The sequence below is a fragment of the Cyclopterus lumpus genome, chromosome 9 (assembly GCF_009769545.1).
Source record: "Cyclopterus lumpus isolate fCycLum1 chromosome 9, fCycLum1.pri, whole genome shotgun sequence".
Lineage (NCBI taxonomy): Eukaryota > Metazoa > Chordata > Actinopteri > Perciformes > Cyclopteridae > Cyclopterus > Cyclopterus lumpus.
Genome location: NC_046974.1, coordinates 26,934,825 through 27,005,954, shown reverse-complemented (window position 1 = coordinate 27,005,954; position 71,130 = coordinate 26,934,825). Strand labels below are relative to the sequence as shown.

General features: G+C 45.1%; 4 protein-coding genes across 11 annotated transcripts in view; 1 reads left to right on the top strand and 3 right to left on the bottom strand.

Moving 5' to 3' along the window:
- The window catches only part of vps37ba (VPS37B subunit of ESCRT-I a), an 11,645-nt gene extending 8,536 nt beyond the window's left edge, over positions 1-3,109 (bottom strand). The window contains exon 1 of the mRNA XM_034540869.1: positions 2,891-3,109. Coding sequence (XP_034396760.1) covers positions 2,891-2,995 — 105 coding nt within the window. The 5' untranslated portion in view covers positions 2,996-3,109. The remainder of the gene's footprint in view (positions 1-2,890) is intronic.
- A 164-nt stretch (positions 3,110-3,273) lies between these two features.
- On the bottom strand, positions 3,274-13,535 carry abcb9 (ATP-binding cassette, sub-family B (MDR/TAP), member 9). 3 transcript variants are annotated; one of them, XM_034540854.1, is made up of 14 exons: positions 13,416-13,535; positions 13,032-13,255; positions 12,877-12,937; positions 11,816-12,513; positions 11,370-11,484; positions 8,470-8,600; positions 8,149-8,354; positions 7,832-8,029; positions 7,621-7,749; positions 7,352-7,540; positions 6,500-6,673; positions 6,197-6,356; positions 4,384-4,520; positions 3,274-4,275 (listed from the first exon to the last, which is right to left on the bottom strand). In XM_034540854.1, the coding sequence occupies exons 3-14, from the start codon at positions 12,924-12,926 to the stop codon at positions 3,943-3,945; spliced, it is 2,520 nt and encodes an 839-aa protein (XP_034396745.1). In that variant the 5' UTR covers positions 12,927-12,937; positions 13,032-13,255; positions 13,416-13,535; the 3' UTR covers positions 3,274-3,942. The 3 variants fall into 3 exon arrangements, with proteins under 3 accessions (XP_034396745.1, XP_034396747.1, XP_034396746.1); XM_034540856.1 differs by lacking the exon at positions 13,032-13,255; XM_034540855.1 differs by lacking the exon at positions 13,416-13,535 and having other exon boundaries at positions 13,032-13,399.
- A 5,259-nt stretch (positions 13,536-18,794) lies between these two features.
- On the bottom strand, positions 18,795-33,414 carry LOC117735998 (rab-like protein 6). Of its 5 annotated transcripts, XM_034540960.1 has the most exons (17): positions 33,255-33,414; positions 31,357-31,739; positions 31,125-31,259; positions 30,741-30,788; positions 30,554-30,583; positions 29,214-29,266; positions 28,978-29,066; positions 26,415-26,555; positions 25,854-25,959; positions 25,635-25,738; positions 24,239-24,621; positions 23,967-24,117; positions 23,290-23,493; positions 22,371-22,632; positions 22,012-22,198; positions 21,115-21,173; positions 18,795-21,034 (listed from the first exon to the last, which is right to left on the bottom strand). In XM_034540960.1, exons 2-17 carry the CDS (start codon positions 31,484-31,486, stop codon positions 20,843-20,845), a joined length of 2,274 nt encoding a protein of 757 aa, XP_034396851.1. In that variant the 5' UTR covers positions 31,487-31,739; positions 33,255-33,414; the 3' UTR covers positions 18,795-20,842. The 5 variants fall into 5 exon arrangements, with proteins under 5 accessions (XP_034396851.1, XP_034396849.1, XP_034396853.1 ...); XM_034540958.1 differs by having other exon boundaries at positions 18,795-21,173; XM_034540962.1 differs by lacking the exon at positions 30,554-30,583.
- A 417-nt stretch (positions 33,415-33,831) lies between these two features.
- traf2a (Tnf receptor-associated factor 2a) lies at positions 33,832-53,567 on the top strand. Of its 2 annotated transcripts, none has more exons than XM_034540964.1 (11): positions 33,832-34,223; positions 36,281-36,359; positions 36,927-37,025; positions 37,606-37,767; positions 38,039-38,113; positions 38,260-38,334; positions 46,558-47,040; positions 47,866-48,043; positions 48,123-48,271; positions 49,284-49,502; positions 52,783-53,567. In XM_034540964.1, exons 1-10 carry the CDS (start codon positions 34,036-34,038, stop codon positions 49,500-49,502), a joined length of 1,707 nt encoding a protein of 568 aa, XP_034396855.1. In that variant the 5' UTR covers positions 33,832-34,035; the 3' UTR covers positions 52,783-53,567. The 2 variants fall into 2 exon arrangements, with proteins under 2 accessions (XP_034396855.1, XP_034396854.1); XM_034540963.1 differs by having other exon boundaries at positions 52,778-53,567.
- Positions 53,568-71,130: the final 17,563 nt, after the last annotated feature.

Here is a 71,130-nt window from a genome sequence, read left to right as displayed (position 1 = left end):
GGTAGCTGTCCGGGCCTGGGAGTCGTTTTATTCAGCGTTCGCTTGTGCTTAGCTCCGCCCTCTCGTTTCACGTCACTCGAGGCTTCATAACGGCAGTCTAGAAACGAACGGCTGACGTCACGGTGAATACGTCCGTTTCTTATACGCGGTCTATGTTTATAACAGAGAAAGCAGCAAAGTATGCCACTTGAGCAGTGAGATCCTGAAAATATGTAGGCCCCTGCTACTTCACCAATGACTCATTTCACACATCCTACAAACATGTTGAATGTGAACATCTAACCGGGATTGGGCAGCGGGAACAAGTCGAGAAAACTCTACAAATACAAGAGTGACCCGAGGAAGGCCTTGTTTGGGCGGCTCAACGTGCCCGTTGTGCCGCTCCATCGTATCCAGAGGTGACCGCCGGCCTCCCTTTTAGACCGAGCCCATTGGCTCACTCGAAGCAGACCTTTAAATAGCAGGCTTGTTCTGGGGAGGAGAGGGGAGGGGGTGAATGCTCCACTCGCTCCGTGAAAAGGCTGACATAATCACAGGAAATGTAGGTTACGAGCTCGTCTGGATGGAATACAGACCTGGACTGCTGAAGAGCTGGTGGTGGAGCAACCCAACCACAAATAGACACAGGTAAGCTACACGAAAATCTCACAGGACGTCGTTACGCAAGTGTGAAACAGGATGAGCTTGAAACCAAGCTTCGGGAACTCTGACCCTCAAACGTGAGCGGCTGACGTTCTGCCGAGTTCCCCGAAGACAGACAACCGGCGATGTACACACACACACACACACACACACACACACACACACACACACACACACACACACACACACACACACACACACACACACACACACACACACACACACACACACACACACACACACACACACACACACACACACACACACACACACACACACACACACACACACACACACACACACACACACACACACACACACACACACACACACACACACACAGAGAGTAGAACGAGGATGCTACTCGGGCCAAAATCTAACGGCTCTGATCAAGATCTTTGTTTTAAGATCTAATGTTTTGAATCTAGCATTAAAACAGAAGCACCATCATAGAGGCGCTTACTTGAGCTGCAGTGACTATGCTCTGTAAAGCATCCCACCCCGGATTAGCCAAAGATAGGAAGCCCAATGCGAGAGATGATCCTCAGCTTAATCTCAACTCACTTCAAAATGTAACGTATAACGGAAAGATTAAAAAAACCATGAGCCTGAAAACATGGTGCGTTTGAACTGGGTCGCCCTGTAAATGGAGATCATGCTGGCTTTTAGCGCAGTGGACACTCACAAGGTAGCTTTTCAAAGTGTTGCTGAAAAGATCAGATCTTTTGTTGAAATGTGTCACGCTGCTGCCTGAGCAAATAAATTACTATTATTACACACACACATACGCCTTTTGGGTATTTAAAAAAAGATGCTACAGGTATGCAAAATTCAAGTGCAATTCACTTGAAAAATAGGAGATACAGAATCTGGACGAATTCACGCCGGAAGCATGTTGCACTATTCAATCACGTGCCGCCTTTGTTTTGAGGGCAGATTATTTGGCTCCAGTACACTCCGGTGCGTCTGTACGCCTCGGGTGTCAAGCGGTATGCGTATACATACTCCAGTGGCGGAGTTCTCAGCGCTCTCGGGTTTCACTCAACGCCTTCATGACACCACCTTCTGTTTCCCGTACGGCGCCTCACTAAAGAGAGGACTTTCCCAGCCGCTGCACCTCTCTGGCTCGGGCGTGTCTTCACTCGCCTGGTTCCATCTCTCCAGTGGAGTCTGGTGACACGACTGGTCCCCTCCCAGTAAGCTACGGGAGAACATGAAACCACTGGGTACACGAGGGGTGTGGGTAAAAAAAACTAAACAGAGCTGTCAACCAGAAAAGGGGTGATACAAGGTATTTTTCCTGTGTTTTTTTCAACTGCAGTGATTGTACCTGTGTCCTTGTATTGTATATATTGTTGTTGTATTTGTTGCTTTAAATAAAATATATATATATATATATATATACACACACATATATATACACACACACACATCTGTCTGCACTCCCTCTTGATATGGCACCTTTCTGTTTGTTGTAAAAATAGATAACAACTTTCCAAGGACTATGGCTCCTGTGGAACCAGCCCGTGATCAGACCGATATGATCAGAGGGCTCAGCCGGTTCACAAAGTGCCGAGTCCCTGTGCTGCTGGACCAAGGCCACACGGGAAGCTAATGGCCTTGGTTCAATGGTTTCGGAGGAAGACACTCTGAAAGAGTCAATTAATGCTCCTTCTGCAAAGTGCCTCACGTCGTGTACAAACTAAAATCACTTTAGACATATTCTGAATGTGAAAAGTAATCTGGCAACCAACTGTACCATCGTTGTTCTTACGGTGGAAGCACTACTTCTTGTTCCGGGGTGTTCGCTGAGCGGAGGCAGACAATAGGGTGTTAAGTTGTGTGTCCCTTGGTGTCGGGCTCCCTGCGCCTTCACTTGGCGTGCGGAGCGAGGCCATTGTTTACGTGTCCGTCGACGGGCAATGACCGACCATTGGTTCGAAGACAGTCAAGTATGCTGGTCTGCGCTCGCGACTGACCGGAGACCAGCTGGCGTGACCTGGGAACCCCGTGCGCGTTACACTCGACACAACGCTCCGCTCCCAAGGTTAACGAGGCATGCCGTATTCATGTTGTACAACAAGGACGTTCGGCTGACTAGCAGCGCACATATTAGTGACACAAGTCCCTCGGTGTGACTGGAAGTAGCCATTACCGGACCGGAAGCACAACAAAGGAACGAAAGAAGGACAGAAACCGTGAGTCCGTAGCTAACGCTGGACTCCAGCCGCGGGGCAGCTTCACGCACCTCATCCAGCTCCTGGACCATTGTTGAGAGTTTCTCGTCGTCCTCCAGGATCTCGTTGAGCTCCGTCATCGAGTAGGCGCTGAACTTGTTGTTAAAACTCGACATTTTCGCTGTGCTGGTGCGCTTCTCTCCGCCCGTGTGCTCCCTCCGTGTCGCTCCTCGGAGTGTGACAGCTGACTGAGCCTCCCTTACAGGAAGTAGTCGGGCCCGGTGCCGCCTTCACGTGCCGTCGGACATATTGCGATTACCGGTCAACCTCACAACGTAAACAAAAGAATCCCGCTGTAACCCTCGACTAGCTAAACCGTTGTTGTTGTTTTTACAAAATTGGACGCCGCAGCTAATTGTTGACATTATAGTGACATCTAGAAAACACACCGAACTTGTTTTCTTCTTTATTCAGATACAATAAAACCCTCAGCTCACGGACTACTTCATCTGCATTGTGCAGTGACAAAACAACAAACGACCGATATCTGATTGGGGGTGGGGGCGTTTACGAGGAGACATTGAATGCAGCACTTAGTGTTATTTAAACATGTTTGTTTACATAAAGGCCAACGTGCAGTTTATTTCCAGATCCCAATGACAGACACATCACATATCTCTGGAGTGAATTTTCAATTCAACAGACAAAGGCCACTGTCAAATCTGTTTAAAAGCTAAACAGATCCTGAGGAAGACTTCAGTAAAACAATAATGTATCTGTCTGGATTGTAATGACGTTGTAAAAAGAACAAGCAGCATTGCACAGTATTCAACAGCAACATATTGCCTCCTATTAAAGCTGATGTATCAGTTAGCGACAGTGGACATTCATTCAAGTTGTATTTCCAGTGGCAATGCCATCCCTCAATATATAATATCTTTTCATACACTCAACTATCTTTTTTTTCTTCAAAATGCCAATTAGTTTGTATTTTTCAGTGCTCCGTACTGTACATTTAGTTTCAGGACCAACAGTGCATAATTAATTCATACACATGAATCCCAAACTTCCCAAAATCCCATAGAATCCCAAACTTCTATGAAACTCATGCAGCAGTCCATTCTCAGTAATTCATATTGCATTCAGGCTCGCCTCCTCCTCCTCCTCCTCCTCCTCCTCCGCCGCTGCTGCTGCTGCTTTGTCTTCTCCGCGGCCGTCCGCCGACTCCTTCGGCCGGGTTGAGGACCTCCGCCCCCGTCTCGATGCCCAGGACCTGCCTCTGCACCAGCTTGCAGTAGAGCCCCCCGGCAGCCATCAGCTGAGTGTGAGACCCCTGCTCGGCCACGCGGCCCCTGTCGATCACGACAATGTTGTCCGCCCTCTCCACCGTGCTGAGCCGATGGGCGACCACCAACACCGTGTGCTCCCGCATGATGCCGTTCAGAGCCGTCTGGACCTGCGGCAGAGAGACAGAGGTGGTGAAACAACGTGCCCCCCCCCCCCCCCCCCCCCGAGACGGCTCACAAGGTCTTATTTTTAGGTTTTAGTTGTTTTCCCCACTTACGACGTGTTCGCTCTCCGCATCCAGGGCGCTGGTCGCCTCGTCCAGGATGAGAACTCGGGGGCTGCGGATGAGAGCTCTCGCAATGGCCACCCGTTGTTTCTGCCCACCGGACAACTGGGTGCCTTTCTCTCCAACACCTGGGGGACGGACGATATGCAGGGATGACTTCATTTTTAATGGAGCACCTCCTTTAATAAAACTTTTCAATAGCTTTTCAATAGTAGATTACAATCCAACTCTCAAGAGTAAATAGTATTTGACTCGGATAAGTATTGCCAGTAGTGAGCGAGATACGGGGCCCTGATTGACATCCGAGACCCCGAAAGCCTCAACAGCAACATTTTGAGGGGGTCTCTAGAAAAACCGTCACTTGAAAATGTCAAACGACTCCCTATGCCATCAGTATTCATTATTCCCAATTCAAAACATGTATTCACAAATATGAATACAGAAAAGTTCATCTTAGGTACCAATCATCTTTTATTTGGGAAAACTGAGTCACTCACTGTAGCCAACATGACACTATCATAACATGAGATAAGACCCCCCCCCCTGCTAAATGGACCATTATTTACTAAATGATAATCAGGCTGTATTGAAGAAGACAATGTTTACTGAGGGTATAAGACTTCTATACAACCAGGAGTCACCCCCTGCTGGTCAGTAGAGAGAATGCAGCTTTAACACATGAAGCATAGACTTCTATACAACCAGAGGAGTCGCCCCCTGCTGGTCAGTAGAGAGAATGCAGCTTTAACACATGAAGCATAGACTTCTATACAACCAGAGGAGTCGCCCCCTGGTGGTCAAGAGAGAGGATGCAGCTTTAACACATGAAGCATAGACTTCTATACAACCAGAGGAGTCGCCCCCTGGTGGTCTGTAGAGAGAATGCAGCTTTAACACATGAAGCATAGACTTCTATACAACCAGAGGAGTCGCCCCCTGGTGGTCAGTAGAGAGAATGCAGCTTTAACACATGAAGCATAGACTTCTATACAACCAGAGGAGTCGCCCCCTGGTGGTCAGTAGAGAGAATGCAGCTTTAACACATGAAGCATAGACTTCTATACAACCAGAGGAGTCGCCCCCTGGTGGTCAGGAGAGAGAATGCAGCTATAACACATGAAGCATAGACTTCTATACAACCAGGAGTCGCCCCCTGGTGGTCAGTAGAGAGAATGCAGCTTTAACACATGAAGCATAGACTTCTATACAACCAGAGGAGTCGCCCCCTGGTGGTCTGTAGAGAGAATGCAGCTTTAACACATGAAGCATAGACTTCTATACAACCAGAGGAGTCGCCCCCTGGTGGTCAGTAGAGAGAATGCAGCTTTAACACATGAAGCATAGACTTCTATACAACCAGAGGAGTCGCCCCCTGGTGGTCAGGAGAGAGAATGCAGCTTTAACACGTGAAGCATAGACTTCTATACAACCAGAGGAGTCGCCCCCTGCTGGTCAGTATGTACATTGTACGACGCTTCCTCTTTGGCCTCACCGGAGGTTCCCAATGAGGAGAGCGCATTTGACTGCCTCGACAACGAGCGCTGCACCAGAAGACTATTTTCTGTTTTTCTTGTGCAGCCTCTCCGAGCGCTTCGAGTTGTAAAAGAAATTACTCAACTTTTCAAAAAGTTCTTTTTGGCTTGAGAAATTAAAACGTGGACGCTCAGCCATTGAATACCCAGTTGGTTCTGGTACGTTGCCAATGGTCCGAGATGCAAATGTTATGTAGTATAGAAAACATAATTTTTGTAAAATCCGCCCCTCTCTAGCAACAATACAGGCGATGGCCTCTCGTAAGGATTACTTGTCTCGTAGCCTGTAGGCAGGCCGGAGATGAAATCGTGAGCATTGGCCTTGATGGCAGCCTGCACCACAGCTTCCCTGGGCACGCCAGTCAGGCCGTAGGTGATGTTCTCCTCCAACGTCCGGGCAAACAGCACAGGCTCTTGGCCCACAAGGCCTACCTTCAGAAACACAGCAGCAAACGGATGCTTTTATGAGAAGGAGTTGAAAGGTACCGAGACACACCGACACGTTGGTCTTTTCATTGGTTTGATCTGCCGACGGTGAGTCTCATCATGCATCAATCCCACGGCCACAGACCGACCTTGGAGTGGAGGTAGTCGTGGCGGAAGGCGTGAACGGGCTTCCCGTCCAGCAGCACTTGGCCTTTCTGGGGAAGGTAGAAGTTCTCCAGCAGACTCACACAGGAGCTCTTCCCGCTGCCCGAAGGTCCCACGAGGGCGGTGACCTCCCCGGGCCGCAGAGTGAACGACACCCCCTGCAGAAACACGGCCATTCAGCAAGGGGGTGGTTTGTTGATAAGCAGTCGAATAAAAAAGAAAATAAAGTGGTGTGGGGTGCTCGGTTTAAGGCCATAGGACAATGGATATTTTTGGTGTTATCAATTCGTGAAATTGTTTGCTTACAAGGTGATTTTATCATCTTCAAATATGAATATTATCACATTCAAATACAGTAATACATTTTTTTTTTCAAAAAAGGTATGATTCCCTCAGAACTGCATTCCTGACATGGTACACAACCTTGTATAGTAGCTTTAGGATAAAGATACTTAAAAAGACACGTTCCTCCTCTCCTTATTATATTTTCAGATCATTAGGTCCTTAAAGTTGTAACATGCACCGATATTATTCTCCTTCCTCCGCTGGGAGGCGGGGCCTAGATGAAACGCCGGTGTGCTGCTTCCTCGCAACAAGCTCTGATAATTATCTTGAGTCACCGGGGTCAGGATTTCTGGAACGAATCTTTGCTGTCGAGTTTTTACAAATGTATTTTTTTGTGCCATATAGTCCCAATATATTGGAGAGAAGACGGACATCTCCACAGCGATATCTCCAGAACCAGGCAACCAGGAAAAATGTCTAGATATGTTTCTTTTTGTGGTGGACTGTCTCTTTAATACAGATTTAAACACATCAGTCATATCAGCACCAACCTTGAGAATATCAACGTCGGGGCGCGTCGGGTAGGCGAACGTGATGTCTTGAAACTCAACCACACCGGCACACGTGTCCGGAGCCTCCGTGCCCTCTGCCGGGTGTTTGGGTTTCCTGTCGAGGTACTCGAAAACCTTCTCGGCAGCCCCAACTCCCTGCATGAGGCCCGTGTACACCGACGCAATGCTCTGCAAGATGATAGCGCACGTGCCTTTGATTAGGAAGGGGGGGGGGGGGGTCTTTCAAATGAAGAACACGGATGACGTACCTCCAGACATTCTCCCAGTTCGAGCATGTAGATGAAAAAAGATATCAAGGTACCACCACTCATCTGACCGGTGACGACAAGATGGCCGCCATAGTAGAGGATGGCAACCTCCAAAGCAAGCTCTGAGATCTGAGATAAACACAAAGAATGAGAACATTTGTGACCGATTTGAAGCTTGTTCCTGAAGAGGCCTGCGACCGCCGGTACGCACCGAGCTGGACCACGCGTAGCCAGAGTAGGCCAGGGCTTGTTTTTTGTTGAGCTGGAACATGACCAAGAGCTTGGCGTAGTAGGAGTCGGCCTCCCCGCCCTCGTTGGCGAAGCTCCGCACCGTCCTCATGGCCGAGATGGTCTCCTCCGCCACTTTATTGGCCTCTGCGAGGATTGTTTGCACCTCTTTTGTCAATTTCTAAAGAAAAAAACCCACAAATTCAACTTTGATTTCATCTGCGAATGCAACGCAGACATATATATATATATATATATATATATATATATATATATATATTTATATAAAATCGCCCTCACCTTGTAGTAATCGCCATAAAACTTGGAGACGAGGCCGATGAAAGGGAGGCCCATGACGGCCACCAGCGTGAGCTTCCAGGACATCCCGAGCATGAAGGCGGAGAAGCCGACGCCCTTGATGACGCTCCGCATGAAGATGTTGATGTTCACGGAGATGAGGTCGCTCACCTGGGTGGTGTCTGCCGACAGCCGTGAAATGATGTCACCTGCAGGGGGGGTGGGGGGAGGTAACGGCATTAGAAGGACAGCATTTTTGTTAGAAGCCCCGCCCCCATGATACAGATGGGAGGGATGGATGGATGTATAGTGTTCCTATGTCACCTGTGTGGTTGTCATCGAAGAAGGCGATTTCCTGCCTCATCAGAGTTCTGAAGAGATGGTTCCTGAGCCGGAGGTTCAATTTGCCGAACATCAGGGTGAAGACTCCTCCGCGTACCCCCATAGCGAGAGAACTGGGGAGAGGGTGAAGGGTTCGTAAGGCACACGGGACGCCGCCACGGCTTCCAAATCGAGTCATTATATCATCATCACGCTCCCTTTCCTGCCCGACGACGGCAAGATACCAAAAGCTTTTTTAATCACCAATACAACAAATAAAGAGTAGAATTTTAGTTTGCGACACTTTGCTATGCAGCACCTTCTGTAGCTCTGTAACAGCTCTCTAGGAAGGTCGTTGACACGGGGTTCATACACATTTTGACCAATGGCTTTCCAGGACTTTTTTCAAGGACTTTAAACCAAATTTCCATGACCAAACATTTTGTGAGTGTGTGTATACATGAAAAAGTGAGAAAATGTCGTATTTAAACTAACAAAGAGAATTCCAAAGCATACAGTACACCTTAAATGACACAAATGAATGAGAGACAATGGTTTGATTAAAAGAATAAACATTTATGTTTATTCTTTTGGTCACACAGAAGGATATCGTCCCTTTGCTTCAACACGTTGGACGACGTGAGCCTCTTGAAGAGAGATGAGCTTTACTTTAACCACAAGCTGTCGGGGAACATTCGTTGGATAGCAGGCTGGCATCTTCGGATGATTTAAAAGATTGGAACATAAATATAGAATAGAAAAATTCAATAAAAAATGATTTAAAATCACTTTCTTTTCACTCAGTAATAAGTTCCACCTCATCAATATCACTGAATGTCTCAATGTTGATCCATTAAAGAGAGACTATATTCCATCTTTCTGAACAAGTGCAGTACCACCTGGGCTTCATATTAGATATGCACATTTACTGTATAATGTATGCATATACTGTAACTTATTTTATCATATTATAATTGATTAACTTTATCATTTTGTATGTGTATGGATTCATCCGCTGATTACTTTGTACATTAATCGATTGATTTGTTTTGGTAATAATAGTGAGAAATGTCATCTCAATTAGTAAATCCAAAAGTTGTATTTACTCCAAAGCTTGATTTCATTACTAATACAATAATATTAGTAATATTATTAATAATAAAGAAACGTGATCAGAATTATTACAAATATAAAACGCCACACGGATGAACGGTGAGTGAACAGCGCTCGTTTCACACGCTGATGGAGGAGCAGCCGTCAGCACCTGCTGTCAGGACTACATCCACCAAACGCACAACTACGGGAGCTCTGCGGGGTCAAGTGGGAGAAGGGATGGGAGGCCCCGGAGGTGGAGGAAGGAGAGGTTCAGGGGGAGGAAGAGGCGCTTCGGAATCATGCTGGTGACACAATGAGTCTATGAATGAATGAGCTGCCTGGACGGGACACATGACGGTTCTGACACGTGTTTACACACATGCAGCCAACAGATGAGGCCCCAATTGAACATCTACCAAATTGCTTCCTTTGGACAAGAACACCAGTAGCTGTAATAACTGTAACATAACATAATTTGTTTTTTAAACGTGTTAATGACTAGAGATAATGAATAGAAAAGGCGCTCCTACTGTGAACTGTTTTATACCATACAGCCAAACTATGCAGGCGAGTAATGAAAATGTATTGAGCAACAGTGGGAGTTCCCGAGCGGATGATACAGTCGCCATGGAGACGGAACAGAGCGAGCAGCATGATGGCGTGCTGAGACTGGGAGACTTGGAAGCGGATATACGGGCGGGATGCTCCCACAGGTCGAGCAGACAGCAACTCAATGCCATGGGATATGACTTTTTATGTCTTCATAATGTGTGATTTAATGTGTAAATGCTACTATCAAAATCAAAGTGAATACTTTTTTCACTTCTTTCTTAAACATCATAAGTAGGCGTGCCAAGATATGGGCTTTTCACAACACAAACAAAACACAAAAGAATTCACGATAGCGATATTATTGCAGAATCTATAGGTTTTTTAAATTATAATAATAGTAATTGTAACGGATCCCCGTATATGAAGTGGCATGACACTTACTGCTGGTGAAATGACTTTTATTTTCTTCTTCTGGGTCACAATACATTCATTAAACGTGTAAACTATCACCACCGTAAGAGCTTTAGCCTCATACGGGTCCATTAAACTTTTACACTTTCTTGGTCCGTAACAAGTTCCGTAGTCGTACCGTCAAGTTCGCATTCGAACGTAAAACAAAACTGCGTTTCCTTTTAACCTTTTCAAAATAAAAGTCAAATTTAACTATTAGAGAGGAAGTAGCATAAAGCCTCTAAATGTTCTTCAAACAATACAATAACTATGCATACGTCAAAGGCAATAAGGCAAATACAATGCAGGCAATAAAAACAAAACAATAAACCTTCCATGTGGTTATTTACAGTAATAGTACTGTCAGTCAAGTCAACTTTGTTGATTACATATGTTATCTCTTCTTTTTGGGAAATGAATTAAAGCTAAAAATACAAGTGTATGGAGGGGGCGGGGGGAGAGTATGTAACCGTAGGATTTGGCGCCATCTCGTGGTGAGGCTGCAGATCGCAACCAAACTGAAACTTCTCGTGTGTGCCAAGAGTGGAGGAAAACTACAGCGGGCAAACAAATGCAAAAGCCCCATCTAGAGCCAGTGTTTGGTTTGTCCGCTCTGGGCTACCGTAGCAACATGAGGGAGGACCCACGCCCTATTTAGACAAAAACTGCTCATTCTGTACAAATACACAACGATTCTTATTTCCAGAGTAAGCATTAATATTTTTATTCCATTATTTACACGATTATTAACGTTGATGTTAATATTTCATTCATGAAATACCTGAAGACCACGTTTGGGTACTCACCTGGCTAAGGCCAGGACCGACAGCGTGACCACCGGCTTAGCGAAGTACTCCATGCTCTGGTGAACCACGATGCCGTCTATTGCTTTCCCGTAGTAGTACGGTATGAAGGCCTCGCCTGCAGGTTCACAGAGAGAAAAGGGTTGAATTATAACGCAAGGGCCATAATCAAATGAGAAAGTAACTCGGCAGATTAATAATAATAATATTAAATAGTAAAGTTAAAAAATACTAAAAATGGAGCACTGAAATAAGGTGCTCCATAAATCACCTTATTTCACGGGTGTTTTATGGAGCACTAGACCATACGTGTTGTGTAATCTGGAATGAGTAACGCAGTCATTACCTATGGACCGCTGAGCTATTGTACGTAGGTGTTGCAATCCTCAGTAATGGAGACGAGCCCCTTTGATTGGACGGGTTTCTACGACTACGTCGAGGACACTCACACACGGCGGAGATAATGAGGAAGAGGACGGCGACGGACAGCAGCCTGCTGTCCTTCCTGCAGTAGCCCAGCAGACGTCCCAGTGTCGCCCCAGAGCTGCTGTTCTCGTGGCTTCTCCCTTCCTCCTTATCCTCCTCCTCCTCCTCCTTCTTCCTCCTCTCACAGCCCACCTCCTGCTCCTCCTCACCAGCTGTCTCCACCAGCCGTTCAGTGTCCTCACAGCCCCCTCGTCCCCCTTCTCCTCCTCTGCTGCTGCTACCAATGGGAATGATGTTGGACTGGTTCCCCAGCAGCGTCCAGAGCAGCACGACACCCAGGGAGGAGGCGCAAGTCCAACAGATCAGGCTGAGGGACCAGGGCTGGTGGGTGGCGGGCTCCAGCTCGGTCAGCATCAGCAGCTTGGCCAGGGCGTAGGTGATGAGGATCAGGGAGACAAAGAGGACCAAGGGGGAGACTTTGGCAACCCTCGGCGGGCCGTCCCGTCTATTCCACGAGACCCCTACGGAGGCTCCCAGCAGGAGGGAGGCTCGGAGCAGCACAGTCCCCCACAGGTCCAACGTCGACTGGAGGACGTTGAAGTTCAGGGCCTCCTCTCTGAACACGGCCAAGTGCGCTCCGTGTGCATACAGGACGGTGGTGACGACCAAGTCCAGCAGCACGTAGGACACGGTGCAGCTCACGGCTACTTTGAGGCCCATGCTGAGGACACACACACACACACACACACACACACACACACACACACACACACACACACACACACACACACACACACACACACACACACACACACACACACACACACACACACACACACACACACACACACACACACACACACACACACACACACACACACACACACACACACACACACACACACACACACACACACACACACACACACACACACACACACACACACACACACACACACACACACACACACACACACACACACACACACACACACACACAACTTTGTAAACAAACAAAAAATGACACGGAAGAAGCTGAAATGACACGACCGAATATGAAAATGTATTATTAATTGACACTTACTTATTCTGAAGGGTGCACTTCCGGTCTCCCCTGGGGAGAGGGGCCAACATACGAGGTAGTCCTACAACAAGTTAATGAATGAACAGTAAGGTTGCACCATCGGTTCAACTAAATGTCCCCCACATGATGAACAACGTTAGCTAACGTTAACTCACCAGTAAGCTAGTTAGCTAACCAACGCGCCAGTGTCCTTAAATCCACTAAGGTCCGCCGGGTGACACGTTAATAAACGACAACATGCACCGCAACACGCATTTGGTTCCTCCGCGAACAGACGCGTCGGGTTCCGTCGAGGGAGGGAACCCAGACCTGGACACCGGTGTCAAAGATCGTCTCCGCTACAGAGGATTAAGAGTTCGCAGCTCTGGCGGGTCCGGCACTTTCAAAGTAAATGAAAAGTATATCCGTACTAGATGTAAACACAACGTTGCGCGTGGCATCCGGGTATTCGGTGCCATCATCATCATCATCATCATCATCATCAAAAAAAGAAAGAAAGAGAAGCTCGAAACTAGACTCGACTATTTATTCCCACTTACCTTTTAATTTGTAGTTGCGTTTCCGCTCGGTGAATTTGTGACCTGTGTCACGTGTAACGGAGGCTGTTAAAGTAGCCGGTCGGTGAGCTGCGTGACGGGGAGCACGCTCTGGTGACTCATTCAAACAACCACGATATATTAGACGGAAACGATTACGAAGGATCCATCGCTTCTCTTTTTTTACCTCTCTGACAGTGGACACGTGCAGCCCCGCCCACCATATATTTGAGTGCGTGTTCAAGAACGGTAGTTCGAGAGCACGGATACTGTTGAACAATGGGTCATTCGCAATATGAGAGGACATTCGGGTCCCACAATAAATACAACACATGTAATACCGTTATAACGTTGGGTCTAAATGATAGTTCATCACTTTAAACTCATAACGGGGCACTACAAGTAGTACCTGAAGTCTCACTCTGGTGATGTGTGGCAGCCTATGCTCTCTCCATTCAAGGTGGGCTTGTGTCGTGAGGGATACAGGTTGTATTGATCAGGTGGGGTCTTGTTGTGGAAGATTTCTACGGCAATCGGGAGAAGAGACTCTTTGTTCACAAATGTAATCAAAGTCTTTGAGAATCAAGTTTGTCTTTGTTTGATTGCTTCCAAGGGAAGAGGTTACAACCGCTGTAGGTTCATCACACTGTGATGTACACTGTCTACAAGGTAAGAACTTTCGGCTCGGCTTTAGGTAAGCCTTAACTCTTACCCAGAGCCAACACTTTGGTTTCAACCACAACGTCCTGTTTCCCTCATAGTCCCTGCACTTACTTTACGTTCCCACGGGTTCACAACAAGGACACATAGTTATATACAGCCCATTCCTGGACCATCCAAAAAAACACCAGCTCTTCGTTGGCTTAACATAAATACCCTGGACCAGGAACAGTCATTTATTCTATTCATTTCTGAGACAAGCGATCAACACCGCTTCAAGATTGTCTGCTACCTCCAGAAGTTTGGGATGAAACGTGCTAGCTCCCTCAAGCTTCCCCAAATGGCAGATCAAGCATATGTGAGAGCCACCGGCCTGAACATGGCGTGTCATATTGAGGCAAAGCACCCTGAGGTGCTCATGCTGTGGTCCTGCTCTTGTTTGGAGGAACTCTTTGAATTACAAGGGACCCTGTAGACTGACCTGGGTGTCCTCGATGCGGTCTATGTCCAGACCGCCTCGAGGACATCTCCCACACTCTCAGGGTCGCATTGGACATTTCATATAAAATTACAAATAAATTGCAGACCTTTTAGAATGAGGCGCAACATTATAAAGGAGGCTGTTCTGCACAATGAGTGCTTTTACTTTTGCTGATAATACTTCCATGCTTTTACTAAAGCAACATTTTTAATGTAGCGTCACTATATTTACTGAAGGAGCATGGAGGCCGTGTGCACACTTCCCTTTTCATACTTGGACACAGTCCGTCTCTATTACTAATGTATGTATTATATGTTTGAATGTGGAGCAGGTGGACCCCGGGTGGCAGATAGTTCATATTTGGGGCACAGATGTCATGATGTATGGTGATGGGAGACCAGGAAACGGGACCTCCCCCAAAGATACGAACGGCCTGGAATCTCTTGGGGCCCATCCTCCTCAATAAGGGGCTCTTCATTGACATCTTGGCTGCCTTGGACATCGGTCATGAAAGAAACTTCAGAAGGGGATGTCGGGGGAGGGGACACCTCAGCAGAGTGTGTCTCTGGACTGAAGGTGGACAGCTCCGTTCGGTCCAGTCGTCCTGAGCTGCAGCAATGACCACAGGTCCAGCAGGAGGGGTCAGTGGAGCTGGAGTCACAGCAGAGTCTGGTTCTACTGGGGCCTGTAGGCCTTCATCCTCCATGGTCTAGAACCACCTCACACTTTGTACCTTCTGTCTTGTGGGAACCAGTCTTTCTTTACTCAAACTCCATCCCAGCTGCAAACTGGCTTGGCCCATGTGGTTCCTTATCACAGAGCTCTGCTCAGAGGGCCTTGCAATTGATTTAGGAAGAGAAGCGTTTGATGATGACGTAGACGAAGAGGTTTCAGAATGTGACTTTGAAGAAGAGGATGAGGTTGAGCATTAGCTACTTCCTAAAGCAAGATGAGCCCCAGGACCAGAACAAGCCGGTCAGCAGTCAGCAAGTGAAGACATTAAATGGTCTTCTTGCCTAAAAAATGAGCTGCATGGCTGCCAATGTGGTAAGGATGCATTCAGGGCCAACACGGACGGCAGCTACTCATGTGCAGGACGTCAAGTCTTCTTTTGAGCTTTTCTTCCCAGATTCCATCCAGAAACTTATTCTGGATTGCACTAATGTCGATGTGTTGAATATGAAGTCAATGTGTTCAACGGGGCTGATGTGTACTGACACACCACTGTGTTCAGCTTGTGTTGTGCACACCGACCTGAACGGGCTCAAGGTCTAATGAAGTCCATATAGATATGAACAGCCTTGCTGCATTTCTTTATTTGTAGAAGTTCTCATGTCCTCCCTCCAGGACCTGGGTATCTCAGGCACCGCACTCTCACTCTTCTCATCCTACCTCACCGACCGCTCTTACCGGGTAACCTGGAGAGGATCTGTGTCTGAGCCTTGTCCTCTGACTACTGGGGTCCCTCAGGGTTCAGTCCTTGGTCCTCTTCTCTTCTCTCTGTACACCAACTCTCTTGTCTCTGTCATTCGCTCGCATGGCTTCACCTAGCACAGCTATGCTGACGACACCCAACTGATCCTCTTGTTTCCCCAATCCGAAACACAGGTAGCAGCACGAATCTCTGGCTTTCTGACCGACATCTCTCAGTGGATGTCCACTCACCACCTGAAAATTAACCCAGACAAGACTGAACTTCTCCTCCTTCCAGGAAAAGGCTCTCCCACCCACGACCTAACTATTAACTTCAACAACTCAGTGCTGGTTCCGACTCCGACTGCCAGGAACCTCGGAGTGACGCTCGACAGTCAACTCTCCCTGACTGCCAACATTACCGCAATAACACGCTCCTGTAGGTACATGCTGTACAACATCAGGAGAATACGACCCCTTCTCACTCAGAAGGCGGCACAGGTCCTGGTCCAGGCTCTGGTCCAGGTTCTGGTCCAGGCTCTGGTCATCTCACGGATAGACTATTGCAACTCCCTCTTGGCAGGTCTTCCTGCTAATGTCATTCGGCCTCTACAGCTCATCCAGAATGCAGCTGCTCGACTGGTCTTCAACCTCCCGAAATTTACCCACACTACTCCGCTCCTCCGCGACCTTCACTGGTTACCGGTGGCCGCCCGCATCCGCTTCAAAACATTGGTACTTGCGTACCGTGCTGCGAACAGATCGGGTCCAGTCTACATCCAGGACATGGTCTAACCTCACACCCAGGACATGGTCAAACCTCACACCCAGGACATGGTCTAACCTCACACCCAGGACATGGTCTAACCTCACACCCAGGACATGGTCTAACCTCACATCCAGGACACAGTCTAACCTCACACCCAGGACATGGTCTAACCTCACACCCAGGACACGGTCTAACCTCACACCCAGGACACAGTCTAACCTCACACCCAGGACACGGTCTAACCTCACACCCAGGACATGGTCTAACCTCACACCCAGGACATGGTCTAACCTCACACCCAGGACACAGTCTAACCTCACACCCAGGACACGGTCTAACCTCACATCCAGGACACGGTCTAACCTCACACCCAGGACATGGTCTAACCTCACACCCAGGACATGGTCTAACCTCACACCCAGGACATGGTCTAACCTCACACCAGGACATGGTCTAACCCTACACCCAGGACATGGTCTAACCTCACACCCAGGACATGGTCTAACCTCACACCCAGGACATGGTCTAACCTCACATCCAGGACATGGTCTAACCTCACACCCAGGACATGGTCTAACCTCACATCCAGGACATGGTCTAACCTCACACCCAGAACATGGTCTAACCTCACACCCCAGCTCGTTCACTTCACTCGGCTTCTGCCAATCGGCTTGTAGCTCCGTCACTTCGAGCTAAACACTCAACAAAATCCCGACTGTTTGCTGTGCTGGCTCCTCATTGGTGGAACGAGCTCCCCATTGACATCAGGACAGCAGGAAGTCTCTACATCTTCCGTCGCAAACTAAAAACATATTTTTCGACTATACCTTGAATAGGGAAGGTAGAGCCGTAGTAGCACTTAAATGTCCCTTACCGATAGCACTTTGTTGTTTAGCACTTTAGTAGCACTTAAATGGCACTTACAGATAGTATTCTGTAGTTTAACGTTATTGAAGAAATTGTACTTGCTTAATTCTTGTTGTTCTGAGTTTGGACTCATGGTTTTATGCACTTATTGTAAGTCGCTTTGGATAAAAGCGTCAGCTAAATGACATGTAATGTAATGTAATGTAATGTAATGAATGCAAGAGAAGCTCCGGAGAGTAAAGGAACAATCTTGACTGGCCGTGTTTTATGAAATATGCACAAATCATCTCCTGTAAACAAGCGGGTTTTTAAAAGCCAGTTCTGGGAGTTCTTCTCAGGATCTCACAAAACAAAGAATAAAAAGGAAACGAATCAAACACAAATGTAAAATATACTAGTAATATTAGTCTTGTTGTCCCTAACGTTTCCAACATTTATTATTTGAAGTCCATTATTTAAAACATCGTACTTACAATAAAACAATGTCCACATATTTACCACAATTCATATTGAACATGAGATGACTCTCCTTGGCTCAACACAGAACCAGTGTCTTACTTATACTGCATTCATACGTTTCCTCTTTTTAATACACCTTTGCTGCTACATACAACTGTACATTCCCAAAGACGGGGCTTGCTTCTCTTCATCTTCACTTTATATTCGATTTGATTTATATTTCACTTTCTGTGGTCAGATGTCTGTTGGCAAGCAGGTGCCCAACCTCCCCTCCGACTGCTTTATTACGCACCAGGAGACACAACTGAAGGATCCACATCATTAGGAGTCATACATTTGTTCATAAACATGAGCGCCTGCTGAGGGTTTGGTGCAGGTAGAGCTCCGCCCACTTCAGCCTGGAGATGGAGGGATGACCACAGACACCAGCCCATCAAACAGCTGGCTGAGGGCTGCTTTAAGTCGAGCTAGTAGATCTGCCTAATTAAATTGAAAAAGATGAATATGGCTTTAGAAAGGTAGCTGTATCTTTTTACTCTCGCAGTAGTTAAATACAGAAAGGATCTCCAACTGTGCAGTCCTTGTTTCCCCCCAAACCAAGACACCTGGGGACTCAGTCTTTTCCTTTCTTCTCCGGCGGAGCCACAGGCCGTGACGTGGGCGATGTCCTGGCTTCATTTCAGATGCACAGAATCATCCAAACCATCATCAAATCATTTAAAGACACAAGAAATGTTGTTTATGAAGAAATAAGTTTGCATTTATTGGACAAACCAAAAGTAGGCAAACTCACACAGTGTAAAGATGGAACACGTCATTGGGTGAAAAATAAATGAAGGGTTTCATTCCAAAATGCCGCACATCCGTCTGGAAAAACCACAAATCCATTTCCTTCTTGATCAGATCATTTCAGGGACATTGTTTCCACACGGCACGTATGCATCATTTTTGGAACAAAGCTCTTCAGATAGATGGATATTATTTATATACTTTATACATTCTTTTCTTGCTGTACATTGAAGTCTCATGCTTGGCTTGAAACTGGGCGTTCAGCATCCATCCTCAATCACATGATAAAAGACAAACACAAAGGAGAGCACACAGTATTCAGGATCAATGCTGCATAGTTTCAACTTTGGAAAATCAAACACAAGTTCTTTGTAAACCACGTATGAATCGATATGGAGACCGTATGAAATCTGTCGGAAAATACACATGGTTATTTTTAAGAAAAGAAAAAGTGGTGGTTTGTGGAACATGCTGTTTGTTGTTCATATCACCACGTACATGTCGTTAAAACCATCAGAGTGTTTATGGGAGAGATGAACAGCTGTTGACGCTGCAACAACACAAACAAACGGAAGCAATAAATAACACGGGGATAAAACAACGGGACCATCTTAGACATTTCACGTACAGAGAAATGATAACGCAAATCCTCCACACTCCCTTAGCAGAGTGGTGCAAGCCAACGAGGGTCAAAAGGAAAGCAGAGAGACAGACGTAACACCTCCGTTAAGGCAAACTGCAGAAGTCACAGGGGGGGGGGGGTTTAAATGAGGCCCGTTACCATGATCACGGTGTATGGACACGATCACCATCATTTCACATCATCCACTTATTTCACGATGTATGGACATGAATGCCATAATTTTGACGATTTTAACTTTGTGGATCATTTTTGCTGACCTCGACATTGCGATGCGTTGCGACAGGCCTCGGGTCAGTTTCACACTGAGACTACGTCCACATTAAGCCGGCTAATGTTTAGAAAATGCTGTGAAAACTTTTAGAAAGAGGGAAGTCTGGGATCAGAGCACACCTGTGACCATCCCATTAGACAAAGCCATACATTGTTGCTGCGACTCGGCCCAGAGACCCACATGGCAGACTGCAGCACCATGGAGCACCAGTGTGTCTCTTCAGGACACAGATGCTGAATCTTTTGTCTTCCACTTTGACGCACTATAAAAGGATGAACCGTCACACTTCTGTCTCCTCTTTTCACCGGCAACTGTCTACATCTGCTGGGACAGACGCAGCCCGACCTTTCACAATAAAAGCCCTAGACATGTGTGTAACCGTTTTCCAATGGGAACTCAAATTCCCCTAAAGAGAAACTCAACAACATAGCTTACAGTATCGGAGGCTGTACTACAGTTTGTCCTCCTGGTATTTAAATATCATGTAAAGGTTTTTAGTGCGGATGGAGGCTAAAACAAAGCAAAGAGGTTTTCAAATGTGGCCGGCTCAGTGTGGACGTATTTCCAGAGTGAAGAAGGGAAAGTCATTTTCTTTGTTGTTCAAATCAACTCAATCTGAATCTTCCTCAGCGTTTACATTTAGAGGCATGAGACCATCTGCCGTTGAGCCGACACGTAGGAAAGAAAGAAAAGACAGAACACGGAGGAGTCTTTAAACATGCTCTCCAATATTACACCAAAACAAACTAATGCAGAACTGAGCGGTGACCCTATTTACAGTAGCGGATTGGGCGTGGGTCAAATCAAAAGACAACACGTTCAGCCCACATATTCAATCCAGTCAAATACAACGGGCTCCACCAATCATCAACTATGTGGACGCGGGGCTCTCCCCGCCGCTGGAATGGAAGTGACCTTTGCAGTAGTGCAGATGGAGAAATCAATCAGCAGGAACATACAGGTACCAGAGTCCTCGGGGATTTTACCTGGTGTTGTCGTCGCCTTGTGCAGTTCGTATGGCTTGGAGATGCGTTATGCTCCTACAAGCCAGTCAAGGAACCAGGAGGGTTGTTTTTTTTTACAGTTCTTCATAATCTCCGTCATCTCTTTTGATCGACGCTGCTCCTCCGCCCAAAAAGTCCTCCAGCTCGTCCACTTCCGTTTTCTTGGTCCGGGTCTTCTTCTTCTTTTTCTCTTTCTCGTCGACCGCTGCAGCCTCGTCTTTTTCCTTCTTCTTCGGTTTGTGTTTCTTCTTGTTCTTTTCGTCTTCCTGAAAACAGAAGAGCACAAGCTATTGTGTTGACGTTGCCGTCTTTTAGACACGTTACCAGTCACACAACTCAACTTTACCTCTTTGCTTTTCTTCTTCTTTTTCTTCTTGTCTTTGGAGGAGTGTTTGCTTTCTTTGTCTGAAAGAGGAACAGGTGCACCAATTGGTTTGTGGACTGCGTTTATTTTTAAGACTCGAGTTAGGCATGTTGGGTTCTTTGCCACCAAGTTACAAAGGAGGGTGGAGCTAAGCAAAACAGGACACTAAAAGAGACATTTTGGAGCCATCAAAACATCGACAACTACCAGATCGCAACGGTCAAGGTAGCCCCGCCCATGTTCTGCTTCATGGTCTATGTTAAATGGACCATCGTTTACTAAATGAACATCATGCTGTATTGAAGAAGATTGAGACCATAAACTCATGTTTACTGAGGGAATAAATCAAGAGAGAAGTAGACTACAATTGACCCTCTGCTAAGCCACACCCCCTGCTGTCAGGCTGTCACCCTGGAGCCCACACTGTCACTAACTGCAAACATTTTTGGAAAAAGAGATTTCAGAGAGAAGCAAAGGGGGTCTATAATTTGCATTTGAAGGATATTTCAGGATTTCAAAGGATGACAGGTTCCAAAAGTACACGTGTGTATGTCGTCAATGAAAGCGTTGGAGTGCATTTTGGAATTTAATAAAATAATAATTAGCTTTGCAAGACCGAGAAGGCAGAGCAGCGGACAGCAGTGGCAACTTGTCTTTTTGTTGAAAGAACAATCAATTTAAAATTCGGAAAAACAATTCTGAACAGAGGATCTTGACATCGCGACGCCAGAGATTGAAATTAAAATGAAGAGATTCCCAAAGACTGCCATGTTATATACTGACTTGACAAAGGGGATAGAACGTTAGAACAGCAGCTAATTGGTGGATCCTAACTAGTGCTATTGATAAAGACACGTGGACAGATGCTCCACGACTTGCCTTCAGGCTCCTCGCTGCTCTCCTTGGCTGCGGGAGCCTCTTCTTGGAGGCCGAGGCCAAACAGGTCGGTGTCGTCCTTGTGTTTGAAAGAGATCACGGTGGGCTTCAGGGGTTCTGGCACCGTGGCCAACTGCATGCCATCGTCAGAGAGGTCCGACAGAAGCTCGTCTCTGACTGGAAATATGTCCTGGGAAGAGACGGGGAGTCGAAACATGAACACGAGGAGATGCAGGAAAACAAGGCCTCTGATTTGACAGAATCATCATCTCTTTAGCAGCCAAAAGTAAACATTCTGTCTGACTTGTATCATGCTGTGTAATTCACAGAATGATGCTCGACTCAAATCTATTCTACTTTACCTTTGTTATTTTTGGTGTGTCCGACACCTCGGACTCAAAGTCGGGGTCATCCATGACATACGAGAGCATCTGATGGGCCACGGGGGCCTCGGGGTCTGTATCGGAGTCCTCGGCTCTCGGTGGGCTTCCCTTCTTCTTGCCCTGGTGTCGGGGCAGCTGCTGTGCCGCGGGGGTTAAAGTGAGGGAGATGGGCGCTGCGCTCTGGCCTCGGAGCTCTGGAGCTTTAGAGGCCACCTTTGGTTTGGTGGTGTGGATCACACGCCTGAAACAGGGCCACATGGAACATTTGCATTTCATTCAATATGCACCGAGTACATTGTTATCGTTCCCTCCAAGTCTTTGTTTCTCAAAAGGTCCCAGTACTGGAGCTGCAGCTGTGGTGAGCGTTCAGGATTCTCATGGAAAAGTCCCAGAAGCCACCAAAGGGGCCGCATGAAGAAATAGAGACCAAGCATGCTTGATAAGACAACACTGGGGGAGTAGAAATCTTTAGCTATTCCAGTGTTGGCAACATTACTGCACCGAATATAGGTCCAATACTCAAATAGCTGGATTGGGTAGCAGTGACAATAGGCCGATATGTTATCAGATACCATCATTTTAATAAATAACTATTCAGCACATTTATACACATTTTTCTGTCTACTAAACTAGGAAAGCAATGTTTATATCAAGCCTGGTGACATTTAAAAAGGATGAAGGCACAGCAGAGAGCCACGGCACCGACTTTGGGAAAAGATGCCATAAGCCCAAATGTGTTAAATTCCAACACGACTTTTGATTGATTGCATTTCCATTTGGAACGTTCTCTTATATATTGAAGTACTCTCATTTGGACTTCCTCTCACTATGACACATCTGCTCCTACTCAGCCACACCTCACAAACATATATTCATGGCAGTGTGAGAAAGGACTTACGCCTTCAGCTCAGGTTCACTGTCCAGGTCTTGGTTCTGTGCGACGGCGGGGGCCGCTGGAACCCCGTCGTCCTCGTCACTGGTCAGAGTGACATCTTTGCGGGGGGGCAGGGTCTTCGGTGGGGGAAGGCTGGGCTCCGTATCGTCGGGATCCAGCTCATCCATGAAACCAGACACCATGGGGTTTCCTCTGTCCTCGCCGTCACTGGGACAGACACAGGACAATGGTCTCTTTTCTTTTTTAATGCTTTACTCATTGAGAGGGGAGGGTCTCCTATCGGGAGCTACTGAGCATCTCTGCCCATACAGCCAGGTGGTGGAAAACAATCGATTCTCCCCACCACTCTGTTCGCCTTTTGAGGCGACCTCCCCGGCTGTGAGGCCGTGCCTCATGAGTCAAATCCGTTGGGTTCTCCCGGACGAGTTCACTGCTTTCATTTATTGACATGTATAAACTTTAAGGAAACCTTAAGAAGACTTAAGGCTGTTAAAGGGAATCTTTATTCAAACTTTTAGGAAAATCTTAACTTAAGATGTTTTGTGCACCCGACCCCAGAACCTCAGTGACAATAAATGTACATAACACATACATTTAACTTAAATTAAAAACCCATGTTGAGGCTAAAACATAAAATGGGCCTAATCAAAAAGCCACAAAAGCCTGGGCGGACATGTCACCTGTCGCTGTCCACAGCCGCTGCAGGCTGAGGAGGCCCTTTGGCCCTGGAGGGCAGGCTGTCCTCCAGGAAGCTTCTGTCCAGCCTCTCATCTGGCACAAAGTCGTCCACACTCTGAACATTAGCAGGGCACACTGGTGCGGGCGGCTCGTCTGAGGAGAACATTAATTAATACAAATTAATTCCAGTCCTTTGATCATTTTAAACTCACTAAGTTTCAGACCGGAGGATGAGAGCCTTTTACTGCTACGGTAGTCTTTAGGAAAGACTCACCTGGTGCAGAAGCAGGAGCCTCGGCGGCAGGAGATGAACCAAACCAGCGGGAGATGAAGCCGCGTTTCTGGGGGGCGGAGCCTCCCGGTGCCTGAAGGTGTTCGGGTGACTGGGCCGGCGGCTTCGACTCAACCTCGGGAGGACCCGCGCCGCTGATGGCTGCCGGCGGAGGCGGAGAGAGAGGGGAGGCGGCGGACACGGACGGCGACTGCGGGAGCGCCTGGAAGGGAACTGGGGGCTGAGGGGTGCTGGGGCTGGAGCTGCCCGTGGAGGCGCCGCTGGGAGGGACGATAGGGGACTGGGAGCCCGAGTCGGGACTCTGACCGTTAGCGGGACCAGGAGAGCCGAAGCCCTTACTGCGAGTCTCCAGGTTCTCCAGGAAACTGCAGGAATCACAACGGGGCTGGTTAGTAAAGTATGATGCACCCGCTACGAAGGCTGCTCTCGAAAAGTCAGCGATAACATTTCAAGTGTCTTGACGACGTTCTGCTCTTCAAGACACTTAAATCACTCAAGAAAATGCCTATTAGTTCAAAGCTTGGATACAAGCACAGCTTCACAAATCTATCCATCAGTCGCATTGAAAAACAGACCACCGCTCATTACCGTGATAAGAAATGAGCAACAAACTGAGATGGAACTTTGTGCCCAGACACACAAGGATTTCACTTTTAAATCAAAAGGACAATTAGTTGACATGTGCAAAAACCTTTTTTTCAAGTTTCTGCTGCACACAAGAAAGTATTTACCGTCTGCTGTTGTAAAAAAATAAAATGTAATTCTGAGCCGGGGGACAGGGGGTAATATTCATAGAGAAAACTCAAGCGTTGCCAAAATTATGAGAAAGAAAAACAGTGGCAATGCCATAATGTAGTTGCTGTGCATGTGTTAGTAAAGTAGTACTAAGAGTAAAGTAGTGTTCTTATGGTAAGCATGGCCTCCAAACAAGGCGACGGCCCTGAAAGATACGAATACATGTTCTTTCTATATGAACAGAATCATACGCTACTGTTGCACAAGTTACAGGACAGAAGGCCTTTGGCGTTCGTCTTATTTCAGCACTAAAAACCATGACCCTGAACACGCTGCGTAACCATAGTTACACACTTGACATGTTTACGGACCGTCACCGTGTCAAAACAACACAGAAGGCACAACTTTTACTTTTTTTTCCCCCATCATCTCAGTTTTGCACTGCATATTATTTTTCTCTCATAAACGTATGACTTTAATTTTAGGAGTTATTTCTCCGCAAATTTGAATTTATTTTGTACCCCTAAATTGCCCCACCGCGCCGTTGCAGCTGTACTCGAGAAACTTGTGGACGAAAAAGCTTTTGCTCACGTCCGTCTGTACAACAGTGCACGGGAAGAGAGAGGAACCAAGCAGACAGTACATCTCATAGTTCTGATCTTCAGTCTCCTGCTGGACACAGAGCTCCTCCAGGGTGGCGTCCATGTCCAGCTGGTTCGTCTCCAGCTGCCTCAGGAGGGTCTCCCTCTACACACACACACACACACACACACACACAATCTTAGTTTACCATTTAAGTTAAAGTTGATTTAATAAAAACTGAAAGAAATAATTATGATAGTAATGAGTGAAATCAAAGTACCTGTAGCTGCAGGAAGGGGATGTTGAAAAACCTGTGCAGATACTTCAAACCAAACCCATTCTTCATGGAGGACTCGGCGTAGTGGATGTAAGAAGCTCCCATCGGTCTGTAAAGCACAAGGATTATTTCATACACGCGCAGAATATTTGTCCGAGTGGTCCTCTGCATTGTATCAAAGAGGCGTAAGCATGTTAAAGCTGAATTCATGACCTTTTTGGACGCTTGGGCGCAGAACACCAAGCGTTAAAAGGCACGTTATCCCCGTGTTAAAGTTGGTGGATGTGTTAGCACATCCCTTTTCTTCATCAAATTACTTGTATGTAATGTTATGAAACGTATTTAATGTCAGTAAAAATCTGTTGTACCCTGTCTTTTTTGTCAATACATTAGTTTTGCACAGTTATACCTACATCTAGGTATCACATGTTGGCGTTTGGCTGCTATACGGTGTACAGACCAGCAGATGTCAGTGTGTTCCGGCCACAAGCGGAACGAAAGCCTCAAAGCTTCTCGAGGCTTCGCCCGCCCGCCGCTACCACTCAGCCCAGCGCTGCTCTCTACCTGTTCAGCCCGGCGATCAGGTCTCTGATGTCGTCGGGGAGGATGACGCGGTGCTCGCCCATGTCTCTGTGGTTGCCCAACACGCACACCGGCACGTGGGTGGGTACTTTGGGCAGCTCCCTCAGGATGTAGTTAAAAGTCCTGCAATCGACAAACACAGGCACGTGTGGGGGGGCGAAGGGAAAAAGTAAAGACGCTCAGATGGAAATGATTTAGTCAATTTGACTAAATACCTTGATATCGCTATCGCTCCGTGTTTTTCACAAACTATTCACACCACCAGAGTTTTGAGAAACAGCCATCAGTAAACTGGATGTTACGACTAAGTCGGCAAATAATCAAACAGCTGGAACCGTCTGGCGAGTTCAGAAAACGGTGCAGCATTTTAAAAAAACAGGAGGAGCCACTTATATGGATATCATCATATCCAAAGCGTAGTCTCATATTTTGCACAGGCCTGAGTGAAGTTCAGTGGAGGTCTAGAACATTGTGCATTTATACGTTTACAGGAATCAGATCAATTGCTTCCAAAATGATCGGGACAATCACACAATGTATTTCATTTACATATGTTTTCTTATGGAATTATGATGAGGACTGATGAGAATATGGAGTGATCGTGTGAGTGTTGTCACTGGCTTTATTTACACACTTTGCTAACATACACAATCCATATACGTGCAGGTGGTGAAGATTTGCCAGGTCAGGTTACTGGAGGAGGCGAGTGACGGTCACCATGGTTACTCCTCTGCTCTGGTGAGCTCTGATACTCTCATCAGATATCTGTTTACAGTTCGTCTGTGTTCAGTGTGCTGTATCTGTCCCAGTGGAATAATAAACCATAAATTAATCAATAAAGTTGTGTTCACTGCAGCGATCTTACTCAGACGCATATTGTACTTGGTGATATCTGCACAGTATTAGAAGAGTGATGATAAAGAGCATTTATAAGAGCAAAGTAACGTGGGAAATGAAGTGCATTTAAATGGCATCATTATACATCTAACATTTCATTTCTACAGTCTGGCTTCAGTTCTCTACCATGCGTCTCCAAGATGTCCGTACCTGTGGGTCAGCGTCTCCGTACCGGTGATCACATTCTCCTGTTGGGTTTGTTTTTATAGAGCACAACGTTTGCGTGGGAAGTTGCGTACGCCGCCTTCTGACCCTGTTTTGTGCGTACGCAACGGATTTATATGAGACCCCTGGTACTTCATAGAGACAATACACTAGAAGTAAACATCAACAATCTTTTGTTTTGTCTAATAAGTAAATCTAATCTTCCCAGTGGGCTTCCTGTACCAATGTGAGGGTCCTGGGACAGAAGACGTCTGTCCAATGTATGTGTACAGATTGTAAAGAGGCACCATTCTGATTTGTGCTTTTGGGCTATTCAAAATAGATTGAATTCAATATATTGCCGTTGTTAACTAAATGTTAGCCCTTATGGGTCTGAATGCAATAAAGTTTAATATAATCACATTCTTTACATATCTGCTTTTATGATAACATGGACAGCAAATCCCATGAAAGGGCAAAGATTAACAATATGTTAGTCAACTTCCCAACCCGGTCTGTGGCTGGAGACTTAAGTCTTTTTTAATAAAGGCATTCTTTCATTTTAAAATGAGTTTAATCCACATTTAGTGTGCTAGTGTTTTCCAAACCTGTTTTTCTGAGGACCCTTTTTATTAAATGACAAACCATTTTGTTTTTAAGAGTAAGACACATCTATAACTCACAACAAACAGTGCAGCAGACAGAATGTATGCTAACCTTTCATATTAGCTTCAATATTATAAGCAGGTGACGATTCTCAGAATATTAAGAACATTGAGACTCCCTCTTGTGGCTCAAAGGTGTACTGCAAATATAAATGTTAAATAAAAGAAGTGTGTGTGTGTGTGTTCTTGGTAATTAAAGAACATGTCTCAAAGCCTGTGAGACTCACTGACCAATACTGTTGCTACATAGAAAGTAACACATCAGTACACCATGGCAACAATAACAACAAACATTTCAACATATATTGGTGCATCATGTCCCTTGGGACAGGATAGTATAAAAAATAATGGCAGAAATAGCCGTGTTGAAATGTCTTTAGAGGTTTTTGCCTTTGAAGCTGAACAGAATCCACCAGTGGAATCTCTCGCTGAAACCTAATCTGCCCATAAATATTGTAGCATAAGAGCTCACTGACGAGACGGGAAGACGACAACAGCTCAGACGACTCCGGCCACGAGGCCGTCACAGTAACTCCTACTTTTTGGACGTCGTATTGTCCCAGCAACCATTGCAATAAGTCATTTTAAGACCATTTAATGCCACAGATATAGTATTAATAAAATAGCATAGCACTACAAGTACTACATTTCAAAGAGCAATGAACTTAAATATAACGAGCGGTATCAAGGTCAGCGAAAATGATCAAAGTCATGTCCATATATCGTACGATATGTCGATAACGTAAAAATGATCGAGGTCATGTCCACATACTGTAAAACATAATGAGGCCATGCCCATATATCTTATAATATAGTATTCTTGTGGAAAGCCCACTTACCACTGCTTGGTGATGTCAAACATCATGATGATTCCATTACAGTTCTTGTACACATCCAGGAACTCTGCATCCAGGGCCACCTCATCCGACTACAACACACACGTTAAATACCTGTATTAATCACATTATACAGGAAGGAAACATAATACTTACCATATTCTACTTGGCTCCTTCACTGACCCACACACTAGGAAGGAGCCTGTTTCCTAAACCCATGACAGCCATGTGATAATCACCTCTTGAGGCTCATTCTCCAGTTTTAAATTCTCTCCGCGCTTTTTGCCTTTTCCTGGAAGAACAAGAGATCACGAGTTTAGACGAGCTGAAAAGAGGAGAAACACCACAGCCTGCAGCTTAGCTACTTGCTTTATGTTAGATCAAGGTGAGTAAAAGAAGCAGAGGAGCACAGCACAGCCACTTTTCTTATGGAACAGCATCTTACAGACGCATTTGAAGCGCACATTGTCCTTTAAACACACACACTGCTGGCATTAATAGCTCTTTCACACCAATGACCAGCGACGGACCGGGGCGATCTGATCTGTGCTCCATCCTTCTTTTGTCAATTTAAACCAAGCCAGTCAACTACAGTTCATTCCTGGTCATGACAATTCAGATAGGACCTGGGTCACAACCTTCACGTGTAGAAAATGTGCAAACATGCTTTAAAAACAGACGCGCTCACAGCTCGCCGTACCGGACTAGCGAGAGCAGTGTGTCTGAAAATACACGTGCGTGGATCGTAGTACTGCTAACTCGAAGGACTCGAAACAAGATTGACGCAGTTGCGGTGCTCAAACGTTCAAAATAGTTCAGTGCTGGAACGCTGCAGTAGTGATAAGGAACAACCAATCAGTGCTGGAAGATATATTTTCTGTATAAGTCATTATCAGTCTACGGTAGATTAATTGATGAGAAGTTAATCCATTTAGTGCCGGACTACCCGGGGCTCCACTGTGTTTCACAGTAGCTGAAATGAAAGAAAGCTACTAATTTGCGGTGCTGGAAATACATTTCTTTGTTTTGTTGATTCAGTGAGGCTTCCTGCCAAATTACCACAACTTCAACATGATCGTCGTCGCAGTACGCAGGTCTTGGTTGCTTCGTAACGGTGGGCGCAACCCCCCCCCCCCCCCCACCTTGGATAAAAAGGTGAAAGTGGCACGACTGGTGTTTTTTCTACGCAACATGACAACTTAAATGACCCCCGGCCCATTTCCAACCAATGGCACAATTTGTCCCGCCCCCAAGTTGTTAGCGACATTGATAGTTTCCCATTTACATTCAAAATCAACCCTGGTCCAATTGTCGCTAAGCCAAAGTCGGTCAACTCTTTTCGGACACACAATCAACGCTAGCTTCACCCCGGTAGAGCCCCTCGGTGTGGAAGGGGTACGCGTCACGGCTCACACAGTGCCAGACTCTCAGGCTCAAGCTACACACAGCAGAAAAAAAGAGTCAGCCACGCAGCAGACGTCGTGGAATATTGACATTCAGATAAGAGCGGGACGAGGCGGGGCTAAAAACCCACAGCACACAAGCCAGTTCACTCTCTACACACTACAGTGGCGCTCACCTACACCTTCGGGAAGAGGGTATTTTTGGCCTGAGATGAGTGCAAGAGAGGTGCAAAAAAAATAGAAAGAAGAAGAAGAAGACAACGTCAACACTGATGACAGAAACACAAACAAAGCAGAAACCGACGCATCCGTTTGGTGTCATGAAATGAGAAACAAAGGCGTGACTTCTGTGTCAACACTTACCTTTGTCTACCACGTCCCACACCTCTACCTTGACCACATCATCAGTAGCTGAGGGGGAAAAACAAAGAGTGTTTGCATTACTCATGCTCTTAGGCCAATACTTGAAATGTGCAGGCAGTTAAGTGACTCTAGTATGGATCCAACTGCAAACACTAGAGGTAGTAGTGGTGGAAAAAGATCTGCTTGGTATGGAGTGACTAACACACATACAGGACACCTACTCTAAAACGGGGTTAGCTGAGGCCAAGTCTAAATGTTACCTTGATATGGAGCCACTGAAACAAATCAGCGAGGCACAGAACGGCAGATGTCAAATATTTGCCCAAATAGAAACACGCCCAAAGCAGTGGTGATCAAACATGCAGTGAACACATGAGGACTTACTTTTGTAATTCCAATGGATACTTGTGGCTTGGATCTCCTGAGTGGGTAGGTACTCCTCAACAAACTTCTTGCCCTGCAGTCGATGCCATAAAGTACTCTTGCCGGTGTTTCTATCTCCCCGGATGACTATTTTCACTTAAATACGGAAAGAAAGAGTGTCAGTAAACAGCTCATCAGCTCCACTAACAAGCAAAAACAGAAACCTGTTTGTCTGACTGGCAGCATCACTTACTGTTATACTGGACCCCTTTGGCGAAGCGTCTCTGCAAACTCTGGTTCATGGACTGCAAGCCAGCCGGAATGTTCTTGTCCCTGAGCTGCCCTGGCTCGGACCCCACCAGCTTCTTGAGCGCTGAAAACATCTTGGTGGTGCGTCACAGGCTTGTGCAGTAACGTGCGGTGGAACTCCCCGCGGCGGCTCGTCACACAACAACCAACGGTAACGTGTAACAGCGTGTCCTGGTGGATGAGGAAGTTACGGGTCCATGCTTAGAAGCACGTATGAAGCCAATCCGACTAAATATCAGCTCTGAATTCAGTCTCTTAGATCTGACTGGATGCTCTTGGTTGCCAGTCAGAGGTGGAGGTAACTACTAGGTTTGTTTTGACCATCATCTGTGAAAAAACAAACAAAAAGTTACGGTTGGTAATTAACTCCCATTCACTTGCAAGGTGTCGAAATGATGAAATAAAGGCAAATTTGTCAAACACAAAAGTTAAAAGGAAACACACTCGTACATATGATATTCTGGTTATTGCAATCGATAAATATCAAGAAACATAGAACAACTGTTTTCCTGAAACGGGGCTCAACACACTTATTTTAAAAAGTGGTTGCCACGGATGGCAACCCAAAGGCCATGAATGCCAATTTCTCAAAATGACTGACAATGGCAAGCCTTCCTGTCGAGCCCCGTCAGATGGCCATGGCCCCACCGACTTGATGTTGCCCCAGCTTGTGCCTCTCATGCTTTGAGAATACACTAAGAGTCATAAAGCTAAGCGTCCATTTTTCTACACAATAATGATCCTAAATTGATAATGACTGTGTGATCACCGGGGGAAAAAGCCTCTCCATTTTGAATGTATTTCCAGAAACCTCAAACAGTATTCCATCTCCATAGCGTTATCTCGTTACACTAGGCTTCCCTGTTAGTTACAGAATATTTTAAAGTGCGGCAGCAGACCGTAAATCAAATGGCTCAGGCCCAGAATGCACCTCTCGTCTCAGCTACAACGGCACAGAGTCACAACTAAACGCTGTGATGCTGCTTGGAACTGGAAAACTCTGGCTGAAGAGCTCAGTTTCTTTTTACAGTGCTTTTATTCCTCTTCAATGTACTAAGGACTTTCTTTCAAGTTACTTACCTTTCATTTTTACTCCGTTTGATTAGTAATAGTATTTACTTTGTCTTTTAATTAGATTGTATCTATTGATGTTCTTTGTTGTTATTTATGTAAAATAAAAATGTCACCATGTCCGAAATGTGCTGTGCAAATAAACTTGCAATACGATAAAAAATATATATACAGTGTTTGCCAATTGTTGTATAACAGGCCATATATATATATATTTACCGGTTTCCAATCTTCTTCTTTTTTTTTACCAGTTTCCAATCGTGCCCTTGCTTCGTAACTATTAGTGGATTAAAAGAGAAATATTAATGCTTAATAAGGCCTTGTAGCTGCTCCGCGTGCCTAGCTGTCACCATTGTTCACCATCAGACCAGCCTCGGGATCCGTCTGATTGACATCCCAAAGAGGGAGCCGTGACTCCATTCCTCTGGGGGAGAATGGTCCCTTTAACGTCACCCACCGCACGCTAGCATTAGCCGTTAAGGCTGTTTTAGCGCTAGTGAGATGGTTTATTTATTGAAGTTTTGATTGCAATTATGCTTCAAATATTAAAGCCGCACACTGTAGTCTAAAGGGCATGTCGACAGTCAAAGAGTGACGAGGCAGCCAGGTGTGTAACCTACACCTGCGGAGAGGTAACGTTATCCCCCGGCTCTGTTTTAGTTAGCTCTACAGACGATATTAGCTAGCATAGCTTCCCCCGTGTCCGCTCATTGGCTTTAACCCGCTGACTGGGTGTTTTCGTCGCGGGTGGCATGAGCTACAAATACTCACGGATATTTAATAACAGGAGAGATTGCAGTCGCGACATCTTTTCCTCGAAACATCTGTCAGTCCTCCATCCCGACAGAGATATAGCAGCAGCGACATTCCTTTGCAAAAGCGAGCAGCCACATAGACAGCGTCAAGCGCGAGACACAAGTGTGCAACTTCCGCTCCACCTTTCAAAATAAAGCATACGCTTTCCAACATAAATACAGTTGACAAGCGGAGAAGTTCATTCTTGGCCCTGGAGGCAGCAGTTGAGAAAGCAAGGTCCATTCAGTAAATAATGTCAGTGGGAACTCAATTCTACCAAAGTCAACTAGGATGTGCAGAATCACACATGCGACTCTGCACATCCTGCAACTGGTGAACACAAATACCTTGGTTTTATTTTGAAGACACTTCCGAGGCTACACCGTCTGAAATGCAGCTCCTTGGTCGCAGCTCTGGCGGTCCAATCCAGCGCAGAGCAGCGGCTCGCTTCCTGGTGGTGCTCGCCCCGTCGCTGCTCTCTTCTCACGGGCGCGCGGCGCCTAGCGGTAGACGTGGTCATTTACAACTGAACGTAGCATCCTCAGCTGTCACATCTATCACATGAAAACGCCCGGTCTTATTTGCCAATGCATATGAAGATCAAATATGCGTTGTTAACATAAGCAGGGAGGCCTATTTTAATAAACTGTCAAAGGGCAATGGGTCGCTGCTGGCGATTGTTTCTCAAACTACATGCAGTCGCGTTCGCTTCTTGAACGCACCCCGCTGAGTACCTCGATATTGTTCAAGGGGAATAATGGCTGCACAGGAGCAGTCTCCACCATCTTCCCTGGAAGGCAACAAACCCGGCTTCCCAAAGAAAATTTTGGCCAACAGCCTCGAGGACAAGCATTTGTGCAACTCGTGCCAGAAAGTGTTGAGAAGGCCCTTGCAAGCCCAATGCGGTCACCGCTTTTGTTCGTTCTGTTTCAACAAAATTGTGAGGTGAGTAGTGTCGTTGCTCGAGAGCTAGCTCGATGGGTAGCCCGACCGGGGCGACCGGAGCCCGTCACCAGCCCTCACCGTAAATAGCTCTCGGTATAACGCAGCCCGGTAACGCTGCATGCAACCACGCGGACATGTCGGGTAAATAGAGTGCGAAGACCCACGACATCATTCGGCCGTGCAGGTTATTCACCAATCACCACTTGACCCCATCACACCTGAACGTGTGCGCCGGGTTGTGCCAGATGTCCCCGTAGCCTAGTCCCGCTAACCTCTGTGAGGCTGGCCCGAGCAAGCAGTGGAGAAGGCGAGGAGTTGGACTTGACGGTGTTTAGTATTGAAGTAATATTGTACAAATATACTGTTGACATATTTAAAACGTGTTCCAGTGAGTTAGTTTCTTTGTCAATAAGCGAGCCGACATTACAGTGATGGGAGTTTATGATGACCTCTCTCCATATGGTAGATGAGGTCTATCAATACGTGTCGTTTTTAGTCGTGTTTTCCCTTTTCGAATGGCAGCAGGAGCACTCCGTGTCTGTCTCTTTGTCATGAAACAGGACAAAACAATCCTACATATGACCATTCTTTGTATTCGGACTAACGGCGCAGTGGGAAGTCAAGCTTGGTTGTGAGATCACTGCTTTTCCATCCTCGCAGTGCGCATGTGTGCGCCGGTTTTCTTTCTTCCTTTCATGTTCACATATAGTTGTATTTTTGGATCAGTGCTGGTTGAAGCGTCTGCTCTTCAAAACGCCCGGTCAGAAACGGGTGTTACACATACATCTGTGACCCTTCAGATGACAGTATGTGCAATTCATTTTTAGTTAGAGGTGCCACATTTAAATTTGGGAATATATATATATATATATATATATATATATATATATATATATATATATATATATATATATATAGAGCGAGAGAGAGAGAGAGAGATTATCATTTTTGTTCCCTCTTATTATTTGTTGGTGTAAATGGTTGAATGTGTGTACTGTATATAGCTTGCATGTGTAGGTGTGTGTGCATATACTATATATATATATGTATATATGTATATGTATGTGTAGATATATTCTCTACTTGCTAAATTATTATTACTATTATTATAGCTATTATATTTGTCATAAACCTTGTTTTTGAGGTCTTATGTCGGGGACTGTAAGCCACTTTAGTCCCGTGAACTGTATCCCGCATGAATCCTCCTGGCCGAGATAGTTATTTAGTTTACAAATGTAAAGAAAAGAAATTGGATTTGAGCATCTTTTAATAGAGTTCCCAAAACTAAATGACAGCATTTCTTTCTGCAGTGAGACTATTGCAATACAAACATGTTATTAATTCTTGTTACTTCTTACACCATTTGCCACAGTTGTCTGGTTTCTCATGCAGATATAAATGCAAACAGTACAACAACTTGTGACTTTACCATTATTTTATGGAGGTTTTGGCAGTGAAGCTAAGCTAATGCCTGTAGCTTCTGCAATACCTCCAATGACATGACAAAAGGGACTTTAGTATGCATGTAGGGCTGCAGCTAATTAGTTTCATTATTGAGTTATTATTATCTGTTTTTCTCTGACTTGAAATTGCAAATTCAAGTCACATTTTGGTCCAATCAAAATGTGCATTTTCAAATGACTAGTTCTGTTCTACCAACTGTCCAAAACCCCAAATATATTCTTTTCAGAATGAAACCAAACTACTGGAACCAGTAAATATTATGTTACTAAACCAATGTGTTTTAAAAAGAAAAGTGTTTTTGAATGGTTGTTGATGGATTTTAGTTTTTCGATTGACCCACACTCATACTCAAGTAATCATTTCAGCTCTATATGTCCTCTCAACTCGTCTCACAGCCTTCTCTAGCACATGGAGCTGTGAGCGGTTGAGGTCTGGCGTTCACTGGAGGAGCTCAGACAACCTTTAGGTCTAATCACTGATCCCAGGGTCTTGGACAGCGGGATGGGAACATCAAGCAACTGTATTGCCTGTATGTTCCTGCTAGATGGTAGTTTTTATTTACTAATCTAACATTTGCCTTTCCTCCCTTCAAGTTCTGGGCCACAGAAGTGCAGCGCTTGCATCAAAGAAGACTTGTTTGAGGAGCCCACCTCCATTCTCAAGCAAGGCGGTGTATGTACACTCTTTTCACATCTTGTGTTTCCTCCATAGTTACATGGACACACAGTTAAAGTTCCTCGTAGTAACTTTGATGCTGCATTCAGATGGAATAAGACGGTAGATGCACCCAGCTAAGATAAGATAAGATAAGATAATCCTTTATTAGCTATTAAAAAAGTAAGTAAATTAAAAACATAAGCTATGTTATTATTATGATTAATGAGTGAGTAAAACGGCCTTTTGAGTCACCGCAACCAAGAGAGGTCCATGACAATGCAGCCATGCACTGACCACCCGACACATTATGCAGCCGAATGGGAGATTAGCCATGTTTGTCCTCAGAGCCAGTGTGCCGGGGTTTGGAGCCGGCACACTGGAAACTTTGATTGCGCAGTCATTCTTGGCAAGCGTAGGAAATCTAATAAGACACTTTAGTCCCGCGTCCTGAGAAGGACCATATGTGCCGGGGAAATTAGGGCCAGGAGATAAAACATTAGATCCCCGGGAAAACTGTAACACCACCCCGAAGACACCGACCGGACCGCAGCCCACAACCACAACCTCTGCTTCTCCGTGCAGGCTTTCCCCGACAATGCGGCTCGGAGAGAAGTGGAGGCCTTGGCGGCCGTCTGTCCCAACGAAGGATGCACGTGGACGGGGACCATTAAAGAATTTGAGGTGCAAATTCGTGGTTGTTTTAAACTCAACTTTATTTACAAAGCAGATCTCATGCATCATAGAAATGCAACACAATGTGATTTACATACAACATGACATGAAATCAGTGCAGAATATGCAACACTCACACACACCCTTAGTTAGAACGAGGGATAGTTGAAAGGCGAGCGAGAGCGATTGTTGTCCCGACACGAAACACACTTCAGAGAGACGTCACGCAGCTTTTGGCTGCGCGCTCTCTAATTCTATATTTTCACGGTCTTAAACTTCAACAGTTATAAAATGCGACTCTTTTGACTCTAAATTGACAAACACCATGTGTGCAATACGTGGAACAATTCACCGCGGGACTTCACCGCTCTATTAGAGCCTGTATTTCTGAGTGAATCATTCATTGTTTATATGTGCAACAATAGAAGTCTGATTGGTAGATATTAACCTCAGATCAAGTATTTTGATGACTGGTAAATTGGAACTAACATTATGTCAAGAGGCAGCATGACTTTATCGTATACTTAACGTTTCCAACACACGGCAGGTGAACTTTCTACGCTTTCTTCTCTTTGTCGGTCGCCTGCAGGCCAGCCACGAGGGCAAATGTGACTTCATGATCATCCTGTGTCCGTCCTGCAAAGAGCTGATGAGGGCCAACGAGCAGGAGCGCCACAACGAGAGAGAATGTCCGGAGAGGACGCTCAACTGCAAATACTGCAAGGAGCCCTTCCTGTTGAAGAACATCAAGGTCGGGCTTCGTCCACTACCAAACAAGTAGCTCCCTCTGTGGGGTATTCATCTAGGGAGACCGTGTTTCAGGGAGATAATATGCAACATGGCCGACTGTATAAGACGGACATCGGCCATTCAGAATTTCGTCCATCGCCGCGTTGTTGTTGTCATTGTTGTTGTTGTTTTGCTGCCAATGAACAGAAGTTCAACTTTATAGCTCAAGATATACCAGGATGAAATATTTCTCTCAGTGAACTCACTTTATGTTCTTTTCCTTATTCCTTGAGGCCCATGATGAAATCTGTCCAAAGTACCCGATGGTTTGCGAAGGCTGTGCGAAGAAAAAGATCCCCAGAGAAAAGGTTTGCCACATATTTCTTTTCAAAGTGATTTCTCATAATTCTGTTGGATTGATCTCATTAACCATTCAGCTCGGGATTCGACAACATGTTCTATCGATCATTAGCTTCTTTCATTTTATTTTTGTTTGTTTTGTTTTGTTTTGCAGTATGTGGACCATATTAAGTTCTGCAGTAAATGTAAAGCACCATGCAGATTTCATGTTGTTGGCTGCGATACATCTGTAAGTAGACATCTATGTTATAATTTGCTCTATGTGTAACAGTGGCTAATGCAACGACGACTGGATTATGTAATAACTTGTCAAAATTCAACAAAATCTCCCAGGAAGAGTTTACAAAATCCATTTTCAGACCAATGATTTAAGTAGAAAGGTAAAAACAACATTGTTACAATACATTCACTAATATGAGAAAATAAATGTATACTGATAAAACAGTAAAGAGAAAAACTATTTCATAATTGAACAGTTATTGCATATGAAGCCTGTGTGTGTACATATGAAGCCTGTGTGTGTACGTATGAAGCCTGTGTGTGTACGTATGAAGCCTGTGTGTACATATGAAGCCTGTGTGTACATATGAAGCCTGTGTGTGTACGTATGAAGCCTGTGTGTACGTATGAAGCCTGTGTGTACGTATGAAGCCTGTGTGTACATATGAAGCCTGTGTGTACATATGAAGCCTGTGTGTACATATGAAGCCTGTGTGTGTACATATGAAGCCTGTGTGTACATATGAAGCCTGTGTGTACATATGAAGCCTGTGTGTGTACGTATGAAGCCTGTGTGTACGTATGAAGCCTGTGTGTACGTATGAAGCCTGTGTGTGTACATATGAAGCCTGTGTGTGTACGTATGAAGCCTGTGTGTACATATGAAGCCTGTGTGTGTACATATGAAGCCTGTGTGTGTACGTATGAAGCCTGTGTGTACGTATGAAGCCTGTGTGTACGTATGAAGCCTGTGTGTGTACATATGAAGCCTGTGTGTGTACGTATGAAGCCTGTGTGTACATATGAAGCCTGTGTGTACATATGAAGCCTGTGTGTACGTATGAAGCCTGTGTGTGTGTATGAAGCCTGTGTGTGTACGTATGAAGCCTGTGTGTACGTATGAAGCCTGTGTGTACATATGAAGCCTGTGTGTACGTATGAAGCCTGTGTGTGTGTATGAAGCCTGTGTGTGTACATATGAAGCCTGTGTGTGTACGTATGAAGCCTGTGTGTGTACGTATGAAGCCTGTGTGTGTACGTATGAAGCCTGTGTGTGTATGAAGCCTGTGTGTGTATGAAGCCTGTGTGTACGTATGAAGCCTGTGTGTACGTATGAAGCCTGTGTGTACGTATGAAGCCTGTGTGTGTACGTATGAAGCCTGTGTGTGTACGTATGAAGCCTGTGTGTGTACGTATGAAGCCTGTGTGTACGTATGAAGCCTGTGTGTACGTATGAAGCCTGTGTGTGTACGTATGAAGCCTGTGTGTGTACGTATGAAGCCTGTGTGTGTACGTATGAAGCCTGTGTGTGTACGTATGAAGCCTGTGTGTACGTATGAAGCCTGTGTGTACGTATGAAGCCTGTGTGTACGTATGAAGCCTGTGTGTGTACGTATGAAGCCTGTGTGTACGTATGAAGCCTGTGTGTGTACGTATGAAGCCTGTGTGTACGTATGAAGCCTGTGTGTACGTATGAAGCCTGTGTGTACGTATGAAGCCTGTGTGTACGTATGAAGCCTGTGTGTGTACGTATGAAGCCTGTGTGTGTACGTATGAAGCCTGTGTGTACGTATGAAGCCTGTGTGTACGTATGAAGCCTGTGTGTACGTATGAAGCCTGTGTGTGTACGTATGAAGCCTGTGTGTGTACGTATGAAGCCTGTGTGTGTACGTATGAAGCCTGTGTGTACGTATGAAGCCTGTGTGTACGTATGAAGCCTGTGTGTACGTATGAAGCCTGTGTGTGTACGTATGAAGCCTGTGTGTGTACGTATGAAGCCTGTGTGTACGTATGAAGCCTGTGTGTGTACGTATGAAGCCTGTGTGTGTACGTATGAAGCCTGTGTGTACGTATGAAGCCTGTGTGTACGTATGAAGCCTGTGTGTACGTATGAAGCCTGTGTGTGTACGTATGAAGCCTGTGTGTACGTATGAAGCCTGTGTGTGTACGTATGAAGCCTGTGTGTACGTATGAAGCCTGTGTGTACGTATGAAGCCTGTGTGTACGTATGAAGCCTGTGTGTACGTATGAAGCCTGTGTGTGTACGTATGAAGCCTGTGTGTACGTATGAAGCCTGTATGTGTACGTATGAAGCCTGTGTGTACGTATGAAGCCTGTGTGTGTACGTATGAAGCCTGTGTGTGTGTATGAAGCCTGTGTGTGTATGAAGCCTGTGTGTGTAGGTATGAAGCCTGTGTGTGTACGTATGAAGCCTGTGTGTGTGTACGTATGAAGCCTGTGTGTGTACGTATGAAGCCTGTGTGTACGTTTGAAGCCTGTGTGTGTATGAAGCCTGTGTGTACGTATGAAGCCTGTGTGTACGTATGAAGCCTGTGTGTGTACGTATAAAGCCTGTGTGTGTACGTATGAAGCCTGTGTGTGTATGAAGCCTGTGTGTACGTATGAAGCCTGTGTGTGTGTATGAAGCCTGTGTGTACGTATGAAGCCTGTGTGTGTGTACGTATGAAGCCTGTGTGTGTACGTATGAAGCCTGTGTGTGTACGTATGAAGCCTGTATGTGTACGTATGAAGCCTGTGTGTGTACGTATGAAGCCTGTGTGTGTACGTATGAAGCCTGTGTGTACGTTTGAAGCCTGTGTGTGTATGAAGCCTGTGTGTACGTATGAAGCCTGTGTGTACGTTTGAAGCCTGTGTGTGTATGAAGCCTGTGTGTACGCATGAAGCCTGTGTGTACGTATGAAGCCTGTGTGTGTACGTATGAAGCCTGTGTGTGTACGTATGAAGCCTGTGTGTGTGTATGAAGCCTGTGTGTGTATGAAGCCTGTGTGTGTAGGTATGAAGCCTGTGTGTACGTATGAAGCCTGTGTGTGTGTACGTATGAAGCCTGTGTGTGTACGTATGAAGCCTGTGTGTGTACGTATGAAGCCTGTGTGTGTACGTATGAAGCCTGTGTGTGTACGTATGAAGCCTGTGTGTACGTTTGAAGCCTGTGTGTGTACGTATGAAGCCTGTGTGTACGTATGAAGCCTTTGTGTGTGTATGAAGCCTGTGTGTGTACGTATGAAGCCTGTGTGTGTACGTATGAAGCCTGTGTGTACGTATGAAGCCTGTGTGTACGTATGAAGCCTGTGTGTGTGTGTGTATGAAGCCTGTGTGTGTACGTATGAAGCCTGTGTGTGTACGTATGAAGCCTGTGTGTACGTATGAAGCCTGTGTGTACATATGAAGCCTGTGTGTACATATGAAGCCTGTGTGTGTACATATGAAGCCTGTGTGTGTACGTATGAAGCCTGTGTGTACGTATGAAGCCTGTGTGTACGTATGAAGCCTGTGTGTGTACATATGAAGCCTGTGTGTGTACGTATGAAGCCTGTGTGTACATATGAAGCCTGTGTGTGTACATATGAAGCCTGTGTGTGTACGTATGAAGCCTGTGTGTACGTATGAAGCCTGTGTGTACGTATGAAGCCTGTGTGTGTACATATGAAGCCTGTGTGTGTACGTATGAAGCCTGTGTGTACGTATGAAGCCTGTGTGTACATATGAAGCCTGTGTGTACATATGAAGCCTGTGTGTACGTATGAAGCCTGTGTGTGTGTATGAAGCCTGTGTGTGTACGTATGAAGCCTGTGTGTACGTATGAAGCCTGTGTGTACATATGAAGCCTGTGTGTACGTATGAAGCCTGTGTGTGTACGTATGAAGCCTGTGTGTACGTATGAAGCCTGTGTGTACGTATGAAGCCTGTGTGTGTACATATGAAGCCTGTGTGTGTACGTATGAAGCCTGTGTGTGTACGTATGAAGCCTGTGTGTGTACGTATGAAGCCTGTGTGTGTATGAAGCCTGTGTGTGTATGAAGCCTGTGTGTACGTATGAAGCCTGTGTGTGTACGTATGAAGCCTGTGTGTGTACGTATGAAGCCTGTGTGTACGTATGAAGCCTGTGTGTACGTATGAAGCCTGTGTGTGTACGTATGAAGCCTGTGTGTACGTATGAAGCCTGTGTGTACGTATGAAGCCTGTGTGTACGTATGAAGCCTGTGTGTGTACGTATGAAGCCTGTGTGTGTACGTATGAAGCCTGTGTGTACGTATGAAGCCTGTGTGTGTACGTATGAAGCCTGTGTGTGTACGTATGAAGCCTGTGTGTACGTATGAAGCCTGTGTGTACGTATGAAGCCTGTGTGTACGTATGAAGCCTGTGTGTGTACGTATGAAGCCTGTGTGTACGTATGAAGCCTGTGTGTGTACGTATGAAGCCTGTGTGTGTACGTATGAAGCCTGTGTGTACGTATGAAGCCTGTGTGTACGTATGAAGCCTGTGTGTACGTATGAAGCCTGTGTGTGTACGTATGAAGCCTGTGTGTACGTATGAAGCCTGTATGTGTACGTATGAAGCCTGTGTGTACGTATGAAGCCTGTGTGTGTGTACGTATGAAGCCTGTGTGTGTGTATGAAGCCTGTGTGTGTATGAAGCCTGTGTGTGTAGGTATGAAGCCTGTGTGTGTGTATGAAGCCTGTGTGTGTATGAAGCCTGTGTGTGTAGGTATGAAGCCTGTGTGTACGTATGAAGCCTGTGTGTGTACGTATGAAGCCTGTGTGTGTGTACGTATGAAGCCTGTGTGTGTACGTATGAAGCCTGTGTGTACGTTTGAAGCCTGTGTGTGTATGAAGCCTGTGTGTGTGTACGTATGAAGCCTGTGTGTGTACGTATGAAGCCTGTGTGTACGTATGAAGCCTGTGTGTACGTATGAAGCCTGTGTGTACGTATGAAGCCTGTGTGTGTACGTATAAAGCCTGTGTGTGTACGTATGAAGCCTGTGTGTGTATGAAGCCTGTGTGTACGTATGAAGCCTGTGTGTGTGTATGAAGCCTGTGTGTACGTATGAAGCCTGTGTGTGTGTACGTATGAAGCCTGTGTGTGTACGTATGAAGCCTGTGTGTGTACGTATGAAGCCTGTATGTGTACGTATGAAGCCTGTGTGTGTACGTATGAAGCCTGTGTGTGTGTACGTATGAAGCCTGTATGTGTACGTATGAAGCCTGTGTGTACGTTTGAAGCCTGTGTGTGTATGAAGCCTGTGTGTACGCATGAAGCCTGTGTGTACGTATGAAGCCTGTGTGTGTACGTATGAAGCCTGTGTGTGTACGTATGAAGCCTGTGTGTACGTATGAAGCCTGTGTGTACGTATGAAGCCTGTGTGTACGTATGAAGCCTGTGTGTGTACGTATGAAGCCTGTGTGTGTACGTATGAAGCCTGTGTGTGTACGTATGAAGCCTGTGTGTGTACGTATGAAGCCTGTGTGTGTGTATGAAGCCTGTGTGTGTATGAAGCCTGTGTGTGTAGGTATGAAGCCTGTGTGTACGTATGAAGCCTGTGTGTGTGTACGTATGAAGCCTGTGTGTGTACGTATGAAGCCTGTGTGTGTACGTATGAAGCCTGTGTGTGTACGTATGAAGCCTGTGTGTGTACGTATGAAGCCTGTGTGTACGTTTGAAGCCTGTGTGTGTACGTATGAAGCCTGTGTGTACGTATGAAGCCTTTGTGTGTGTATGAAGCCTGTGTGTGTACGTATGAAGCCTGTGTGTGTACGTATGAAGCCTGTGTGTACGTATGAAGCCTGTGTGTACGTATGAAGCCTGTGTGTGTGTGTGTATGAAGCCTGTGTGTGTACGTATGAAGCCTGTGTGTGTACGTATGAAGCCTGTGTGTACGTATGAAGCCTGTGTGTGTGTATGAAGCCTGTGTGTGTACATATGAAGCCTGTGTGTACGTATGAAGCCTGTGTGTGTACGTATGAAGCCTGTGTGTGTACGTATGAAGCCTGTGTGTGTACGTATGAAGCCTGTGTGTGTGTATGAAGCCTGTGTGTACGTATGAAGCCTGTGTGTGTACGTATGAAGCCTGTGTGTACGTATGAAGCCTGTGTGTGTACATATGAAGCCTGTGTGTGTACGTATGAAGCCTGTGTGTGTACGTATGAAGCCTGTGTGTGTACGTATGAAGCCTGTGTGTGTGTATGAAGCCTGTGTGTGTACGTATGAAGCCTGTGTGTGTGTATGAAGCCTGTGTGTGTACGTATGAAGCCTGTGTGTGTACATATGAAGCCTGTGTGTGTGTATGAAGCCTGTGTGTGTACGTATGAAGCCTGTGTGTGTGTATGAAGCCTGTGTGTACGTATGAAGCCTGTGTGTGTGTATGAAGCCTGTGTGTGTACGTATGAAGCCTGTGTGTGTACATATGAAGCCTGTGTGTGTACGTATGAAGCCTGTGTGTGTACGTATGAAGCCTGTGTGTGTACATATGAAGCCTGTGTGTGTACGTATGAAGCCTGTGTGTGTACGTATGAAGCCTGTGTGTACGTATGAAGCCTGTGTGTGTGTATGAAGCCTGTGTGTGTACGTATGAAGCCTGTGTGTGTGTATGAAGCCTGTGTGTGTACGTATGAAGCCTGTGTGTGTACATATGAAGCCTGTGTGTACGTATGAAGCCTGTGTGTACGTATGAAGCCTGTGTGTGTACGTATGAAGCCTGTGTGTGTACATATGAAGCCTGTGTGTGTACGTATGAAGCCTGTGTGTGTACGTATGAAGCCTGTGTGTACGTATGAAGCCTGTGTGTGTGTATGAAGCCTGTGTGTGTACGTATGAAGCCTGTGTGTGTACGTATGAAGCCTGTGTGTGTACGTATGAAGCCTGTGTGTACGTATGAAGCCTGTGTGTGTACATATGAAGCCTGTGTGTACGTATGAAGCCTGTGTGTGTACGTATGAAGCCTGTGTGTGTACGTATGAAGCCTGTGTGTACGTATGAAGCCTGTGTGTGTACGTATGAAGCCTGTGTGTGTACGTATGAAGCCTGTGTGTGTACATATGAAGCCTGTGTGTGTACGTATGAAGCCTGTGTGTGTACATATGAAGCCTGTGTGTGTACGTATGAAGCCTGTGTGTGTACATATGAAGCCTGTGTGTGTACGTATGAAGCCTGTGTGTACGTATGAAGCCTGTGTGTGTACGTATGAAGCCTGTGTGTGTACGTATGAAGCCTGTGTGTACGTATGAAGCCTGTGTGTACGTATGAAGCCTGTGTGTGTACATATGAAGCCTGTGTGTACGTATGAAGCCTGTGTGTGTACGTATGAAGCCTGTGTGTGTACGTATGAAGCCTGTGTGTGTACGTATGAAGCCTGTGTGTGTACGTATGAAGCCTGTGTGTGTACGTATGAAGCCTGTGTGTGTACGTATGAAGCCTGTGTGTGTACGTATGAAGCATGTGTGTGTACGTATGAAGCCTGTGTGTGTACGTATGAAGCCTGTGTGTACATATGAAGACGAATTTGGGCTTAAAAACAAATAAAAATAATATTTGATAACGCATGCAATGGGTGTGCTTCTGCCTTTTGACACTGATCAGCAGAGACAAGTGAAAACAAGGTTCAGACCCGTTTCTGGAGACTTTAGTGCGAAATAAAAGCAGTTTATTGTTCTTTATTGACTAATGTTCCAGCAGCTTCTCCTCTCGGGGTCCACGCAGCAACAGAAACCTCTGAACCTCAACCAGAGTTTCCTTTATCCTGTAATTCCAGTTTTCGGGTTGTCCTCCGTCCGTTCTCGTGAACATGATATCCACCTCAATATATCTTGTGCAATAAAACTTTTTATTACTTTTCAATGTGATTGACATTATTAGTCTCAATATCATGGACAATATACCTTTTCTATTTTAGTTTCTATCGGGCACTGCTGTTTATTTTCACTTCTTATACACTTTATGGTTTTCCTTTATCTACTTTATTTACTAGTTTGCTTATTTTACAACACATATGGTAATCTTATTGCTATTCCATTTTGCACTGGTGTCAGTGTTACATTTTATACACTTAATATGTTTTACTCATGTTTATATATGTTTCTATTCTTACTCTATTGTTTTTTCTTATTCTTCTGTGATCAATCTCTGGCACCAGAATTCCCCACAGGATTACCAAAGGTCAAAGGTCTCTGTGACCTCACAACACATGTGTTTGTGGCCGTAATCTAAGAACAGACGTGTCCAGACTAGAGTGTGGATACCAGACCAACAGCTCAAACTGCTGTTCAGTGTCGATGTGATGAAGCATGAATTGTTTGCACAGCGTGAATTTCCATTATTAGCTCGATTATTTCTCGTTCCTTCTTCTGTGGCCCTGAAATGCCCCGCTCTGTTTGTGTGCAATGGATGAGCATTGCAGTGTTCTTGATGTGCTTCTGCTCGTGTCTTTCTTCGGGTGGAGGTGGAGAAAGAGAAGCTCCACGACCACGAGCGGCAGTGTTCCTACGAGCACCTCAACCTGCTCCTGCACTTCATCATGGGCATCAAGGTGAGCCTGGAGAGCCTGCAGCCCCAGAGCCTGGAGGTGGCCAGCCACAAGCTGCAGGAGCTCCACCAGTCCCTCAGGGACCTGGAGCTGAAGATGAGCCAGATGGGCGGGGCCGGGGGCGGGGCCACGGCCGGCGCTCCCGCACTGGGCGCGTGCGCCCCGACCCTGGCCACCTCCTTCACCCCGCTGCCCAGCGCCGCGCTGCAGCTCTGGAGTGAGAAAGCCAAGGTGGCCGAGCTGAGCCGGCGCTGCCAGGAGCTGGAGCTCAAAGTGGGCACGTTCGAGAACATCGTGTGCGTCCTCAACCGGGAGATGGAGCGCTCCTGCACCACCATGGAGGCCTACAACCGCCAGCACCGGCTGGACCAGGACAAGATCGAGATCCTCAACAACAAGGTGACCCGAAAGACGCACGTGGTCCAGCTGTGATTTCTGATTTCTTTTGTGTATTCAACCTTTATTTAACCAGATACGTGTCCATGCATCATCAACACAAGAGGTTAATTATGCACAGATAGTGTGTAGTGCAGACAGACACAACGTTTGTGATATAAAGTTCTGTTAACTTTAGTTTAAAACTGGTCAGAGAGATGAGAGAGTCTAGATTAAGTCTCGTGTGCCATAACAACGTAGACCATCTCAGTCCGTCCAGGTGGCTCCTCGGTTCATACAAGTACAAACTCAGCAAGTTTATATTGGTAACACGTGAAGACCATCTGACACGGTTGCACAATGTGGCACCAGAATTAAAAGAGGATTTGAAAATGTCAATTGATCCACAATCATAACATCCTTGTGTCAGTCAAGTAGTGAGAACCGTAAAAAGTGATTTTGGTTTCACAACCGGCACACTACTTTTTAAATGGGCTTTTGCTTGGACAATATACCATTTTTTATTTTGTCACAACCATAAATGTAAATACATGTGAATGGAAAATACCCCTAATCTTATGTTGCTTATTTTGCTTCTAATTTAATTTATATTCATCTTAACAGCACAAAACTTCTCCCAGTGTGACATCTATTTCTACATGTACCTCACCCTCTAAGACACGTATTGGTGCATTTGTCAATTTAAACCATGAAATATGGCAAATTATTGGAAAATATGCTTCATTCAATTGAAGTTCAGTGTGCCTGTTTTTGGATCTTGCTTGTTAGACCTCTTATCATACAGATGATGGAGGCTCATGGATCCTTGCTAATAGCGACCCGTTGCAGGTGCGTCAGCTGGAGAGGACGGTGAGTCTGCGGGACCTCTCCATCGTGGAGATGGAGGGGAAGATGAGGGAGATGTCGGCAGCCACGTACGATGGCATCTTTGTCTGGAAGATCTCTGATTTCACCAAGAAGAGGCAGGACGCCGTGGCGGGCCGCGCCCCCGCCATGTTCTCTCCCGGTAAGCGCCTCGCGTGTCTGATTTAAGGGATTTTCTCTTCTTGCGGTGAATGAAAGACATGGTTCCCCTTGTTTTCCAGCCTTTTACACCAGTAAATACGGCTACAAGATGTGCCTGCGGATCTACCTGAACGGAGACGGGACGGGCCGCGGCACCCACCTGTCTCTGTTCTTCGTGGTGATGAGAGGACACAGCGACGCGCTCCTCAAGTGGCCTTTTAATCAGAAGGTAACAACCTTTCACCCCACAGACCTAAATAATCCCCCCGGACATTTACAATTACTTTCATGTACATATATAGTCCACTGCGTTTCAGAGGCAAGTTTTGTACTTCTTTACTCCACTACCTCGTGAACTTGCGGTTGGTAGTTTCGTAGTTATGGTAGAGATTAATACAAAATATTATAAACAACTACATTTTGATACATTAATTCACAAGCTACCCAGCAGTATCAAAATGACTTAAATGATCTCGACCGTAACCAGCTGCAACTGCGAGGAGCTGAACACAAAAATGCATCAATAGTCACAATACAGTGACATACCCATATGCAAAATAGGTTTGTTTTGATGCCAATACTTTGACTTGTAACAACTTGTATTTCTACAGTGTGTAATTGCTACTTCTCCGTATGTTAAACATCTGAGTAATTCTTCATTCACTGCATATTTGCATCCACACAGAACTGAACCCACCCACCAGCTCAACATGCTGTAACTGCCATGTCACATGACTGCAGTCAGGAGGTGGCCTCCCATTGGCCCACAGTCTTTATGCTACGCTAGGCTAAGCCCGCCCCAAACCTAAAAGAGTGAGATTGTTATCGTCTCATCTACAGATCATTTTATACAACGCACAGTATTTTATGGACAGTGTGAACACTTCGATTACATTTGGATTGATAGTAACTTACTTACATTACACGTTACATTACATTTAGCTGACGCTTTTATCCAAAGCCACTTACAATCATGTTACATTCATACACCGTAGACACAGCTACAAGGTTAAGTGTCTTGCTCAAGGACACATGGACTAGGGCGGGGGTTGAAAGACAGACCTGCTAACCACTGACCCACTGTCGCCTACTTGTTTTTAAATGACCTTGAAAACCAATATCTTTTATTATTGGGACTTTTCTACGATCCGTTACTACATTTGAATGAACCGTTACTCATATCCCAACAAGCACCTTTAAAGTATCGTGCTTCAGGCTCTCCTCCTACCGTCCGTCCCCAGGTCACCCTGATGCTGCTCGACCAGAACAACAGGGAGCACATCATCGATGCCTTCCGGCCCGACGTCTCCTCCTCGTCCTTCCAGAGGCCCGTCAGCGACATGAACATCGCCAGCGGCTGCCCGCTCTTCTGTCCGCTCTCCAAGCTGGACTCCAAGAACTCCTACATACGCGACGACACCATCTTCATCAAGGCCATTGTAGACCTCACTGGGCTCTAGGTAAAAGGACCAGGGCACCAATCCAACCCCGGCCTTCGGGCGCCACTACCCTGTTTGAATCAACGGGCTTTTGCATCACCGGTTACTGGCACTTGTCTTTGGGGGTCTCTCCAGTTCTTTTGGGTTCGGTACCCATTGTTGGCGGCAATACACAAGACCAGAGCAAGAAGCTTGTTTGTTTTTGGGGCCTGTGGCTGTTGGTTTAGAAATCTTTAAGCCACTGTATCTCGTGTTTTTATTCGACAACAACATAGATTACCTACCAAAGTGACTGGAGGAGTGAACACAATATTATTATGCCAGTATGTCCCTGGTGACGGAAGACCCGCCAAAGGTATTCGACCTGCATTCTAAGACTTGGAATATTATACTCGTGGAAGTCGACAACTAAGATGACGTTGTCTCTAATTGCCAGTTATCGTCCCGTGGCTTCTTGCACCACAGATTTCTACGTGGATATTAATTATGTCCGCGAGCCGTGTGTCCCTTCGGTTGTTGAGCAAATTTGAAGCAATCCCATTTCGGCGCGTTGCCACCAACTGGTTTCACAGCAAATAAACGAAAAGTAGCCTCGGCCATCAAACTAACATGCGATAGAGACAGTTTTAATTGTTCTTTCATGCTCTTATTGGCCATGTTTCATGCTGTCTGGAGGTATTTATTATGGGAATATTTGAGAAGACTGCGAAAGCAGGAACAGCTGATTAGTCCTGAGTTAAAGGGCCAGTGTGTAGTATTTAGGGGGAGTCTATTGACAGAAATAGAACATTATAAATGAACTCTCTTCACAGAGCCATGTTGCACCGCCATGTTTCTACAGTAGCCCAGAATGGACAAACCAAATACTGGCTTTAGACAAGGCCATTTGTGTTTTTGCATTTTAACTTCGGCCACCGTCAGTTTGTTGCAAACCGCTCCACCGCTAGAGGCCGCCAAGTCCTACACATTGGCCCTTTTCAAATGTTCGGCAAAGTCGTTTCCATAAGCCATTTAGCGCAGCAACTCATTTTTGGAAAAGGTGAAAATCACCTCGAGCTTTCGCTCCACTAGAGGACGTTTTTGGAACTTTGCTGTTTCCTTTCAGATTTCTTTTATGCGATACTTAAAAATGCGCGTACATGGAAACACGACTATTCTTGTTTCCTTCTGCGAGCTAAAAAGTGCTCAAAGAACAGTTATTGCAGCTAGCTGGTAGTTATGTTCCAAAATAACTGGGCCTTAACTAGTAGCTTGCTTAACTATCTTAACTGGAGTCAAGCCCGGTAAAAGCTAACAAGGTGTCCTTGAGAAGTTAATTTGGCTGACGTGTTGACGAACTATTACTTATTTACACATCCAGCAGACACAGAGTGGCATTAGCATTCATTAGGAGTCGTGTCTTTGGCAACCCGATGAACGGAATCTTCTCCTTTGAGTTTTGGTCTCCACCAACTCCTAAAACTTCTGTCTCTTTAGCGTGGGAGCTGCAGGATTGGGTTATAATTCACTCACGATGACCGACCCCACTACATGTCGTCGTTGGGCCTATTAGCTAGTTGGTGCTGGTGATGCTATATTTTTAAGTTTTACATTTTTTAAAACGCCACTAATTTCCGCTACGTAGATTAAGCGCCCTACAAACACAGCGCTTGTGCTCACTGTATGCGCGTACTGCTCGACATTCAGTGGGCGTGACTTTGCCTTTCCGACGTGGCGTTCCAACGACGGTGTGGTAGTCCCTTGTAGCCTTCAGCCCTGCAGTCGGACCCGCTTGCTGCCCCCGTAACGCCCTCAAGTGTTCGTTGGGAATCATTCGTGGACTTTGCTTGAATTCCATGAATTCCGAGTGTGTTTGCGTGTGCGTGCTGTTCCATTTCTCCGCTGTTGGTTTGCATGGTGGCTCTGTGGAAGATGCACCTTCGCTTGCAACCGCTGCCGGGCTGTCCGTCCAGGACGCCGATGGGAGTCGAGCCCATTTCCCCCAAATGGAAATATGACATATTTTATTTAAAAAATCAAACCTATATATTTGCAAGTCTGATAGATCCAATATTTGTTGTCTGCATATTGACACTTTCTTTGAACCATTTTACCAAGGACAGCATCAATTTCATTGTAGCAATTTATAATATTTAAAAACATTCATACGTACATATATTAAAACGGCCATAAAAGAGTATTGAATGAACCTTCGCAGTGATTTTGTAGGTATCTACACAAGAGGTATATCAGAAATATGTCCACTGCTGTGATCCATCTCTAGTTTGTGGTGTTAAACACAACATACATTTGTCAACGCGTTGCCATGGTTTGCTCCCAATAAGAACAATTCTAATTTTAGGAAAACTGTCGCAGTATGAAGAGCAGGCAGGCCGCCATATGCATAAAATCGGACCGTCACTTCTTTTTATGCAATCGGATCAGCGTTTGCATTCTTAGTGTATCAATATTTTCTCACCAACATTCGTCACCATCCTGCATTTCAGCCGCGCCTGGTTATTGAACTCATAATATCACTAAATGCAGAAAGGGACGTTGATGCTTCTGTGGAGACGCACTGATATTTCCATATGGGTGGAGCCTTCGGCTTAGACACACGCAGACGTGTGGAGGCTGGAACGGAGATGGCAGGGCCTCCGGATGGAGGCACAGCTGGGGTATTAAAAGAGGAATCGGTGGATTTTATTGTAAAATTTCCCTATTTTTTCCCCTAACTGACCTACTTTTTACAGATAAAGAAGTGCCTGTACCTTTTTTATTATTTATTTATTTATTTATTTTGTAATATTCCATGAGCCCACTTAGCTGTGGATGTGCTTTCCTGTAAGTTCAAACCTACCAAAATGTGAAAATCTTCATTTTGTGCGCTGTATTTTTCATTTGAATGTTTGACTGTTTCCCCACTCCTCTTCCTGAACTCTTTGATGTGATGAAATGACTAAGAATGTCTCGCTTTGCATACACAACACTATTGAATGTTCCAGTTTTGCTTCATGTAATCATAGATGGCATCTTCCTCCAAACACACCCGGCACGTTTTTAAACCTCTCAACAAATACTGGAAGCTCCCAGAAAGGGAAAAATGCATTTATATAAAACACTGGTTCATATTGTGGACCAGCATTTTATTTTATAATCAATAAACACGGCACGCGAGCGTGTGATTACAATGTAGGTCCCACCTTTTGACGTAGAGTTTGGATGAGGTGTGCTATGAAAAACATATAGATTGTGCATATTGAGGATTCTATCGTATGTTGAGACCGTTTAAAAGCAGGTTTTTGGTTTGTTTGCAGAACAGATGCGGCCTGCAGTCTGACCCCAGTAGGTTGCAGCCTCTACGCTCCCTTTGCTCCCTCGTTGTTACGGAAACGTTGTCCTCCATCCTTGTCCTCTTCGGGCCACGGCGTCGACATTCCGCAGAGGACATTGTTTGCTTAGTGTGACGTGGCCTCCAACAAGTCCTCTGCTACGTGCCGCCGTCGCAGCGCCACGTGGACGCTTTCTTTTGGCTCCTTCTGCCCCATGCGGGCCGGGACTCATCCGATAGTCACAGCTGGCGAACATTACAACTAAAAAGGGCTTCACATTTTGTTCATCCCCGTCTGCTAAGATGGCCCTCGAAGGCAAACACACACACACACACACACACACACACACACACACGCACACATGCACACACGCACACACGTTTTCCGCAGCTTGGGGTGCAACACATTTGGAGCCCGGCAGATGTTATGCTGTATCAGCGATATTGACTCTAAGGAGATGCCACACTGCCTCACTGTTATCGCAACAGAACAAACGACGTGTCAATGTGACGTGCACATTTCCAATAGCAGTCCAACTGGAACTGGTTTGATTCCTTCACATATCTGTTTTCTCTCTGAAGCCCGTGTTGAGATTAGGATGAGGAGCTTTTTCATCTGTAGCAATGACATCAAACTGCAAATCCGCTTGTTGTTCTCTCTGCTACGTTGGTGTGGATAGTGACTCGTGTGTTCGTGAACTCTTTGTACTACCGGAAACTTTTGTTCCATGTTTGTATTTTGTTTTGTTTTATTAAAGGTTTTAAGATGCCCTCTATGCAAAGAAGTGCACCGTTTTGTAACATTTGCTGAAAGATGAAAACTGCTGCAGCCCGTCGGGGCTCTGAGTCCCACGGTTTGACCACAAGGGGGCGCACAGTGCAAACGCATGCACACGAAGCAGCCAGCATGTGTTGGTACTACTGGGTTGTTTTCTAAAATCAATGACCATCAATGATGAGTTTTGCAACCATTATCTTTAGGTAGAATTCACGACACCAAGATACAGAATTATCAACAATTATGAGGCCTGTTTGTGAGATAAGAAATGTGGGGCTTAAAGTCCAAAACCTGACTTGAATAAACTAAAGCGTTTCCGAACAGGTCCTTTAAGTTCATGCAATCAAACTATTTAGAGTGAGTTAAGAAGTAAGATTGCATTAATTATAGATCTGTACATTCTAGAAGAGGTATGTCCAATAGATCTGAACAGGATAAAATGTAATAAACTATATTGATACAACCTATTACATCATATATATATATATATATATATATATATATTTCAAGCTTCTATCATTTTAAACCCATGGGACGTATAACATTTAGCAAAATAAATAGTTAATTTCACAACTTGATTACTCCAAATGGTAACAGACTTGATTCACATGCAAAGAAGCTCCTCTTGATCTCATCCAAAATGACGTCATCGATGGCTCTCGGTCAAACCCTTCTGGAACTGCTGATGTCTCCCTCACATCTGGGGAAGATCTCCCCGCACCACTGACGAACGTCCTCGTGTGCGATTGATGGCGGAGGCGGGTAGTGAATCATTCCCTGGCAGTGAGCGTGAGGGCAACGACATCCATTGACAAATGTGTGGGATCGCTATTTCTGCGGCTGTTCTCCCCGCGTTAAAGCTAAGAGGTACCTGCCAAATGCTTACATCTGTATCTAGAAGAAATAGGAAAAGGAAAGCTCAGGGTCATGAAAGTTGCACCACACAAGAGCTCCTGAAAAGAAAAAAAATCACTTCCGTGCTCATTTTCTTCTCCATGTGGGATGGAAAAAAAAGTAGTTAAGCATGAAGACGCCTTCACAAAGGTCCCATTTTTGGTTTTCTTCTTGGGCACGTTGGAAACGGTATTCCATGCCTCGCTTCAAAGACGGAGTAGAAGCACCACTGGGACCGAGGAAATGACCGGTGACATGAGGGCACTTGGGAATACGGTGAGTCTGTCTCAAGGAGGAGGAAACATTGCCTGCCATTTCTATGAATGAGGCTATGGTTGTCCAGTTCTCTCCTGAGCTGATGCAGGTTAATATGCTGCCTGAAACCATGCAGGCCGGGAAGAGAATGGAAAGAAAGGCCTCCTCCGGGTGCATACCACATTAAAAGAATATTATACAGTTGCTGAAAAGTAGATTAAGTGTTGTGGAATTGAGGTTTTCCCTCAACATAGACCTCCTTACCAATGTTACTGTGATCTTTTTCTTCTCACTTAAAGTACGTCTGAATTAGCGCTGTGATTCACTGAGAAAAAGGAATAAAGCGGTCCGTATGCTTCCAGCGAAGTGTTGTCGAACGGAGCACCTTTTCAAACTCACAACGGGACTCTGCAAAAACCGCCAAATCGACACGCGCAGCGGTTACCGCTAGCAACTGGCCAGGATTTGAATCTCTCGCGGAAAGGTCTCTCTTCATGTGTCACGCAGCGACTTCCATGACTTTAAGAGGGTCAAATGAAGTGCGCCATTGGTCCAATTTGAACAACTGTTGCGTGTCATCCTTCACTGTAATGGCTTTTTGACCCACCTTCAGTGTGCGTACGAAAAACAGTTTTGCCGTAAGAAGTTTTGCCATATGAGCTAGTTTGTGTCAAGCATATTCCAGTCTCCAGACAACTATCCCTGGTGTCTAAGGGTCTGTGTCCACATCGCTTCATCTTCATCAAAAACAGTCATTTACTAATGCGGCGACGTTGCCAGCGCTTGTCTGAAAAGTCCTGAGATTTTCTTTCATCTTGAAGCGCTCGGACGGGCCGCACAGAAAAGGCCGAGCACTCAGAAAAAAAGGTGCAGCGCCTTGCATGCATGCGCTCTGTCCAAGGCGCTATGTGGACACCGACCCTGAGAACTGCCTTTGTTCTTCACTAGCTCATATTTGTCTAGACCTTAACGAGACTACAGCAATGCCAGCAGTTCTGCGAGGCTTTACTTCGGCACAGCTTTGAGCTAAATGCTAACCTGCTGACAATGCTAACGTGCTGATGTTTAGCCGGTGTAATGTTTACCATTTGCTTAGCGTGATCGGCTCTAAGTCCGCTCAGCGCAAATAATTCCAATCCCCACACTTCCTTTCTCCGGATTTGATAAGTGTAATTTGTCACATGCTCCAGTAATAAAGACTGAATTTCAATCAAACTGGGAGCTATCGGCCGCAGCATGTACGCCGTAGCAACAACTGAATGCTGACTTGAGGTTTTCTGTCGATACATGATATATCCTGTATTCTTCTGTTGACCTGGCCTGCTTCACGGATTGACACACTCCTGTTGGATCTGGCGTGACGTGGTGCTGTACTTTATTTTGAAATGTCTATAATAATAATCATACTGACTACAGTCCAGGCTGCGCGTTTGAAACCAAGAGTCTGATGTGTTGTGACCCAGTATTCACCATGTTCAGCATCACTAACCATTACCAGCATAATCACACGTTGCATGTGATTAGAAGCTCAATAATGCCCCCACACACCTGATATGTGGTTTAATATGTGGATTGGCACAGGAGATATCCAAGAGGTTTCTGTTTAACCAGAGGCATTGTGGGACATGCTTGACTGCATAATCCCTACGAGAAGCGCTTGCTATCAATTCATCAGTGTGATCGGGGGCAAGAAATGCCTGAAAATATACTCTGGATGGAGTGGGTGGAACGAAGCAATCTGACCACCTGAACATCTGGTTACCGTAGTTTTTATCAAACGGGACTCAAACAGGAGGAAACATTTGTTTGGGACTATTTTCAGCGCTGGATTAATCCACATTTAGTGCTAAAATATAGAATATAAACAGTCTCATCCTTTTTGAAGACAATTTCTGGTTTCTAAAGACTTCATTCTTATTTTTATGGTTTGGACCATCATCCCTCTCAGCAAAAAAACAGGTTCAGATCAACAGGTTTGATCGGTCGGTCAAACTTATGTGGAAAAGAAAATGAAGGCAAACAGTAAAATCAAAGGGTTGATTTATCAAAGTAAAAAAAAGAAAGAAAAAAGACGTGATTCAAAATCCCCATATGGATTTTGAATAATATGTGTTTGTGCATCATTCTGCTCTGCAGAGGGCAGGCTTGCCTCAGTTTTTTACTCAAATATGAGCAAATATTTCACGCCACAAACCATTTTCTGTTTCATGTATGCTCACCAGAAGTGTTGTATTTTTATCCCTTGATGCACCCGCTGTCACAGTGTGGGATTCAATATACCTGTGTGTATCATTAGAGATACAAAGGGGAAGATAGAGTGGCAGGTGAGGAGAATGATTAATGTCTCCCATCTATACATCTCTCCAACGCCCCCTCAGCATGGTCACCATAACCCGCTGAGATCAGGCATTGTGGGTAGTAGCCTTCATCCTTTTTCCTCTCAATGATATCATTTTAAAACCAGTCCCCCCCCCTCCATCCTCTGGGTCTAGTTTCCAAACCACACTTCTCTGTGAGCCCGGCGTTCATGAAGAGGTCTACAAGGAGGACTCTTGTGTGTTTCCTCTGTCAGATACACAAGCAGCCATTCTCCGTCTCAAAGGTAAACAGTGTGTGAGGAATCTTCCTGCTGTCCATGTACACTGCAGGACGGGGATGTGGCTTCATCACCACGCAGGGGGAGGAATAATAATAATAATAAGAAGAAGAATGCATTTAATTTATATAGCGCTTTTCATAATACTCAAAGACACTTCACATCATTAAAACATCCTAAAAGCTAAAAATAAATAAATAAGAATAGCTAAAATACAGGTAAAACAAATAAAACAAATAAATAGGGACTTTCTGAGTCGCTCGGACCCTGATAAGAAAACAAAAACCAAAACAAACAGTCACACATTAAAAGCAGTTCTGAACAGGTGGGTTTTGAATAAGGAAAGATCAGTGCCGTCTCGGATGAGTTTCGGATGAGTTTGCACTGGAATGTGATTCCAGCAAGACTCTTCACTCTTGCTTCCCTGTTTAATTATTCATGTTTCTTCTACTTAAGAGTGTTATAAATTTAGAATTTTGCTGGATGTCATTTTGCATTTTCGTCGGCTATAATGAACACATTTAAAAGGCTGTCCATGAATACGAATCATCAGGTAGCATTGAAATAGAAACAAAAACAAGGAAAGTTAAACGGCCTGTTTAATGCTGAAAGATTAACATCATGTCATCCACAAAGAAACGTTGATTCATGGTGACGTTAATACTGGAGCCTCGTTAGCTCGGTGCTCTGGCCTTGTTGGTGTGCTGTTGGCTAGTTCCCCAGCCCTGCCAACCAGCCTTTCAGCTAGTAACACATTACATCATGGTTTAGCAACGATTTCACAGTGAATTACAATGTGGAATATCCCAATGACAATTCATTTGAAGGTCAACCAATGTCTTCATTTCTAGGTTTTAACTGAACTGGTTTTAGCAGTACAGGGTGGTCCAAGAGGATCACAATTTACTAAATTAGCATCATTCTGTATTGAAGAAGACTTGAAACTAGAGATTGTAAACACGAGTTTATGGTCTATAAACCAGAGGAGTCTGCCCCTGCTGGTCAGTAGATATAATGCAGGTTTAAGTCACTTTCACATTGGCTAAACCTTTTGTTTCCCGGAGGTTTCCCCTTGGTTGAAATATACATATAGTCGCCAGTTTAGTGACACTTAATTTAGTCTACCCTCATATTTTATGTACCTTCACTATCATAAACTTCAGGATGTATCACAAGACTGTTCTATTCATACACTTTATGTATCTAATAAACGGACCACTGAGCTCGTCATTGAAAGCAAGATTTGTTTGGAACAATGGTCACACGTCAGCTATATGCCTAAGAAAAATAATGTTTTAACCAAAGCAAAACAAGTTTTAATTTAAAAGCTGTTTGCTTGACCTTAAAATTAACATATTAATGCTAACTGCAATTACATTTTCCAAAAAATCAAATGAGCTACGTGTTAACTTAGTAAACATATTTTCAAGTCAACACCGTTTGCCAAATTTACATCCAAATTTGGTGCAACATTTTAAATACATTCTTCCTACTCAAAGCGACTACTTTTACACCACGTCATTCACCCATTCACACTTATTCATATACATCCCATCAGGAATAATCATTCCCACACTGAGCACGTTGGGATGAAGTGCCCTTCAACATGAACTGGAGGAGCCAGAGTAGCCCTTCCTTTCTGAAATCGAACATCTCATGAAGAAAAATTAGGAGTTGAAATATTGTCATTCTAGAGAAGGGCTTTATCCTGGGACCAACCATAGTGATAAAAATAGAACTACATTATGTGTCAATAACGTTTATCTGTAGTGAGTTTTGCTGTTTTCGAGAGAGCAGTCCTTTTTTAAGGGCTAAAGATACATCTATCTATCAATTCAATTCAATTGAGTTTATTTTGTATAGCCCAATATCACAAATTACAACTTAGCGTCAGAGGGCTTTACAATCTGTACACATACAACATCCCTGTGCCAGGACTTCACATCAGATCTGAGTTTTATTGAGTTTTTCGTTCTCATTCCCCCCGGTATCTCTCGTGGCGGAGGTCACTCTGCGCCACCAAAATCACTTATCGTTATCGCTTTTAGAGGCCCGGAGAACACAAACAGCACTGTGTGTTCTCCGGTCTGTCTCTGGACCAGCAGCTGTTTTACTACTCAATGGAAAGAGTGAATGGCATTCAGGAGATGCCGCTGGGCTCTAGAGTTTCTACCTGCTGGGTTGTTCATCGTTACCCACTGAGCGGCAGGACTGTTACTGAACACTCCCCCCTCGTACTTTGAACTGAACCTTAATAAGCCTGTTAGCTCAAAAATAAAAGCAGTTGTTAAGATGGAAAAGTCGTGAGCGCTCGCCACCTTTTAGCACTGACTGGCCAGAGACACATCAGGTCATGGACAACATGGCTCCGGGTCAACATGGCAGAGTTCATCAGTTCGGATCATGGAGGGCCCACGTCCTCACCTCACACTCAATTATAGAATCGATGTGGTCGTTGAAAGGTCTGGAGAGGTACGTCAGCATGCAGCTAAATGAACAGTAGCTGATTTGCTATGGTCACATATCACTCGGCAACGCTCATTAACCCACGATGAACATGGAGCCCCCCGGTTGGAAAGCTACCACAGTGAAAGAAGAAGTCCTGGGTTCCCACAGGAGCCCCTTTCATGTGGTGTTTTTTTTACCAGCGTAACCCACATTCTGGTGGCTTGAGCTCACTTCCACATCCATCTCGTGGTTCTGCCTCCCCTTGCTGATGTGGCGAATACGCACAGGCTCGTAATGTCCTTCATTAGTCTTTGCGAATACACACTTTGAAACAGATGCGCGCAGTCAGCGGCTGGTGGGAATGGAACAAACTGGAGGTGACGGCGGCGTGGTTGGGGGGGCTAGCTAAACCGTCTGCTCCTGGTGCCATGGCAACACCATCGGCGGTAAGCGAGAGCAGCTTCCCCTTGTGAATGACTTTTTTCCATAAACACTGTATGGACAGGCGTTTCTTAGAACATCTGGATGCAGGCTGTCGGATACGAACGTCTTGTATTTATTTAGGTTTTCCTCAAAATCTCCATGACATCGCAACATTGCGAGAACTGTCAGATCTTCTTACCCTTTTGGCTGAGGGCATTCATATGATCTTGTCTGAGTCAGTGTGGTACAACCTGGCTCCACCACTACCAGCATTTCCAATTTGGGCCACCCAGTCTGAGACTCAGACGAATCCACCAGAACTTCCTTTCCCAGCGGCCTGCCCCGCGTCTTATACTGCCAACATGTGGCTGGCCTGTTGAACCAGATGGGGGAGCGTTTCGGCCGGGGTCATGTCAGGGTTCACCTGCATGGGCAGCAGAGTTGTGAAATATCTCTGACAGGGCCTGGTGACTCCCCAGAGAGCACAGTCATCAAATGCAACCCCGGGCCATATGCACTGCACAAATGCATGAAACCACAGGTGGTATTGGGCCTTCCCACAAGTCATGGCCGGGTCCGTCGAGGGCCACGTCGTGATGGAGAGAAGAGTCCCAGAGATAGAAGTTCGTCAGAGTTGGATATAGCTGTCCCGTCTCTGGGCGACCGGGATGATAAAGCGTCTGTCTGAAGACACTCGGCGGAAGCAATTTGTCATTTATAACAAGGGAAGTTCTGCAGAGAGTCGGCGCTGATAGCTTGCAACTTACAGAGTTTTGTGAGAAATGCGACGATATCAGTCAAATATTACGTCTATGAACACTTTGTAATCATGAGCTCAGTTTTCCTCACAACAGGAAAGTGAGACGGATGAATGAAAATAAAATGAGGGTTGGAGGTTTTTGATTCATGGTTTGAGAATTGGGTTTGGCTGAAGCAGGGAAATGTTCTTTGGTTAGATGAAAATGGGGCTCCAGACTACAGAAGTGGACTGGAATCTGGTCATGACAACGATGCTAAACTTTGCCGTATGAGTCCAAACAGTCTTGTTAAAAAGTAGGACTTCAAATATTTATATAAAGAAGCTAAAGGTAGTGGGGAAAGCATCATAGTTAAAGGACATACTGTAATAACCATTTGAAGTGAGAACCATTTAATGTTACTCAAATACATGTCCAATTTATTTCTTAAGCACCAAACTCAAGAGTCCTAAAAATTAAACATTTCCGTAAAACATTAAAGGCAAGTTTATGTATTCAGAATCAACATTTATTTTAATTTGTCATTTAAATGTTCTGTCATGTCATTCATTGTTTTTCAATATCAAGATTATAAGGTGATATATCAGCGTATGTATTGCACATTTATTTATATCCATGTTCAATTCAATTCATTTATTTATTTTGATTTTGTATAGCCCAAAATCATAAATTGGCCTCAGAGGGCTTTACAATCTGTCATGTCCTGTGTACAGATGAACAGCGTTACAGAGTTACAACACATTCAATGAATATGACAGAAATTATTAATAATGAGTAGTAGGCATGGACCACGATCCAGATTTCCACAATCCATGAAACAGAAGGAGGAAGAGAGGAGGGGTGTCATCAGCTTATCATCATCCATCATCAAATAAAGGTAAGTGTGCTGCTGCTGCCGAGGTAGAATAGTCAAAACAACTGACGTGTGAATGCCTTTTCATATGTTGCATGTCCTTGACGTCGTTGGAAAACACCATGACTTCAAGGAAAGATGTGAAGGAGAGTTCATAAGGACTTAGGAAAAGACAACTGCTGAGGGAATCCGTCTGCACTCCATGCAAGAGAATCCAACTTTATTTGTCTCCTACAGAAAATACGCACAGTGAACAACTCCATGATGTACAGTTCAAGTAAGGATTCCAAGAACTGGACAACTCCAGTGTTCCCTGTGCTAAAGGAGATAAGAAAGGAAGCTCTGAAGCACCTTAGCATTTAGAGAATGGAACCAAGCTCTTCTCACCGCTGACATCCTGGTCATTTCAGGAACCTCCCGAAGCATAAAAAGACTCTTCCCAACACTTGGAAGGTTCATGCATGGCGCACTTAAATGTAAAATCAATTGCAAAAGTATGTCATTCTTAGAATGTTTAGTAGATAATATATATGTGCATTTTGCAGGGTCATCACTTTAGGCACATTGATACAATTATCCTTCAGGATAAGGATACGATACAAAGTTTCCTTTAATAAAACAACCCAGTGCACGCTCAAATGTGGTTATGTCCATGTGTTTGCACTGAGGGCTTGATTGAATTTGACAAACGGGGTGCCGGCCAAGTCTTACTTCAACAAAGAAAAGTTTCAGGTGTGGTTTGCAGCAAAAAAAACCCAAAAATAAAATGAATAGGGCTTCTGTGAAGGCTCTTCTCTGTGAAAAGCAACAGTTGTGCCCAAAGGGCTCTTCAGCCGCTCACTGCAGGAGAGATTCTCGAGTTCACTGACGATAACCGACGGGTAGGTCGACGGACCGGTGCTCCACACTTGTTTTTAGGTCAGTGTCAATCGTTCAAGAGATTTGAAACAGAAAAAAAAGGAAAATAAACATCATTGTGAATAGTTAAACAAAGATGGTGAGAACTAGCAAAAGAATACGTGATGTACAGATATGTGAAGTGAAAGCGTGTCAAAGTAATGGCACAAGATTCAAAGTGGTTGTTTCTGAATGTGTATACGTGCACATACTCTTAATAAACCAGCAACAACATATCCATCATATCCTCCATCTGACACTCTTTTTCGTACATGTGTGGTTTGCATTTGGGTTTATGTTGAGGAACATTTGTAATTTGTGATTTTGGGCTATACAAAATAAACTGAATTGAATGATTCAGATTATACAGATGAAAACAATACATTTGTAGCGTAATTCAATTGTGGATTTAACAGCCAGTCAAACATAACTGTTCGGATTACACTAATTCAAACGGATACAGAAAACCATGACATGAAGTCATTCGGAACAAATTGATTGACAAAAGTCGTCATGGGAAATGACTTTGAGATATGACAGTAATCATATTACCTCTGAGGTCCGAGGTAGAATTGAATAATCTAACCTATCGTTGGTATAAAACATATTGATTCATGCATTAATTATGGAAACGAGAGTTCCACTGGTGTGACAGATTTCTTGTGAACATCCAGACTCATGAAATAAGAGACTCGAGCATCATTACTGTGCTAATTCAACCAGGTCCTCCGTGTGCTTCAAAGACCAAGGCTCTTCACAGTGATGAGCGTCCTTCTTATAAAGCTCTGTTCTCATGAAGTTCGCTCCTTTCAGACGGCCTTGCGGTTCGTGTCCGTCTGCCTCTAGACGGTCTGTACATAAAGGAGGCTTTATTGCTGGAAGCAGCATCCTCTGAAGCACCGGGGGCCTCAGGCCGGGGCCCGTGTTTTCCTTGTCAACGACTACTGTTTTCTTTGGAGGCCTCGCCGCACTCTCACTGATGGCGCCGCAGTTAGAGCGTGAGGTGAAGAGTTCTCCCCACCGAGTGACGCTCGTGGAGCGAAAAATATTAAAAAGTCACCGGAGAAGAAAACCCCCTGTGTGGTTCTCATTATCACACGTTCTGTCCCGAAACCCTCGATTTATGAGCCCGGCTGGGACAGATGTCACTGTTTTGTGAAAATGACTGTCGCATGTGATGCAGAGGGATGTAAATCAGGTTTGTGGCTTAAGTCGGAGTTGGCCTTCAGTGGCACGGCTGTGTGTTTAATGTCCTGCAGATGTGTGTAACCTGTTTTTCACATTAAGATACTCGTCTTCATTGAGGAAAACTCTTCTTGCCTGGTCCACATTTCTTCTTGGACATTCAGGCCGTCACTGCATCTTCATGGAATTTAATTTCTTTGTGAGGGACCGTATGAACATGATTGTGATGGGGAAGGATGATGAAACTTATGATTCACTTAAGAGAAACAAAAGCAAGGCACTTCCTAATATTCAATACATATTATAATATTTAAAAAATAATACTCAATTTCAATCCCAACATTGTGCTTAATGGAATTATAATTTTCACAATGAACAATTTAACTGAAGAAACATAAGTTTATACGTTCTTACACAGGTGTGTGTGCCTTGTCGAGTACCATGTTAAGAACACAAAACGTCCAACAGGTCAACATTTTTTATTTTCTGTATAATAAACTGTATTTATTCAAGATTCTCGTCAAAAAACGACATTATTTATTTCTACTAATAGAACTTGAATGCATAATAATGTGACTCCGTCAGCGTTAGCTGGTATCTCCGTTGTTTAGCCAGGCGGGACTGCGCTGCCCGCGTGTGGTACACGTGAGCTTATGAATGAAATGACATTTCATCAAATCGCTGCATAGACTCGAAGTACTCGCCGACTAACCGATCGAGCCTTTTAGGGTGTATTGAAAATAAACAAAAATGTGTCATATCAAGGCTGTCGATCAAAATGAAAATGAAATCACATTGCAAAACAAATGTAAACACTACCAGCCTCTAAAGGTTGTGTAACCAAACTGCAGCAGCGAGTCTCCCCAAAGTCCACAGACAGCAGGAAAAATATCCGCAGGCTACCAAGCACTGAGTGGACCCACTGGTTCTGGTGCATGAGCGGAGCTGGCCAGGCCCCAGAGTCCCGGAGCAGCCTCCAATTATATAAATCTGGGCAGAGAAATCTGAAATACCCTCTTTTAGTTTCCCCCCCATAAAGTCATGACTCACCTCTCCAGCCAAATAGATAAATACATGATAATAAACTACATTTATATAGCACCTTTCATAACATGGAATGCAGCTCAAATTGCTCTACAAGAAGAAAACAATAACAGAAGTATTAAAACCAGGAGATACAAATAACACAATAAAATAATAAAGTCCTAAGGAGATACAAAATAAAGAAGGAAAACCCTCGCAATAAAAACAAGTTGAAAAGACTAAAAACTATTTTAAGATATAAAAAACCTGAAAACAAGTATGAGAAGTACGAATGTAACTAATAAGCACAATGGTGTTGGGAAAAGGGTGGAATTAATTTCAAGCAAAATTACGAAAAAGCTAGAGAAAAAATCAGTTGTGTTCTCCAGACAGAGCATGCTGGGTTATGTATTGGAAGAACAGGTGAAAGACTAATTAGAAAGGCTGGTTCACTTTCAACGCCCTGCCTCTAAATCACTTGACCCTTGACACCTTCACTAAAGATGCCCGTGTGAGCTGTGGCCTTCCAGCTAGCTTCAGCTAGCCATTCATTAGACGAGCCACCGCTACTTAGCTCAATGTCACAAGTTGAGGACTAAATATCGGGTTTTCTTTTCACCGCTGCATTCATATGAAGGGTAGGGTCCGTGCATCTCCGACCCTCCCCCAAAGGCTTTGATCATTCACGTTCAAAGACGAGCACCTGGATTTTTGTGGTGGTTTAGAGGGTGCAGCTATGGGGCAGAAATGATAATAATAGTTATTATTGCCATCGACTGCTGTTTGAAAGCTGGATGTTAACATGGAATAGCATCTCAACATGATCATTAAAGCTGCTAAACAGATCTGGCGAGGAGGATCCAGGAGAGGAGAAGAAGGCGGTGTGGAGCAATGAGTAAACACTTATTCACAGAGCATTTTACGTGTCACCTGGCTCTCATCAAAAATATGACCTCGAGGTGACAGGAAGGACTTTGCTACTTTTCAACCTACTGCTTGAAAAAGGAGAGTACTTCTCCAGTCTGGTGAAGTACTCTCCTCTGTCCCCTGTATTTCTGAGTCCTGTCAGAGAATGAATCTGTGCGCTCAGTAACTATGGCGACTTGCCTGACTAAACAAATGCCGGCAGCCCCGGTAGTCAAAGCACCAGCAGCAGTACACGGGCTTCCTGCCATCTCTGTGTACATGACGGATGAATTTGGAGTTGTGTTAAACAAATTACTGGCTCAGATTTAGGGACTTGACCAAGTTCCAAGGTCTATCTAACTTTGTTGCACGGCAGTCTTTGTACCAGGGGCCCCTCCGGATGCTTTTTATTGCTGCTGTAGAGTCGTTGCAGCGCCGGTTATTGGCCTTTACCCGTGTAACTGGTGCAGAGAAACATCTTAATATTGGAAAACGCATTCTTTCTGTCAGTAATGAAAAGAGCTTGGACATTGACCCCCATCAGTGAAATCCATTTATGGGGGTGAGACCCTGTACATTGGCGTCATTCCAGAGATTCCCTGAGGAGCCATAGATGGGAGGGGGTATGGGGGGCCCTGACACTGGTTGTGGAGAGGAGAAACAAAACAATTGAGTCACGGCAAAGAGACACCAAGCAGGGAAAGGCCCGGGGGACCTCGACCTTCCAGGTTCAAGGTGTGGCTGTATGATACGCTGGGGTCCCGTTGAGAACAGGGCCGGATGCTGGGTCTGTGGTGTTCCTGCTTGCAGCTTTCTTGGAAAACCGATCACGCGGCCGACTACTTGCTGGACTCCTTCTGCAGAGCCCTGAAGCCCCGCCCCCTGCTGCCGCACCGACCGCTGTTCGCTTGTTCATTCAAAGTTCATTGATATTTAACGGGTCTAAATTGCACCAAATTTCACCCAAAAAAACCTTTCCAGCAAGATATGCGAAGACGGGAAAGACAGATTTATGAACCTTTCTTTCTAGATATGTTTTAAAATGTGTTAGGTAATACTGTATAAATCACTAAAGTGCAATGTGAGCTAAACGAGAGGGGCCTTAATGCGATGCCTGCTTAGGTTTGGAATCTCAAGGCTGTGTGTCGTAGATGGGACTTAAATGTAGTTCAATATAGTTTTTGTTTGGTTTTTACAGCTCTTTGCTGAACGCAGCTGCAGCCAGACAAAAGGCTGATGAAAACCAAAACTATGAGCTGAAACATGCTCTGTGGAGCCGAGGGGGGACTGCGGAGGCGGTTGATGATTCTCCGTGACTTGATCATTACCAGCAGCTCCTTTCACAATACGTGTTGTCATTTAATCCTTCACAGTATTGACTACTGCAGTTCTCACGAGCTGCGATATAAATGAACTCTTTATAGATCCATCTCTCTTACAGTTGATTGGATTAGGTGGTTTACCTTGCCCAAAGGAGGTGCCGATCCACATAAAATAATTTAATTAGCTTTTTAATGGAAAACAGCTTCCGTATTACATGCTTGCCTAAATGTCGTTTCAGCAATTCCGTCCCACTAAGAATATAACTGGTTACAAACTCTGAATATATCAGATGTGGTGGATGGAAAAAACATGACGCCATTGGCAGAAAATGTCTGTTATCGGCTTCAACGTACACAATTTCAGAGATGAGAAACATATTGGTCAGTGGATGATAGTTACACTGGGACTAAAGCGCAGCGGCATGGCACATTGCTCTCCATAAACATACAGTGAGTGGCAGCGGGGGTAGACATACTTCATGTTAATGCCACATGATTTCATTTCTGCGGCACGCCACAGAACCACGAGGTCAGCGGTGAGGCTCAAAGAGCACAAGCGCTCTCTGTTCTCTGAGATCCTGTATCCTCTCGACCAAGATCAACTCTCCACGGGCCGAGGCTCCGGCGGCCGGCTGCTCAGGGATCCTGCGGCTCGGCCCCGCTGGTGGTTTCTGCAGTAAACGCTAGCAGAGCCAGTTTTCTACATGTCACATTTGCCATGGCAGCCTTTTACCATAAACAATTACATAACACGGCGTAACCACCCCTCAGGGACACTACCCCTTTCCTGACACATTGAGATCTAGAGGGCAAACATCAAAGGTCACTTCTGCAAATGAAGTGTGGGGAGGTAGTTATACTAATAAAATGTCCAAAGACAGGCATGCAGTTCAGGGGGAGGCACGAACAAGCAGCTTGAGTCATCAGACTCCCTGAACCTTCTGGAAATGGGCTGGATTTCCGTTCCCTTACCAACTACTGTTGAGGTGCCCTTAAGCAAGTAACTTAACCCTCAACTGCTCTGATGGGGCAGCTCAGAGGCAACAAGTAGAAGGCGGTAGTGGAAATATAAGTACATTTTGAATATGAAGCATGAAATCTGCAAAATTCTTATTTCTTATATATCGCCACACGGTTTCTTCACTACTCTTCACGAACAAGTCACTTCTCATGACATCACTTTCTAGTGATTGTTCTATTGATTAGGTTGGAGTTTACTGCCTCTGGTCAGCCACAGTGTTTTGCTCACGCTAGTTTAAAGTTTTCTTCAATACAGCATGATGTTCAGGTCACTACCCTACCAGAGTCGTATATGACATCAGTCCTCCGCCGTCCAAATATGGTCACTTCCGTTCACTTGTTGCCATGAGGCCAAGATGGCGACGGCCGTAATCCAAGGTGGCGACGACCAAAACGCCAAACTCAAGGTTCATAACATCAGTCCACAAACCAATGGGTGACGTCACGATGACTACATCCACTTCTTATAGACAGTCAATGCAACCACATTTGATTGGTCAATAATCCTACAAATGGAAACCAAAACGCTTCTGAAACCAACATCTTCTCCCATTGCCCACAGCATTCATTTGCGGATGTCTGTTTATAGCGATTACATCAGCATTAAAATGATGACATTTCAGAACAAAGTCAATTTGCACGATGAGTTCAACTTTGGCAAACTGCAAACACATTTGCGCCATTTACCAATTCCAACCATCTTGACAGTGCTGATCTTTGTGGTTCTTTCCTTTCTCTCAGAGTCCAACATGGGGGTAGGCTATCACATTGACACATTTTATTGTATTTATTGTGCTACAGAAATCAATGAAGATTAATAGCCTGGATCTGCGCTTGAGTACAACATGACATCAGAGCAAACTCCAGTAGCTGTTTATCTGACATCACTGTTTAACTATGCCGATGACATGACCCTGATGAGTGGCTCCCGGTGGTCGGCTTCAGAGGGAGCTGAGGTAACTTCTGGCATCTTGCCTTCTCCACTTGAGACCATGTGTGGTGACCTGCAGCTGGCCCAGAGTCTGTCTGGGGAAGAGATTACATGCAGCAAAAGCAGACACACCGACCGACACGGTGACTGATTTCTATCTAAGACAGTCCTCCTAATGCAGGGGTATTTGCCCACTGCATCAAGAGCCTCCGGGGAAAGGGTTATTCCTCTCTGAAGACTGATGCGGCCTGCTTCCTCTACTTTTCAGTTCAAAGCGCCTCTGAGTTATTGCTAGTGACATTGTGCTAAACACTGACTCCATTGTGTACTTTTCTATGATATCATGTCTGTATTATCAGCCATTTAACAGATTTTTCTTTGCACACAGATTGAGCTCTCATCAGGCTCAATTAAGTCAACATATGGCAATTATTACAGATTAGTATCTCCCCATCAGCCGAGATAATTGGGGAGGTCTGATGGGGTTAACGGGGACTAAAGGCGAGCTTTGCTGTGATTTATGCAATCAAATTAGGAACGTCGGGCACTGGGACCAATTTCAGAGCTCCATCCATACTCCTGACTAAAGGCAGATAGATTCATTAGGCGTCCGCTTCTATTTATCCGTTTAATTGCCACCATTAATCAAAATTACCCTCCAATCCTCCCCCAGCCGTCCCGCGCAACTGTGGTGAACGAGAATGAGACGTTGCCCATGTATGACTTCCTTCACACTAACAATGTCCAGTCGCGGCTCTCACCTACAGTCGCCGAGGCTTCAGTCGAGCTTTGCTGAGCCTGTGATGGTTCCCACTGGATTCCGCAGAAGTTGTTAATGATCAGATAAGTGTTTGAACGTGGCTCTAGAGGATGAAGTCATGTGTTTTCTTAGTCTTCCCGAGGTCAAGGAAAATTGGCGGGGGGGAGGGGTGTATGCAATCCAATCCGCTGGCCCCTCTGCCCCCATGCGTCTGCGATTGAGTTTGAGGATTGTGAAATTGAGATGAATTTTCTGCTGGCTACTTGTCTAAGTCTGCTGGGAACACCGAAAGTCTTGAAAAGTAATAACGGTGCAGACGGCTGGAACAGGTTGTAAGTGTGTATCTGATTGACAGAGAGAAATGCTGTGTGTGTCAGTAACTGGGCCGTGTTCCTGAGTGGGATGTTTCCATCCAGAACCAGTGCTGATGGATGAAATCTGACATCTGCTGAAGAAACTTAGCTTATTGCTGTGCAGCAGATTTAACACACGGGGAGAACATGCAAACCCCACACAGAAGATCCGAACCCGGGCCCCTCTTGCTGTGAGGTGACAGTGCAGCCCCCAATCTATGTTATATTTGGCAAAATATTAAACGAGATTGTTCACACCTATTCAAGATCAATAGAGGATGATTTTGTAATGACTTTGATTTTCATGCCTCTGTGACAGCCGTTGCCGGAGGGTTGTCTGTCGTCCGTCCTTACTGTCCTTTCTTGAGAATGGATATCTCTGGGATGCCTTGAGGGAATTTCTGCAGCATGGACTGATTCCATTTTGGTGGTCAAAGGTCACCGTGACCTCACAAACCACATTTTTTGTCCATAACTCAATAATTCATACGCTAATTATGACAATTTGGAGATATTTTGAACGAACGGCAACTTGACTGGTTGGTGGAGGTAAACAACCGCAAAGCAGCAATTTAAGTTACTGAATGTCTGGATAACTATTGGAAGGCTTGCCATGAGATTTGGAACATACATTCATGGTCCCCAGAGGATGACGTTGATCTATTGATGTCATCAGGTCTACATGTTGGCAAATACTTTGGTCAGAGCTACAATTCAATTTAAAAACATTTATCCTGAGGTTTTATCTTGATTTGAAATATTTTGTCTTGATTTGAAAGCTTTTGTCTTCAAATGTAAACTATTGCATCATTTGGATGTTCACTTGGAAAATCACACGTTATTGTTTATAATTTCCTATTCCTGCTTTACATTACATTACATTACATGTCATTTAGCTGACGCTTTTATCCAAAGCGACTTACAATAAGTGCATTAA

Coding starts and splice junctions, on each gene's coding strand:
- abcb9 (XM_034540854.1), bottom strand. CDS start 12,926: ATGTTGGCCCCTCTCCCCAGGGGAGACCGGAAGTGCACCCTTCAGAAT. Junction 12,514..12,876: donor AAGTGCACCCTTCAGAATAA/GTAAGTGTCAAT, acceptor GTGTGTCCTCAG/CATGGGCCTCAAAGTAGCCG. Junction 11,485..11,815: donor CCTCATTATCTCCGCCGTGT/GTGAGTGTCCTC, acceptor GTGAACCTGCAG/GCGAGGCCTTCATACCGTAC.
- LOC117735998 (XM_034540958.1), bottom strand. CDS start 31,486: ATGTTTTCAGCGCTCAAGAAGCTGGTGGGGTCCGAGCCAGGGCAGCTC. Junction 31,260..31,356: donor CAAAGGGGTCCAGTATAACA/GTAAGTGATGCT, acceptor TCCGTATTTAAG/TGAAAATAGTCATCCGGGGA. Junction 21,174..22,011: donor GAGCAGCGAGGAGCCTGAAG/GCAAGTCGTGGA, acceptor TTCCTCTTTCAG/ACAAAGAAAGCAAACACTCC.
- traf2a (XM_034540964.1), top strand. CDS start 34,036: ATGGCTGCACAGGAGCAGTCTCCACCATCTTCCCTGGAAGGCAACAAA. Junction 37,026..37,605: donor GGACCATTAAAGAATTTGAG/GTGCAAATTCGT, acceptor GGTCGCCTGCAG/GCCAGCCACGAGGGCAAATG. Junction 38,114..38,259: donor AAAAGATCCCCAGAGAAAAG/GTTTGCCACATA, acceptor TTTGTTTTGCAG/TATGTGGACCATATTAAGTT.